A 60,948-nucleotide genomic window follows, 5' to 3' on the forward strand; every position below is an offset into this window, starting at 1 on the left:
ATAAAAGCTGTTCAGGAAGGGGCTCTTGGTCCTTCTCCTCTGAGAGATTGACCACCTCTCCTCCCCAAGCAGATCGTGTCTTGGTAGTTTCATTTTCATCTGTGCCGGACGGAGGGACTTGCGTGCAAAGTTTCCCCCACAGGTAGGGGTCCAATTACATCCACCTGCCACCAGGTCAGCAGTACCCGTCCCCGCACCACCTGCCCAGTAGTTCCCGCAGGCCTCCAGGGATGCTCTCAAGAGGAGACAACACAGGTCTCACAAGCTTCTTGTACCTCTGCTAAGGCGACAGGTAACCCCCAAGTTTTTATAGTGGACCACATGGTCTTCTGTCCGGCAGGTAAGAAGCAACGGTGTAGCCGCTGGACTACTTCTCTTCTGACGGGCCGGTAGGCACTGTTTCCTGTTTCATGTTTCCACTGGCTAGAGTGTCAGTCTCATCATTCCCAGGGGAGGCAAGGGGTGCATGCCCAGTCACATGATATACAGTAATTTGTTTCTGGTGGCCTAATTCCCAGAGGTCTTGTCACAAGGCCTGCCTGCATAATGGCCTCTGCATAACCATCCATGTATTTGCATGCCACGTAGAGATTCATAATAGCATTCCCGGTGCACCGCCCAACTATCTGTGCTAATAGCCAGGGATGGGGCCTCATTGGCCCCAGTTCTGTCCACTGGCCTCTCTGATCTTCTCCATTAATAGGCCAGATTGTGTCTGTTCAACCACTGTCGCCCTTCCTGGGGACCATAACTGAATAGGAGGATGCTCAGCATATCCCCACAAGAGCCTCAACGGGCCCCACAAGGGGCCCAGGATACATTCAGGAGTGGGGGAACCCCCAAAGAGCATATTCATGGGGGGACAGTCGCCCAATATCCAGAAAAAGCCACACAGCCTTTGCCTTTTCTGGTCCCCACCCGTCCCCTGTAGACAGGTTTCTTGACCCTTCCCCCATTCAAATGTTCAAAGGATATTTCCTTCCTCTTTTTGGAAGGTTGGCAGCAGTAAGGTCCTCTAGATGCACAGGATCCACCCCCCCCCCCCCCAACTACGTGCACCCTAGGCTTTTTCTGGCCACCTTCTGAGGCCACAGGAAATGTAGTTCAGCTCACAACCACACGGGGGCGCTCTTCAACTGTGAGAGAGGGAGCTCAAGACACTGCCCCTCCCAACTTCTGCTGCTTTTCCGAAGGCCCCTTTGCCACCTCCACCGCTCCCTACCAGCGCACCCNAGAAAAAGCCACACAGCCTTTGCCTTTTCTGGTCCCCACCCGTCCCCTGTAGACAGGTTTCTTGACCTTTCCCCCATTCAAATGTCCAAAGGATATTTCCTTCCTCTTTTTGGAAGGTTGGCAGCAGTAAGGTCCTCTAGATGCACAGGACCCCCCCCCTCCCCCACTACATGCACCCTAGGCTTTTTCTGGCCACCTTCTGGGGCCACAGGAAATGTAGTTCAGCTCACAACCACACGGGGTCGCTCTTCAACTGTGAGAGAGGAAGCTCAAGACACTGCCCCTCCCAACTTCTGCTGCTTTTCCGAAGGCCCCTTTGCCACCTCCACCGCTCCCTACCAGCGCACCCAGAGCAGAGGTTTCCAGGTGCTGACCCACCGCTGCCAGGGCGCCTGACTCAGCCCAGTCCTCTAGTCCCATCGCTCTCAGCAACATTGTTCCACGTCTGTATGGGACAAGGGAGTGGAAGGGGTGATGGAAGCGGCAATGCCTCTCCTCTTCCTCACAGTGGTTTACTGCGGTTGGCGAAGGGATCACTTCGGCTCTGCTCTTTGGAGGTCTTCCTCCAGGGTGCCGATTCTGGCTTCCAAGGCTTCTCTTCCTTGGAGTTCATGTAACTTTGCTGCATCGCGAAGTGCAGTCTCCGTTTCAGCTCGCAAAGCTGAAAGAAACACCCAGACCGTGGCCCCCACGCCCCCCACGCCCCCCATGCCCCCAGAGCGCTTGGCTTTTCTAGGGTCTCCCCTACCATCCGCAGGGCCTTCTCTGCCGTGTTGGGTGTGCCACTAACATCAGGCCAATTCTGGGGGAAGCCCACGCTGCCCGGAGACTCACCACCGGACACCACACACTGGTCACTGTCCACCCTTCCTGACTCCCCTCCAAGGGGGCCACGGCTCTGCACACTGTGCTGTGGTGAGTCCTACTGACCACACCAATTGTGTTGCAGCCTTTCAAGGCCCCGCAGGTTCACTCGGGATTCGGGCAGACAGAAGAAAATTCTCAGAGCCGTGGGAAAGCCTGACATGCTTTTATTCAAGGGTGGGGTGATCCATGCTGCTACAAGCTGCGTGTCGTGCACACAGGGAGCCCCAACTCCCCTACATACTAAATGTACACAAAGCTGGCGGGGTGCCAAGGGACTGTGTAACACAGCGTGATTCTGCATGTGCAAGCCCTTTCTCCAGGTTATGGAAAAACTGTTTCTCTTGATTGCCCAGACATCTGGGTGAGGGAGCCTAGCTGACTCCATTCACCCTATAGTATCTCATTTGCTACATTACCACAAATTCCACTCTGCCCTCTGTGCCCCTTGTGATCTCTGGATATGCAGCCGATCAGGGATTAAGTCCCCCCCTCCCTGAGGAGGTCTGGACAGATGGTGCTGGGTTTTGTGCCCCCTTGGTGCCTGACAGCTCCCTGCCCCTTCACTCGGGATCCTTCGTGTCCACCCAGCAGCCGTGTGCCCCATTCTTCCTGTTTTCCTCGGTGGTCAAAGAAGAAAGCGTCCACGGGAGGTAGGATTTTCCAGCTTTTCATAGGTTGTCTTATTCAGCAGAGTACTGGTACTTTGAGAGGTAGTTTGCCTCTAGAATATGGGCGCAGTCTGCCGATTTTCGGATCCTTTGCCTGTGATGGTTGCCTCTCCCATCCTCAGCCTCCAAGCTTGTGAGCTCTGCTCTTTGCTCCTGGTTTTGGTCTTGAGTTGTTTTACCTATTGTGCTGTCACTGGACCCGCTCTTTAAAATCCCTGTCTTTCAGTTTTGGAGAATTTCCTGAAATCATTTTCCTCTCCCTCTTCACTCTTTTGGCCCTTCTGTTATTCAGATGTTCAGACAAGATCAGTTGCATTAAGGGGGTGTGGCCATAGACTGGATGTTCAATTACTTGAACTTGGCCTCTCATTTTCTTATCTTTTTTTCTCTTGATTTTCATTCATTTGTCTTCTTGCTCTACTTTCTTTATCTTTATCTTTCAACCCTGATACTGAATTTTTAATTTCTTCTTCTTTGTTTTTACGACCCAAGAATGCTGCTCTCTGAATGTCCCCTGTTCACGGTGACTGTCCTTGTTTTATGGGTGCCCTATATTTCCCCTCCAAGGATGTTTGTGATTTTTGTTAAAGGGTTCTTTTTCCTGCATCACTTGTTTCATCTAAGTTGCTTTTTTGTGTTAGGTCCTTCTCCTGCTTGATAGAGGCTTTCCTGGTTGCCTAAAAGCTATTGGCTGTTGGTTCACGTTAAGAAACTCACAAACTTGGGGACCCAGAGCAGGGACATGTTGGCGGCGGGCTGTGAACGTCACTCACTGCAGGGTGGGCTGGCAGTGTAATCCACAGACCTTCTCTGGTTCTGATTCTAGTGCTTCTCTCCACTCCACCTGGTGTCCCGCTTACCCCGAGCCTTTGGGGATTTCTGCCGTGTGAATGGATTGGCTCTCGCCCCCAATACTGGCTAGGAATTCGGTTCTTTTTTCCTTCTACGCCGTTTGCCATTTTGTGTACTGCTTTCCAGTTTCCAAAACGTTTTCCTGTTCTTCCTGTCCTTGATCCTGTGGGGTTTGCCCTGAATTCTGCTTCCTCTGCTGTTGTTGGAGTTGCAAAAAGGAGCAAAATAAACCTGTGTTTTCAACCTGACATCTTCACCTGGGTCTTTGTTCTCTTCGTGTAGTTTATTCCCCCAATTCTACTGATGTGTAATCAAAGTACAGATAGCTGCGTGTATCTAAAATGGACAATCTTTTATTCAGTTTTTTTAAAAGATTTTATTTTTTTTTTTTTAGAGGAGGGAAAAGAGAGAAAAAGAGGGAGAGAAACATTGATGTAAGAGAGAGACATCAGTCAGTTGCCTCTCATACACACCCCAGCTGAGGACCAAACCCGCAACCCAGGCACATGCCCTGACCGAGAATCGAACCTTTCGCTTGGTGTGACGACACCCAGGCAACTACCCACACTGGTCAGGGCAACGTTCTCTTCAGTTTTGATATGTGTAAACACACCTGTGACATCAGCAGCATCACAATTATGATCATGAATATTCACCACCCAGGGAAGTTTCCTTGAGCCCCCGGCCAGTCTCCCCCAGCCCTGCCTCCAGGCAACCGCTGATCTATTTTCTGTTGCCATGAAATAGTCTGCACTTTCTAGGATCTTATATTAATGAAGTCATACAGCATATGCTAATTTTTAAATTTTTAAAAATTTTTATTTATTTTTAGAGGGGAAGGGAAGAAGAGAAATATCAATGTATGGTTGTTTCTAGTGAGTCCCCTACTGGGAGCTGGCCTGCAACCCAGGCATGTGCCCTGACTGGGAATCGAACTGTGATCGTGTGGTTCCCCAGCCCGTGCTCAATCCACTGAGCCACACCAGCCAGGTAATTTTTTCTTTTATAAATTATCATTTATTGATTTACTTTAGAGAGACAGGAAGTGGGAGATGGAGAGAGGAGGGGGGAGAGAGAGAGAAACTTTGATTTGTCATTCCACTTATTTATGCATTCATTGGTCGAAGGCGCCCTGACCAGAGATCAAAACCACAACCCTGGTCTACCAGGATGCCACCTAACCAACTGCACTACCCAGCCAGGTCTACACTAATTTTTTCCTGTGGCCTTTTTTCATCCAGCCCAGTGATTCTGGCCTTTGTTCGTGTTTCGTTATTGGCAGTTCGCTCCTTTGTGTTGCTAAGTAGTATCCCACTGAGTGGGTGCACCGTCCTTTGTTCGTTCACTGTTGGGGGGCGTGTGCATGGTTTTCAGATTTGTCTGTTATAAATGGAACTGCTGTACACATCGATATATAAGTCTCTGTGTGAATATGATTTTTTAGGTAAATACCTTCAAATGGAATGAGTGAGTCATGTGGTAGATGTATGTTTAAACGGTTTTCAGTAACCACCAAAACTGTCTTTCAAAGTGGCTGTTTGATATTTTCACTAAGCAGTGTATGAGAGTTCCAGTTGCTCCATCTTGTGGCCCAGGCTCGTTATGACCAGTCTTCTCATTACACTTCGGTACATTTTCCTAATGAGTAACGATGTTTAGCATTTTTATGTGCTTCTTGGCATTCACAAATCTTCTGTGAGGTGTCATGTTAAATGTTTTGCTCATTTTTACTGGGCTGTTTATCTTATTACAGTGCAAGAGTTTTTACAGTGTAAGAACTTTATTGTTTCTTCCTTAAAAAATGAGTTGCAATTCACACAGCATAAAATTTACCCTTTTAAAAGCTACGGCTCAGTGGTTTTTAGTATATTCACAAAGTGGTACAACCATCACCACTATCAAGTTCCAAACCTTTTTATCTCCCCTTCTGCCCTGCAAATAATTCCCAGAACAACAGTAATCACACCTCCAACCTTCTCCCCCTTCCTTGGCAACCACAAATCTCCTTTCTGTCTGTGCAACGTTTGCTCCGAATGGAACTAAAAGAGCATGTGCTTTGTGCCTGGCTTCTTTCACTGGGCACAGTGTTTTCAAGGCTCGTCCATGCTATAGGATGAGCCTGTTCTTCGTTCCTTTTTATGACTGAATAATATTGGACTGTATTGATATGCCGTATTTCGTTGAGGCATTCATCAATTGCTGGTCATTTGAGTTTTTCGTATTTTGGCTATTTTGAACAATACCATTTTGAAAATACATGCACACCTTTTTGTATGAACATATGTTTACAGTTCTCTTGAGTAAAGGTCTACAGTGGGGTTGTCGGGTCCAAGCCCACGTCTAACTTTGCAGGAGCTGCCAGCCCCTTTGCACAGCGGCTGCCACCGCACCTTCCGCCAGCTGCTTGTGCGGGCTCCACTTCTGCACGTCCGAGCCAGCACTTACTATTGGTCTTCTAGTCTCGCCACCAACTGGGTGTGAAGTGGCATCTCAGTGTGGTTCCCACTTGCATTTCCCTAATGACTAATGATGTCGTGCAACTTTGCATGTGCTTTTTGGTCATTTGTGCATCTTTGGTGTAATATCTGCTCAAGACCTTTGCTTATTATTTATTGGGTTGTTTGTCACTGTATTGTGGAGTTGTATTTTTATATATTTTCGACACAAGTCCTTTGTCTGATATGTGTTGGGGATATTCTCTCCCTGACTGTCACTGTCCTTTTTTTTATTGTATTTTTCAAATACACAAGTTTATTAATTTTGATAAAGTTAAATTTATCCATTTTTTTCTTTTATGTTTTTGTGTTCTATCTAAGAAACACTTGTCTAATTCAAAGACACAAAGACTGTTCCCCTATGTTTTCTTTTAGCCATTTTATAGTTTTGGGTTTTCCATTTAGGTTTATGATCTGTTCAGGTTATTTTTGTAAATAAAATGAGGTAAGAGTCATGTTTGGCGTTGAAGACATTTCCAATTATTCCTCATTCTACGTGGAATATATATATATATATTGGGGTGGAATATATATATATATTCCGATTGGAATTCTATTCCAATTCTCACAGAATATATATATATGGAATATGGAATATATATATATATATATATATATATATATTCCATGTTGGGATTCCCATTCTGTGAGAATTGGAATAGAATTCTCATTCTATGTTGTGTGTGTGTGTGTATATATATATTATATATATATATAATATATATATACACAATAATAATATATAATATATATATACACAATGATATATATATATAATTTTATATATATATAAAATAAAAATAAATAAGTACATAAAATCTTAAAAGAAGACAAGTATACTGGCTGTGAGGCGGGTGAGGAGGAGGCTGTCCGCAGAGAGTCACAGGAGGGTCAGAATCCTCTCTCCAAACCTCACAGAGACAGGGTGAGGGGGTCAGCCCGGGTCAGCTTCCGCTGCCCGCTGCTCCCCTAGTTAGTTGCAAGTCTCAGGAGGCAGGAGGACAGGGAGACAGAGAATGTCCCCATATGGGCCACCAAAATATTAGGGTGGTTGGTGACGGGGCTGAAAGAGCTGGTAAAAGAACTCATAGAGAAGAAAGTGTAGAGAGGAAGGGTTTTGCTTGCCCTGCAGGAGAGGAGAGGGCGTGGTGTGGAGAGGTGCACCAACTACGCTCTCTGCTTTGAAATCTTTACTCCCTCAGGTAAAATGGCCGTCCTCCTTTGTGCTCCTCTCTTAGTTTCACGGTTTTGCCTTGTGTTTAGATATTTATTCCACCGTGTATGTATGCGTATGTGGGACCGGACTTTATTTTTTCTCTCCCGGTTTGCCAGCTCTGCATCCTCTGAGTGAAGCAAGCAGCTGGGCAGCCAGGGAGCGGAGAGGCCCCGGGATCGGGGCCCCGAGTGGGAGGCAGGGCCCAACCCTCTGGGTGCTTTTCTCCAGCTGCTGGAGCCAAGAGCTGGGTTGCGATGACATCAGGGCCTTTGTTTTCTGTTTTTTTCCAGCTGTCAGAGTCAGAACAACAGGAGGGAAGGGAGTTCAGGACTGGGCAGGGGCAGAGTGGACATGACAGGCTGTGAACTGTGGTGGACAGTTCCACCCCTTAAGCAAGGGGTTCGGTTCCCATAGGTAGGTGTTTGAGACATGGGGACATGCTTCAGTTACGATAAATGAAAAGGTGACCCGGCAGGCCGGCGTGTGGGCAGCGACACTGGGCCCGAATGTGACAGGAGGGCTTTCCTTCATACCCCCTGCCCTTCTTGGAGTTGGGGTGGAGCGGGGTGGACCAGAGTAGACTGAAGGCAGAGGCTCTGAAAACAGTGGCAATCAGAACTAGGCCCAGAGGCGGCCACCCTTCCACCTGGGAATGGTTGGATTAACCCAAGGGCCCTCAGGCCAGAAGGGTGAGCCCCTCACTGCTCAGGAGTGGGGGTGGGGATGAACAAGATGCATGCCTGAAGGCTGAGGAGACCCTCGGGGCCAGGATGGTGGTGGGTTGCAGGAAGCAGCAGGATTTAACAGACCCAGATGTGAGAGGGAAGTTGGGGGGCAGGGGAGCAGGGCCACCGAGACTGGCCTGTCCCAGTGGAACAGAGAGGTGCAGCTCTCCAGCTGGGCCAGGTGACACAGCGAAGCAGTCCCAGGTGCCAGCCAGTTAGCCCATCCCAGAGGTTCAGGGCTGGCTCACGGGCCTCCAGCCTGGTAGCCGCACAGCCTTGAGTTATTCTCCACTGATGAGGCAGAGGGAGAGAGGACAATCTGGCGGAACTTTTTAGGTCTGAGCTTGCAAGTGCCATTTCATTGGCTGGAATGAGTCATTCGGCTGTGCCAGCCTACAGGAGAGCAGGAAGGGCTGGCCCCTGGGCACCAGACAGGCGGGGTCCGGCCACCAGCAGTCATGTCTACCGCAGTGTGTGCGATGCAGTGTCCCAGTCAAGACTGGCCTCCTTTGGAGCCTACTGTGGCTTCCAGAGCCCCTTGGACTTGCCCTGGAGGGAAGATGTTACTGATGAGGGGACTGCAAGGCCCAGGGAGACCTGAGCTCAGAGGAGCTGTGAGACCAGCTGGCAGGAAGAAAGAAGAGGACGTGGGTGGGCTTATTACGAGGGACCCCTGCCAGTCACAGCGCCCCCTCCCTGCCCTTCCTCACTAAGTGCACGCTGAAGGGCTCACACCTGGAGGTGGTGCCGAAAGTGAGCCAGGGGTGTTGTGGGTGATGCTGTCCTGCCTCCCCTCTCCTCGCTTTGTTCCAGTTCCCACAGTGTGGGCGGACTTCGGGACAGCTAGGGAAATAACAGTGTATGATAAATGTGTGCAGGCAGGTATGGTGGACGGAACTTCTGTCTCCAGGGAGACGGGACTGGTGGTCCCAAGGCGCTCCTGGCTGATCTGTGGTGCCCTTGTCACTGGCTTTCACCAGGGAGGCCACCCCCTTGGATCCCCACTTGGTAGCCAAGAAAAGTGGGGTTTGGATCACTTAAGGGCCTTGACCAGGGTCACATGGCATTTTGGAGAGGGCCAGGCTGATATCTTGAGGTGGGCCCTGATCCGACCTTCATCCTCACTTCTTTCCCTCCACCTTGGCATTTGCCTAAGCTGAGCCTGCCCCTCAGACCATATTTGACAAATTAAGACCAGTCCTTCCGGAGAGCAGAATTGAGTATAAATTCTTTCCAGCCCCCAGGAGTTGAAAACAAGAGACCTATACTCTCTAGAACGACCCCGGAAAGGCCGTGTGAAAACCCACGAAGTGGGGGTGGGAGCCCGGGCGGGGCCCCAGGGTGTCAGAGGAGTGGAAACAGGATGTGAGCAGAGAGGGGGCTGTGAGAAGCAATGTGGCTCCCAGCGAGGGCAGCCGCCCGGCGCAGCGTACTCTGAGCCACGGAAAAAGACCCTGGGCTGCGTGGGAGGTGTCACATCCTGCTCCCCACAAGGCCTCCCCCAGCCTGCCTGGCTCCTGGCACAATCTGATTCCTGGGCGCGTGGTGGGTGACAGGTGGTGGGTGAGAGGACAGAAATACGGCCTTTGGAGAGATGGGGATTAAATCTTAACAAGGGCTCCCAGCTCCCCAGTGAGGCCTGCTACCCAGGGGTGAAACGGAAAATGAAGGGAGGAGCAGGGCGAAGAGCTCACTCCTCCGTCCAGCCAACAGGGTTAGAGGGCCGGCAGGGCCAGGCTGGGCAGAGCAGGGAAAGTGCAACTGCCGAGGCCCACTCCCTGTCAGAGGCCCCAGCAAGGAGGCCTGCGATGGGCGGGGGTGAGTCTGCCCCCTGGGAGGCCCTGAGGGAGGCCCTGGATTCAGCCTGAGGATCTGGGAAGCCTTGAAGGACGGGCAGGTGAGGGTGGGCAAGGGCATCCCAGGTAGCGCCAGGAAGCACAAGGTGCCAGTGGGACACCGGGCTGGGGTATGTGGGTCAGTGTGACTAAGGGCCTCTTTTTGCCCACCTGGCCAGAGCCCATCCCCTTGGCCTGCTTGGGGCTACAATCTCCCGTTTGGCGTGGCCTTTCACCAACATTAACACCTGGCATTTTCCTTCCTTGTCAAAGCAGTCGCCCTGCCCCATATACCACCAATCAACCTGCAGTGTAGCCCTGCTCCCTGCCCCAGCTCTGACTAAGTCACCTTCAACCTCCTGGGGATTCAGTGCTTTTCCTTCGCTTGTAACTAGATGTTTTCTCCTAGAGCACTTCCATACATATTTATGTTTATGTACAATCTAGACCTTTCTCTTTTTTATAGAAATGGGACTGTATTCTATGACCTTATTTTGCAACTCACTTTTCACACAGTCTTGGAGCTGGTTCTACATCGGTGTGCATAGATACGCTTCATTATTGCTTCATTATTCTTTCTCGGATGCTTAGTGAGACTATGAAAATTGTGTATGCCATTTCTCCCGATACAGACAATGCTGCACTGAACATCTTTGTGAAGTTCTCTCTTTGCAGAGAAATACCCAGATGCAGGGCTATAGGTCAAAGGACACACGCTTTGGACATTTGGGTAGGTCCTCTTAATTGCCCTTTAAAACAAAACACAACGCCAACACCCTCTGCCACCGAAAGGGCATGAGGTTATCCATTTACCCGTCCTCCCCGTACTGACTGCTTGCCGACCCGGGGGGGCAAACAGGGTCCCCACCTCGTTCCAGTGGGTATAACGTGGGGCTCGCGTGTCTGCTGGACACTGCATCTCTTGGCCTGTTCTGTTCTTCGCCCCATTTCCTCCGTGTTCTCGACTGTTTCTTACTCATTCTTGGAGTCCCCACATCTTTCCTTGCCTTCCCCACACCCCCTCCCCTCCTTCCCTGCTGTGGTTTTGCCCACGACGGCTATCTGACACACGGTAAGTTTGTGTCCTTATTGCCTGTTTGTCCTGTCCCTCGAGAACGTAAGAACCAGGAAGGCAGAGATTTTTGTCATTTGTTTATTTTATCATTTCCAGCACCTAGGACAGTGCCTGAAGTAGGCACCCCCCCTCAAATGACTGTTATATGAGTGGATGAATGAATGAAATAATGGAGTAAATAATAACCCTTTATCATTGTTTGTTTTTCCCCATGTCCCTTGCTTGCCTTTACCACTGGTTATGGTGAGTTTGATCATACAGAAAATTTTAATTTATATGAGGTCAAACCTGTTCTTTTTAAAAAAGATTTTACTTATTTATTTATGTATTTATTTTTAGAGTGAGGGAGAATGAGAGAGAGAAACACCAATGTGTGGTTGCCTCTCATGCACCCCCAACTGGGCACCTGGCTTACAACCCAGGCATGTGCCCTGACTGGGAATCGAACCTTTGGTTTGCAGGCTGGCACTCAGTCCACTGAGCCACACCAGCCAGGGCCTGCTAGTTCTTCTCACACATGCTTTTGTGTTCTGCATATTGCTTAAGGCCTTTTTCACCTTAAAGTTATAAATATATTCTGGTATGTATTTTCCCTGATACTTGCATATTTTGTGAATGTGTGAGATACGGATTTACACGGTCACCAGCTGCACACTGGAGCTCGGCCTTCGCCCCGCCGCTTGTGGTGCCGCCCGTGTCACTATCGTGCTTTCGGGCTTTCTGGGCTGTCCCACAGACTATTCGTCCATGACTCTGCCAGGACCACACTTAGAAAACCACTAGACTTTCGGAGTTTCTTTTGTTTTTTTTATTTCTTGTTTCTTTTTGTTTTTTCTTCATTTTTTGTTGTTTACTTTTATATCAAGTGGGACAACTCCCCACCTCTTTGTTCTTAATTTTCAAAAATATCTCTGCTGGGGAGTGGGCTGGGATGGGAGTAAAAGGCAGAAAACTGTACTTGAACAATAATTAAATACATTTTAAAAAATCTCTGCTTGTTGGGGGTACATTTTCTCTCTTAGATGGACATGATAACCAGCATATCACACTGTGAGGACATCTGGTAACTTCGATGGGGCAGCGGTCAGGTCGGGCGGGGCCCGATATGCTTCTGTCACCTACTCCTGTTCCCGGAGGGACACGGGTCTCTGTAGAGTTTGCTCTGTCCTGTCCTTCAGCCAAACTTTGTTTTATTTTTTATATTTTATTTATTTTAGAGAGAGGAGAGGTAGGAGGGAAGAGGGAGAGAAACGGTGATCCGTTGCCTCTCACACGTACCCCAACTGAGGACCAAGCCCGTAGCCCAGACATGTGCCCTGACCAGGAATTGAACCCATAACCTTTTGCTTTGGGGAATAATGCCCAATCCACTGAGCCGTACCGGTCAGGGCTTCAGCCAAATTTGCAGCCATTTTCATGTGGGTCTTACACATTCCCATTAGGTTTATTTCTTGGTATTTTACACTTCCCATTAATACTTTGAATGGCATAATTCTGTTACAATTTCTCGTTGGTTTTCCTGGTGTGAGATCTGGTATCGGGTACCCTGGCTGACCCCTCTAGTTCTAATACTTGTCAGATGCTTTTCTTAGATTTTCAGACAGGCAGGCAAAGAACGATGGTTTGGTCTCTTCTCCCGCATCTCTTCCTTGTCTCACTGAGAGGCCAGGCCCCCAGAACACAGCCCACCTGCCATTCCAGTGGACACGCTCTTCTCGTTCCTCCTTCAAGAAGGCTCCTGGTGCCATGGCAGTGGGGGAGTTACGGCTGAAGCACCCAGACTCTCCTCCTGCTCTGCCTTTGCCAGCTGGCACCTCCTGTCTGACCCTTAGGAGGCAGAGGGCCAGGGAGCCCAGGCGAAGTGTGCACACAGTTTGGAGCAGGGAGGGACAGGGGTCTGGAGGAGGGAGGACGAGAGAACAGCCAGCCGGGGGTGGCCCTGGCGTGAAAAGGCTGCTCCACAGATGTGTGTCGAATGGATATCACAGGGCCTCTGGCCCAGGCTGGGCCCCGCTAATGTGTGTACTTGGGGTCTGGCAGCCCTGGTTCCTCCAGGGAAATTCCAGGGTGGGCGGAAGGTGCAAGAGGGGGTGGGGCCAAAAACAGTGGGCGGTGCCCACAGCATCCAGAGTGGCTTAAAGAACCAAGACATTGAGGAGTAATACCGAGGATGGTCCTGGGGGAAGGTTTATCCTCAGCTGTGGGAGGATGGCCACGTGGGCAAAGACAGCAGCCCTGCGCCTGTGAGGGGGTGGGTGGGGGAGAAAGGCCTTTTCTGGGATCTCCGCATAGGTGGGGGCTGCCCCGCATCCTGGGAGCCCAGCTCACTTTCCCATACTCATGCCTCTGTTGTTCCCTAGTTATTTACATTATCTCCAGTTCCCAAAGCCCCCTTCCTGAATGGTGGCTCATTCAATCCTCACAACAGCTAGGTGGGCCGTGCTGCTCCGCCCCTTCCCCAGGGGCAGTGGGGCCTGTGGTGACTCACTGGGCTGCCCAGCAGGGCTCCCTGGGAATGGGAAGGCGCCACTGTCCGTACGTAAACAGTTTCTGTTTCCCTTAGTTGCCAGGGCTGTGTGGGTCCTCTTCCCCACTAGGGCCTGTCCCCCAACCTGGGCTCAGTTGGGGAGAGCTGCCCTGGTTCCCCGAAGGGTGGGCGCATGGGTTTGCCCCTCCTAGCCTCTTCTCAGTGCTTCCAGGCTGCTGGACACCGCCTTGCCCGTGACCCCAGACCTATGTGGCCACTCCTCTGCTCTGGATGAATACCTCTCCTGGGCCTGTGGGCCTCTGGATGGGAAGGTCGAGATCATAGGAAAAGCCCCACAGCTCCTCTGTGACCTGCTTCACAGCCCCACTGCCCCACCTGGCTCTGGCAGAGGCTACCCTGTGGCTGGGCGTGGGGGCCACAGCAGAGCTCTGCAAAGGGGTGGACAGCCTGAACAAGACCCGCCTTCCAGTTGCCAGGCTGCTGCCCTGGACATGGCTTTGCAGGACCCACTTTCCCTCTCTGGGCTCTGTTTCTTCTTTGGAAAAGTAGGGCTGATGAAAGTCCCCAAGGTAAGGCCTGGATGAGGCAAAGCCGAGAAGGAAGGCAGCATGAGGAGAGCCCTGTGCACCCTCCTTCCTGGCCCAGGGATGGAGCCAACCCTAGAGGGACAGGGGGCCTGTGGCTGCCTAAGTGCAGAGACTCCAGTGGGCCCGCATCCTCCCAACTTCCTGCCTTTCTGGCTGCTGCACAGGCCCCTCCTCAGGACTCTGTCCCTTTCACTTCTGAGGGTCCTCTTGTGTGCTCTGGACGTGGACGGCATGCCCACCCTGGCCCTCCTGTGTCCCGGGTGTCCCTTCCTCACTCTCAGCACCTGGACCAGCAGCGAGGAGGCTCTGGACACCTCGGTTTGGGACTAATGATCACTGTCCTTGGGGCCGCGCCCTGGGGCCATGGCCTCATCCGGCCTCCTGCCCTCCGTCATGAAGCCCACTGCAGCCCCAGCCGCCCCACACCATGATGGCAGGAACACCAGGCCTCTGGGCATGTCTGGCCCCAGCAGGCTCCAGGAAGCTGGCCTTGGTCTCTACTGCCCGACCTGACCTTGCCTCCAGGGCCTTTCCTTCCTTAGACTAAATTCGAGGCGCTGCCGCTGCCCGTGGAACCACTGAGGCAGACATTCCTTACCCCGGTCTTTTGTGTGTGAGTCAAGCTCAGGACAGGGTCAGCAGCTACACCCTGGGAAGGAGCAGTGCCAGCAGCGATAAGCTTTCTTGGTTGGGGTGTTTGAGAAGGGCCCACTGAGAATGTGTCCCCACCCCAATATCTCTGACTGGGCACCCTCTCCCTGGAGCAGGGTTCTGACTCAGGGCAGTGAGTGGGCTCCCAGGGATTGGTCAGTCCTGCACAACCACAGCAAAGCCCCGCTCAGAGTGAGGTGCCCTGGAGGCACCCAGCACAGGGTCTGACACCCAGGGGACCCTTACCACCACATCTGCAAAACCAGACTAATAGGGGCCATCTTGTTTTAGCCTCAAATCTCCTGCGTGACACCCCTCTGCAGAGCAGCACTGATGGTGGGTGTTCGTGTGTGTGTGTGTGTGTGTGTGTCCAGGAGGCCAGGCTCAGGGAAGGGGCCCTGCTTGGACTCCTTCTGGGGCAGCGAGGGTGCAGTGGAGCAGCCGGAAGGGCACAGGATGCCACACCAGCTGTCTGAGCAGGAAACGCCCTTGGGGAGGGGTAGCCAGGCTGGCCCGTGCTCCGTGTTAAACATGGCGGGTGCTGGTGGGCAGGGCCAGTCTCAGGCTAGTGTGTGAGCTATATAGCGGTGGGTGGGGCGCACATGGCAGTGCAGTGGGCGGGGCCAGGGCGGGGCCTGTGGACCCGTGGACTAGCCCCACGAACACTGTGGGGTGGGGGTTTGCTCACAAAGAGGCTCCTGTGGGCTCTCCTGGAGTCTGGCAGGACATCCAGTGTCCATGAGTGAGGGGAGTGTGCTCGGGTTTGGTTGTGTGTGATGGCGTGCCACACCCTGAGTGCAAGGACAGGTGTGTGTGCACATGTGTCCACACGCACAGCCTTCTCTGGCTGTCCAGGGCAGCTCCAGCAGCAGTGATGTCTCCAGCATTTCCTGGAGCCCATCCTCTTCAAGGGCAGTGCCACCCAACTTGGGGCCTCATCTCCCCCAACCCTCTCCGAGCACTTTCTCTCTGGCACCCACTCTTCCGGGCACCTGTGCTGCTAGCCCAGCCTGGGCGCCAACCAGGACTGCTTCTTGGTGCCACTCCCTGCCCCCCCCCCAGCAACCTCCCCTCTCTGCCCTTTTCCCTCACAAGTGCTACAGGTGTACCCCTCTTCCAGACTGTAAAACTGAGTCCTGGGGTGGGGCGAGCACACACAGAAGCTGGCGTTTCTCAGCTGGTTCCTGAGTCCCCTGTCTCAGGAGCAGGCACCCAGGCAGGGCCCTAGGTTAGGAGGAAGGGGCGAGAACCTGGGCCTCACCCTGCCCTCAGTCAGTGGCCCCTCAGCTCAGCCTAGACTGGAGCCCTCCTCCACTGCCCTGTCCGGTTCCTGTTGGTTTTGCCCCCACTGGATCCTGGATGCCTCCTCATGCTCATTGCCACTCCCTGTCCATCACCACCCCCTAAACTGGGGGTGTAACCCAGGCCCCCCTCCCCTGCAACACAGCAGGAGGTGAGCCGTGGGCCTGCCTCAGAGCTTGACTGGAAATACCACCTGAGCTCTGCCTGCTGTCCCCACCCCCTACCCTCCCCCACCCCATGGAAAGATTGTCTTCCATGAAATCTGTCCCCCGTGCCAAAAAGGTTAGGGACCACTGCCCAAAATACGGCCGCAGCCTGGCCTCTCCCTGCAGCTGCTCCTGTGCCCACAACCCACGGTCCACCCACAGACAGTGGGGCTGCGCTGGTGTTCCTCTGACGGCTTGTTCCCTTCACCGAGAACTTCCAAGGAGTCCAACTGTCCTCTCAATCAAATCAGACCCTCACTGGCAGCCAGGCCCAACCTGGGCCGCTTCTGGGACTCCACCTCCCAGTTGCTGGCTCCTCCCTGGCTCAGTGCTTTTGTCCTTGCTGCCCCAGCCTCTTGGACAGCCCTCCCCTACCCATCTCTGGCTGCCCTCTCATCCCACAGGTTACAGCTCCAAGGCCATTGCCTCCTGGAGGCTCCCCTGCTGGACCTCACTGCCTTCTCCGGGCATCCTCCACCATGTCTACCCTTGTCTGACACCACCTTGGTTTTTGTTTACTTGCCTGTCTCCCAAATGGAAGGTCATCCCACCAGGCAGGAACCTTCTCCATCTTGCTGGTGCGTCCCAGCATCCAGCGTGGAGCCCGACGCTCAGTACTCACCTGGTACGTGAACCAGTGTGGCCTGCTCAGGGCCTCTGAGCTGCTAGTGGCAGAGCTTGCCCTTGAACCCAGGACATCTAGCTCTCCGAGCAGATTACATGGGGCAATTCTACTGGCATGGGTGTGTTCACTCTCTGGAACCACCTGCTCTGGGGACCCAGGGGCACCGCTTCCAGAGCCAGGGCAAGTCAAGGTGAGGGACCCAGAAGGGCCCTGTCCTGACACTGACCTCTGTCCAGCACTGTGGATTTTCAACTTCCCGTGTAGCTGCCTTCCCACGAGGGCTAGCAGGGCACAGAAACGAGTGGGCGCAGCTCCAGAGACGCATCGGCAGCCCGGGGGGCAGGCGCTGTGCTGGCCAGTGCCCTGCGCAGCCTGCCTTATCCCAAAGCTCAGAGCTGAACTGGGGTATGAATCAGCGCCCCCAAATCAGCAAGGTACTTCTGCATGGTGGATGGAGCGACAGAGCCCAGCAGAGAGACGAGAGGGCTTTGGGTGACGAGGGAGACAAGTAGCAAGAGCCTGGTGGGTTGGGTGGGAACCTGGTTTGGGGGGCAGGTGGGGGAACCTCAGAACTGTAAGCTCAAACACCGGCTCCATCACGTACCAGCTGTGACAGTGCGGGTCAGTCAGTTGGCCTCTTTGTGCCTTGGTCCCCATTTGTATCTGGGGTGCCAATCCTCCCACCTCTTAGGACCCTTTGGGGTTTTAGAAGAAGGTGGGACACATGACAAGCATGTCAGTGTGAGTTGCAGTGTCTGTATAAAGAGACGGAACCTGGCGGGGGGTGGTGGGAAAGGGGTGGATGCGGGACGCAGCAGGGCCCAGCAGACCCTGCCCAGGGGCCGGGCAACCTCACACTTAACACCCAGGTTCCAACCTCAGTTCTCCCACTTAACTGGTGTGTGGCCTTGCTTCCCTATCTGCAGAGGGAGGGAGCTGAGGCTGCCGCCGAGGCCTGATGCTTGGATGCAATAGTGCCTAGAAGGCACCGAGCACTAGTCATCGCTGTTATTTAATGAGGGCACAGAGGGTTAAGTCGCTTGGCCAAGGCCACACAGCGAGGAAGCAGTCCCACTGTGTGTGAGCCAAGGCCATGCAGCTCCTGAACCCCCACTCGCCCTGACAGGCAGCACTGCTGCCGTGGCCCTGTGGCTGCGGGTGTTACTGGTCCTTATGGTGGTGGCTCAGCTGGTCTCGGGTGGTAGTAACCATGTCAGGGGGGAAGGTGGGGGGGAAGAGCGGTCTCGGCTCCTCTGGGCCTCGAAGCCCCTGCCACCTGCACGCTGTGCCTGGCTTCAGCTTCAGGGGTGCCCTGGGAGTCCTTTGGACACAAGCCACACACCCTCTGACCACAGTGGCCAGAGGATCCTGAGGATCCTGCCCCTCTTTCCCAACTACTGCACTGGCGACAGAGCTCTTCCTTAGCAATGACTTCTTCCTCTTCGGCCACTTGGACCTACACCAGGGGCACCTGGCCGACAGGGTGGGAGTGGGCTGGTTCACTGCTGCTGTGGGCTGGGCCACGGTGTACTGAGGGCGGGTGCGCACCAAGGGAAGAGACCAGAAACGGGGTCTCCTCCAGCCCCAAGCCCAGGCAAATCCAGAGGCGCAGCCAAGCCCAGGTCCCTTCAATAGACACACCACAGAGCAGGAAGGGACACAGACCAGAGGAGTCAGTTCTGGACTTGGCAGCAAGACCGCTTTCCCAGGGCCCCTTCCTCAGGGGCCTTATGGTGGTGGCTCAGCTGGTCTCGGGTGGTAGTAACCATGTCAGGGGGGAAGGTGGCCTCCTCCCCCTCCACTCCTGACGGGGGACCATGGCAGGAAGGGGAGCCAGGCCCTGTGGAATGGCTCTGCGCCCAAGTTGGACGAGGCTGCGGGGCCTCTCCTTGGCAGCACGTCCTGACTCGTGTCTCCCACCCTATCACACTGAGTAACACCTTTGGGTGCCATCTGTACCATCCCCTCAGTTGTTACAAGCCTACTTTAAAAGGGAACTGTGTGAGCGCTCTAGGTGAATAACTAGTCTCATTTGTCATGAGTGCAACGTAATTGCAAAATGAGTGAGGTCAGCACCCCAAGGGTAGTGGTTCGTGCTTTACTGCTGTGTCCCCGCACCCCCAACAGTCCGGGGCACATCATACCTTTTGAGTGAGGGGCTGAGGAAATGAATAAATGAATAAACAGAAAGGGTGAATGGTCTGGAATGGATGCTTGGGGAAGGCACCAAGCCTGCCTGTGTAAATGAGAAGAAGCAAATATTTGAGAGGCATCAAAGCCACTCCACAAGGAGACTTACTTCTTGGCACATTCACCGGGTCCAGTGGGGCTGTCCAAGTGTGTTCCTGCCTGCACACACACACTGTGCCCCACGTGCAGACAGACTCCAGCTGCCCTAGCCGCATGCAGGCCCTCCACGGAGCCCCCTGGCTGAGGGCTGGGTGCTGCGGTCACAGCCCTCCTCCCCGCCCGGCCTCCCCGCCGTGGGTGGGCTGTCTCCCCAGAGCGTGCAGTCACTATGCCTGTCTGACAGAGGCCTGTGGGGGTGGCCGCTGCACTGTTTTGGTGGAAGCCTGGCACAGGAAACCTGACGTCATCCTGACTCACTCCCAGAGCTGGGCTGGGGGTGGCCTTCCTCATCGTTCTTCCCTCCACACCTGCCCTGGCCCATGGATCGTGGCCACACCATTCATTTCTGCCTCCCTCCCTGGGGCATCTGCTTGAAGTGTGGGCTTGGAAGAAGGAAGGGAAATGCAACAGAGGCAACCTTGCACAGCGCTGTGTGATTGTGGATGGGAAAACCAGCCTGCACGGGGCTGGGATGTGCGGTGGGGCAGGGAAAGACCAGGGGTCCCAAAGGTGGGAAGGTGGGCAGTGACTCGGAGCCAGCCAGTCACAAAGAACAGCACTGAATGATACTGTCTTCCAGTTGGGTATTTTCATTTAAGATTTTATTTGTTTTTAGAGAGAGGGAGGGAGGGAGGGAGAAAGAAAGGGAGAGAAACATCCATGTGAGAGAGAAACATTGTTTTCTTCTCTTACATACGCAGACCGGGGACTGAACCCTCCTACCAGGCATGTGCCCTGACTAGGGGTAGAACTGCCAACCTTTCAGGACAACACCCAACCAATTGAGCAACACAGACCCAGGGCCAGTTGGGTATTTTAATTTTAATTTTAAAAAAGGAAAAAGAGCTGAGCCTGAGCCCAGCATACCTGGTGCCATCCCTCGCCACCTAATGGTGTGCACAGGGTCCTCCCTCTGGGGCCCGCAGCCTGTGGACCTCAGGTCTAATGAGACCGCTCCTCACACCTGTGCCCAGAGCCCTGCACCGCCTCCGCCAGGGCAAGTGGCGGTCTATGAGGGGGTGGCCAAAGGGACAAGACAACCATGTCATGACTCACCAAGGGTTGGGGGACTCTTAGTCAGAGCAGAAGTAGATGGGATGTCGGCTACATTCTCTTCCCCAGGCCTCAGGCTTTCACCCCGTTATGGGGGCGGGGGCTCCCCCAGTTTGGGAATGGGGGAAGACAGCACCTCCTTCATGGCAAAGTCAGGCCTCCTTGAGCTCGGGTTCCAGGGCTGAAAAGGGCGAGCCCCAAAGCAAGTGGCACTGTGGGGTGACATCCACGCAGTCACCACAGGCAGAAATCACTGCTTTTGGCCTGAGTGGTGGGCAGCACACTAGGGCCCACGACACCAGAGCTGTCTCAGCAATGCTCCCCGACTCCCACGGGTAACTTTCTGCAAGGTCGCCTGCTCTCCCCAGGAGCGGGAGAGGCCCAGCCGGGTGTGGGTTACAGGGCTGGAGCTCCCACGCTGCCGAGCTGCTTTCCTCAGCCGGGAACCCAGCTGGCCAGGCCTCACGCCCCCACCCCGAGGAGCTGAAAGGCCAGGGCTCCCGGCACAGCAGGTGACACCAGCCCCATGGTCAGCAAGCCTAGGCCTGACTGTCCTTTCATGTGCTCTGTAATTTGCCTCTGGAATCAGCCATTAAGTCACCTGCCGGCTGATGCCAAGGATAAGGCCCATATCGAACTCTGGGATCTGTGGCCCAGACTCCCCGGCTCTGCTGTGGCTTTGTCAAATCAGCCTCCAGACTGGCCTGGTAGGAAGGGATGCCACTGCAGGAGCTCACGCGGTGGCGTGGCCTCATAGCCTTTGAACCACCGTGGACAAGTAGCTGATCTATTATGAGCTCCCATGTTACTGATGGGGACAAGAGGGTGAAATGACCCCAAGTTTCTTGGACGTCCTTGGGGCTTCTCTCATCTGTGTCCCTTCTCCCCTTCAGCAAGCTGTCTCGCGCACCGTGGAATTTCATGCAGATCTGCTCCAACACACAGACACAACAAGCCCAGTGGAGGGCTGGGGAGTGTACCTGGGTTCTACCTGTAGTCCTCCAAGAAGGTCTGGACAGCAGAGGCCTTCAGGGTAGCTGGAGAGGCTTACAAAGGGCACAGAGTAGTGACCCAGGGACAAGGGGCCTGAGGGGGTTGGGATGGGGTTGGGCACGGGGTCAGCTCCAGTTCCGGGACACTGTCCCTACCCACCCAAACTTCTCTGCGTTGGAGTTCAGTTCCCCCACACACACCTGGGCCTCACCACATCCGCCCGGGGCATTTGGCTGGGGTGGGGGTGGGCAGAAGGGGTGTGGTCTCTGAGAGCTGCCACTGCTTCCTGATCATGGCCTTGTGAAGCAGCAGCACTAGGTCCCCACCTGTCCTGGGGTCTGCGGCGGCCTAGGGAGTCTGGGGGTGGGGAGTGGGGGGATGAAGGAGGCTGGCTCTGGTAGTTCTTGCCTTTCTTCCCCTTGGGGCCACTCCTGAATTTCCCCGTGAGGTCCCTGGAAGAGCCCCTCCTCGTCAGCAGAGTTCCCCTTCAGAGCTGGCCTGCGACTTGGGGAAGTGCTTTGCCTTGGGCCGCTGGGGTTTCCCTGAGCTCCTGGGGAGGAAGACTTTGCCGGCTCATAACTGGAAATTTAGGATGGGCCCCATGCCTTTCCCCACTCCCCCAGGCTGGGATCCTCCTGATGCTCAGGGTGTCGGACTCTGGGGACCATGGTCTAACCCAGCTTGGCCACTAACCCTCAGTGCTGGTCTCAGCCATGAAATGGGGCAAAGGGAGGGGAAATCAAGCCCCTCCTGCCCAAGGTCTAGTAGAAGAGGCCGTGAACCCTCAAGTGTAGAAATCATCATGGCACATGCCAGCTTTTGTCTTAACAAATTCCTCGGGGGTTGGGGGGAACATCGTAGGAGGAAAGAGAAAAGGCAGGGGAAGCAGAGCGGGCCACTGCGGCCCAAAGTCCCTGGGAGGGGGTGGGGTGGGATGTGCACCTGGCCGCAGCACAAACGGGGGTAGTTTGGAACCCAGTGCCCCAGGCACAAGATCTTTCTCTCCGAGCTGGTCCCCTGTCCTCCCCCAGCGCACCCCTCCCCCAGTCCCGGCCGAGCCCGCGTGAGGCCGCGGGGGCGGAACCGGCGCCTTCCTGCTTTGCCCTTATATGGTGACCCGAGGGCCGGGCCAGGCTACTTAAGGCTGGGCTGCCAACCGCACCAGAGCAGACGGCAGCGGGAGGAGAGGGGACGAGGAGGTTAAACGCAGGAAGAGCCCGGCACCATGGGGCTGGAAGAGGCACAAGAGCTGGAATGTGCGGCGCTGAGTGCGTTGCTGCGGGAGCCGCGAGAAGCCGAGCGCACACTGCTGCTCGACTGCCGCCCCTTCCTGGCCTTCTGCCGGCGCCACGTGCGCACCGCGCGGCCGGTTCCCTGGAACGCGTTGCTCCGCCGCCGCGCGCGCGGTCCGCCCGCCGCAGCCCTCGCTTGTCTGCTGCCAGACCGCGCGCTGCGAGCACGCCTGGCCCGCGGGGATCTGGCGCGCGCCGTGGTGCTGGACCAGGCCGGCGCCTCGCTGGCCACGTTGCCACCCGACTGCCTGGCCCGTGTACTGCTGGCCGCGCTGCTGCACGAGACTCATGCTGGGCCCACAGCTGTGTGCTTCCTGCGAGGTGAGCAGCCAACCCGATTCTCCCAAGACTCTCCCAACCGGGCCCTCCTTTAGCCCAGCCTCGCCTGGCCTGGTCCTCCCTTCTCTCTGCTTGGGTTGCCCGCTGACCCTCCCTCTGTCCTCCCCACAGGAGGCTTCGATGCCTTCCAGGCTTGCTGTCCTGACCTGTGCTCTGAGTCCCCTGCCCCAGCCACGCCGCCCCCTGGGGCAGAAAACAGCCGCTCAGACCCCAGGGCTCCCTTCTATGACCAGGTGAGTTGAGATCAGGGCGCCTTGTTACCCTCTCCCAGTGTGTGCCTGCATGGTTGGCTCCTGCACCTCTGTGGGTCTGTGGATGTCTCCAGCCAACTCTGGAGTTTGAGGGGGTCATGTATATCTGTGAGTGTTATATCTCTGTGTGTCCCTTGGTATCCTCGTGTGCCAGAGCCTGGTCCTGGTTGGGCCTGGCTGGAGCAGACCTCACCCCGCCCCTCCCACCCCCCTCTCCAGGGCGGTCCGGTGGAGATCTTGCCCCACCTGTTCCTGGGCAGCTGCGGCCACTCGTCGGATCTGCGGGGGCTGCAGGCCTGCGGTATCACCGCCGTCCTCAACGTCTCCTCCAGCTGCCCCAACCACTTTGAGGGCCTTCTGCGCTACAAAAGCATCCCGGTGGAGGACAGCCAGATGGTGGAGATCAGTGCTTGGTTCCAGGAGGCCATAGGCTTCATTGGTATGAGGGGCCTCAGCAGGCACCAAGGGGAGGGACTGGGGCCGTGTCTCCTTCCTGCTCAGCTTCCCGTCTGACCCCCACCCGTTTCCCTTGCAGACTCAGTGAAGAACAGCGGGGGCCGGGTGCTGGTGCACTGCCAGGCTGGCATCTCCCGCTCTGCCACCATCTGCCTGGCATATCTCATACAGAGCCACCGTGTGCGGCTGGATGAGGCCTTCGACTTTGTCAAGCAACGCCGGGGGGTCATCTCCCCCAACTTCAGTTTCATGGGGCAGCTGTTACAGTTTGAGACTCAAGTGCTGTGTCACTGAGGCAGGACGGCAGCACACAGCCACAGGTTCCTGGGGAGCCAACCTGGGACGGCTCGGCTCCTTTCTGGGCCTCGCAGTGCCCCTTACCTCAGGCAGAGCTGCCCCTTCCTTGGAGTTTGGAAAGCCCCCAGGTGGGGGCGGTGGAAGTACAGGAATACTGGATTCTCTTACCTGGTGCTCTTCTGCTAGGAGTCTGAGGCTGGCCCTCATTTGGGACAGAGTGAAGAATTTGTCTGTTGCCCTCCAGCCCCATTCTCTGGCAGAAACTAACTGGACTCTACACCCGTGGATCCAACTGGTCCCACCGCTGTGTTGAAGCCCAAGGAACAAGCTGTGACAACCAGGAGCCCTGTCTGGGGAGGGCATACTGCAGGGCCTGGAGCCTGAGCCCTGTGCTCCTGGGGAGCTGGGCTCGGGGAAGTGGTGTGTCTCTGTGTGTGAGCCTCTCGCCTGCGTGTGTGTATTTGAGCATTTCACGCCCGTGTTGGCGCTGGAAAGTTATTTGTGTTCAACTGACATTTAACACTCCCTCCCCTACTTCCTCCCAGCCCTGTGGGCGGGGGCTGGAAACTTAGCACTTTATATTTATACCGAACTTGGAGGATGTGTCAATAAAATATTGTTTTGTCTAAAAAAAAACAACAACTCTAAAGCATCTGGTATCAAGTCAGTGTCTGGGAAAATGCTCAAAAGCTCTTTCTTAATGAGAGCTCACCTTTCCTTGCGACTTGGTGCCTGGGAGACCGAAGGAGGAAGGTGCACGTGCGCCCTCCCTGGCAGAAGGTGCCCTCCGGGCCCCAGCTCTCCCAGCTCTCCCGTGCTGCTGGCGGCCTTCCCCAGGTGGTTTCTGGACACTGGCTCCAACCTACTGCTGTTGCAGGCATTGGTCCGGTGGGAAAAGGCTGCGTCCAGCACTCAGAACAGCCCAGCGCTGCCCTGCTCAGACTCACTTTCTGGAGAATGTGGATAAGTGTGTGTGTGTGTGTGTGTGTGTGTGTGTGTGTGTGTGCGCGCGTGCGCACAAGGGCGTGCCCATGCATGTGGCTGTCCTATGGGTGTGGGTGTCTTGTTCTTGGCCTGCCTACACCTACATGTTATTTGCATGGGTGGCCCTATGTTCCTGCATGTGTCTGCGTGTGGCTGTGTGTGTGGCTTTCCCCGTGGCTGTGTGCATGTGCCAGGCTACTCCACCTGCCCCCCGTTGGGCAGCATGGCCTCTTCCTTCCACATTTCCAGGTTGGGCCCTGGGCCTCAGAATTCCTGTCCATGCTGGGACTCATGACAGCCCCTGTTCCACAGCTCCTCGTCCCCAGAAGACATGAGGCTTGGTGTCTGGTACTGAGTACATGTCACCAGGGATGGGCTTCATTGCTCTCCACACCAACCCAGTGAGTGTGTCTTCACTGAGCATTGGTTACAAGCCCAGGGTGTCCAAGGAGAACAAGGTGTCTGGGGAGATGTGAGATGGGGCCCAGCCAAGCCTGAGTGGAGAGCGCCTGCCCAGCCTGCGGAGGGGTGTGGCGGCTTGTGACTTCAGCTCTGAGAGAGCTGAGCCTGCTTCAGCCTCTGCTCTCACTCTTCTGGCCCTCAGACATGCGTGTGGCATCTCACATGCATCTCAGATGCGTGTGACATTTGTTTTGTCCTCCCAAATGCCGCTCAAGGGTCACCTTGTAGAATGCTGTCTGATTTGGGGCTTTTGGAGTGCCTATCAAGGCACTCCCCAGTGGGGCAGGGGAGTTTTTTTCTCAAAGATTTGGCCCTGGCTGGTGTAGCTCAGTGGATTGAGCTCAGGCTGCGAACCAAAGGGTTGCTGGTTGATTCCTGGCCAGGGCACATGCCTGGGTTGCGGGCCAGGTCCTTAGTAGGGGCTGCACATGGGGCAACTGCACAATCATGGTTTTTTCCCCTCTTTTTCTCCTTTCCTTCTCCTCTAAAAATAAGTAAAATCTTCAAAAAAAGATTTTGGCTATTTGGTTATTTATTTACATATTACATTGGGAGTGTGGTATCGAGAATTACACACATGAATTCCATGAAGCTCCTGCACCTGCACGTAGTAGGTGCTCAGGAAATGTTAGCTCCTGATGGCCCAAGAGGCAAAGGTTTTCAGGTGTGCGGTTGTGCCTCTCAACCAAGCAGGATGGTTCCGAGGGCGGGGCCTACGGTTTGCTCACCCTGTGCCTGAGCCTGGCACAGATGCGCACCCGCTCCACGGGGCACACTCAGGAGTGACCAGCCTGCCCCCTGGTGCCTTGTTCCCTCTGCTCTCTGGCGAGAACAGCAGAGCTGGGGTTGCCATCAGGGCTTCCTCGGGTCTCGGGTCCCAAGTGGGCTTTTATTTGGACCTGCCCTCGACACCACGCCCATCTGGGATGGCGGCAGCATCTGGGCCCCTGAGGAGTCACTGGGCCTTCCCATCACACGGGCTCACCTCACACGAGGCGGGGCTGGTGGCTGAGGCCCCGCCCACCCCGCCCTCTCACCCCTGCCCGCCTGTCCCATCTCTGTCACCCCATCCCACCCCTCGCGACCACTCCACCTTCCTCTCCCCAGGTTTGTGAGTTTGTCTTCCAAACAAACTGCACCTCTTCCCTCCCCTCCTTTCTCTCTCTCTCTCTCTCTCTCTCTCCCCTTCCTCCCTTTTTATTTATTTTTAAATCTTTAAGAAAGGAAGAAGGAGCTCCTACCCTTTGGGTGGAACTGGAAAGCTTTATGCTGAGCAAAATAAGCCAGGCGGTGAAAGACAAATACCATATGATTTCACCATTAACAGGAATCTGAACAACAAAACAAACACGCAAGCAAAATGTGATCAAAGACACTCAAATACGGGACAGGCTGACAGGGTCCAGAGGGGAGAGAATCACAGGGGAAAAGGGGAGGGACTCACATGAACAAGTTTAAAGGACACATGGACAATAACTAAGGTGGGGGGGTGGAAATGGGAGGGAGGTGGGGAGCAGTGGGGGGGCAGGGCTGGGAATACAATACAGAAAACTGTACTTGAACAAGAATTAAAATAAAAAAAATAAATCTTTAACAGTGGTAACAAATATACAACAAAATTTATTATCTTGACTATTTTAAGCGTATGGTTTAGTAATTTTAAACGTGTTTGCATTGCCGTGCAGTGGATTTCCGGAATGTTTCCATCTTGCAAAGTGGAACTCTGCCCGGGTCCAACAGCAGCTCCCCATGCCCTCCCCAGGCCCCCGCCACTGTGCGTCTGTCTAGGAATCTGAGTGCTCTGTACACTCCATGCCTGTGGGATCACACAGTGTTTGTCCCGTCGTGACGAGCTTATTTAACTCAACATAATGTTCTCGAGACACACTGCATTTCTTCACTGAGAATCTGTTTTTCTACCCGAGTAGGGTGATTATCAATTATTAGAATGATTTTACTGAACTCCCTCATCTGAAGGGTCAGCTCCATGTGTTACGACTCTGCCTGGCAGCCAGGGCATCTATCTTCATCATTTCTTTTTATGATATAATTCTTATCTTTAAAAAAGAGATTTTCTTTATTTATTTTTAGAGACCAGGGAAGGGAGGGAGGAAGAGAGGGACAGAAACATCAATGTGTGGTTGCCTCTTGAGCACCCCCTACTGGGGACCTGGCCCACAACCCAGGCATGTGCCCTGACTAGGGATCGACCTGGCGACATTTTGGGTTGCACACCAGCACTCAATGCACTGAGCCACACCAGCCAAGGCCAATTCCTACCTTTTGAGATACCCTGGACTGCAGGCAGACCAGGATGCTGAGAGGTGCTTGAGGACAATAGCTAGCATCTCTGGTGCCGTGGCTTCCCTTCACGGAAGTCCCCAAATCCTTGGCCTCCAGGACATTAATCCAGGCAGACCCCTGATGACCACACTCTGTGGACAGGCCTCTTGAAAGCTGAGGGGGTTCAGGGGAGCAGGAAGAGGGACAAAGAGCTTTAGTTTCTGAACCTGTGAAGTGGGTCTAAATGCTGATTTGCACAGCTATTTCTGCAAGGCTGTTTTGAGGGTAACGGGAGCACCCATGCAATGGTCTAAGTACCCAAGAATTCCCCCTTCCCCATGGCAGGCTTCTCTGGGGCGTAGTTTACACCAGGCATTCAGCTTGTGAACTTTCCCTGATTCCTGAACTTGTGATTGTATCCTTTTCTATATGTATGTGAAAATAAAAGCTTATAAAAATGTAGTGAACGTTCCCTCCTTCACAGACAGATTGGGGGAGCCTCTAGGTCTCACGTTGCTTTTGCCACATCTCAGCACAGGCAGAGGCAGAAAAAGGATTTCCCTGTGTTGGAAGATGAGGTCCCTCCCAGCACTGAGCCTCAGCACCTTTCTTCCCCTCTGCCCCCTGGTGGTGGGAGGGGGCCTCGGCAGAGGCACAGCCCCAGTGGGATACCTCTCCCCAGGGAGCCTTGTACCCAGCTTCTCCCCGCTCCCATCCACTTCAGCCAAGCCAGGAAGGACCTGACCAGGATGTAAAATGGGATTTGCCGTTAACCCCATTGTGTAAAGTTCCTGCACCTTCCGTAGGGACTGCAGAATCCCAGAGTCCAGAGGTGGGGAGCACAGGCAGGAGTGGGAGGGGCCGCAGGAGGAGTTGGTTGCAGAGGGTCTGCAGATGGAGTTGATTGGGGAGGGGCTGCAGGTGGGGGCTGCAGTAGCTGCTATTTAAGGGTGGGGGTTGGCAGACTTACAACCTAAGTCTGTAATCAGGTTGCCTCTTCCTGCCTGGGTCACAGCTCCTGCTTGCTTCGGGGCTACCGGGCCCACAGCAGAGAGAGCAAGCATGGCGGGTCTCTGGCCTTGGGTGCTGGGTCTGCTCTCTTTGCCAGGTAAGCAGCTGCCTCACCCTCCTATTTTGGCTCCAGCCTGCAGAGGTGCTGGGAGAGGCCCAAGGGTGTGGCTGAAGCCTGCAGGACTCTGAATTGGTCTGAATGGCTCAAGAATGGGCTCTTCAGGGATATTCCTAGAGTCAGCTCCTGGGGGCCCCAAGGGGAGGCCTCCTGAAGACCCAGGGAGCAGAGGGCCTGCCTGGAAGCTGTGGCATTTCAGACTCCTGGTTCTGCTGGCTCTTCTGGCTCTGCTGGCTCTGCTGGCTGGGCTAGGCTTGCCCAGGTTGAGGCCTAGGCTGATAAAGGAGCTGTAGGCCAGGGTCAGAGGCTAGCTCTCACTGTGTCCTCATGTCGCAGCCTCAGGTTTGCCCCTGCCCCTCCTTCCTGCTGCCTCCTCTACCTTGGACACACCCACTCACTCAGTTGGGGCTCAGTCGTCCAGCTAAGGGAGCTTCTTCCTCAGAGCTGTCTAGGCCAGGGCTTGGCACCAGCAGTGGCTGAGAGAGGAGGCCAGGCAGGCTGCCAGGACTCCTTGCCTGAGGCCTCCCTTAGGGAAGGCTCACACATCCCCACCCCGTGTTCCAACAACCTCTCCCACAATGGGGGCACCATGGGCCCCGCGTGTCTGGGCCAGGTTTGATCCTAGGAGCGCCCGCAGCCTCCACCTGCACAGAAGTCTGTGGGAGCAGCTTCTCAGAAAACCTGATCCCTGAGGAGACCCAGACATCTTGGGACAAGGACATCCCTGCGATTAACCAAGGTGAGTGCGCTGTGTCTTGTTGCAGGGTGCCAGGCCATGACATTGACCACATGGTGTGGTGAGAACTGTGCTAATCCTCTGACGGGCAGAAAAAGCTAGCAGGAGGCGTGAGGCTTACTCGCCGGCTCTGGAGGGGTGTCTCTACCTTCCACTTCTTCCAAGTCTGTTTTTCTATCTTCTCCACTGCTTGTTATTTTTATAGGAAGGGGGAAAAGTAGGTTTTTACAAATGGCCTGAGAATAGCACGAGACTCTCTGCACCTGGTGCCTAGCTCAGTTGTTAGTGGCCGTGTGAAACGTGCCCCCCCCCAGCTTCCTCATGGCCTGCAGGTGTGTGGGGATGAGCCGGGGTGCAGAGGCAGTGAGGCGGGAGCCCCACGGCCTCCCCAACTGGGGTCTCCAGTGGAGAATGAGGACACATTGGTGTGCTGGGTCCACGCTGATGGAAGCACAGACTGGGGGTCAGATGTTAGAAGCTTTCCTCAGGGGAGTGGAGTGGCCTTGCCCTGGGGGACGGGACCCAGGTGCGGTAGTCACCTAGTGTTCTGCTCACTTGTTTCTCTCTGAGCCAGCCCAGAGCCCCGCCACTGCTGAGCTGGAGCGTGGCAGGACACCACCTTTTGGTGACTTTGATCTGTCTGTGGGTAGCCAGACTCAAACTGAGGCTTTCCTGGCATTGTTTTTAGATGCGATAAAGCTTTTAGCTACTGTTGCTGGCAGCCCAGACAATTACAGATCCATGAGCTTCCTGTAGCAGCTGGGAAGCACTCAGTCCCAGCTGCTGGAAATGCTGGCTGCTGAGGCCGTGCAGCTGAAGGCTTTCAGCCCAGGATGTTGGGCAGCTGCTCCCTTCCCTGCCTTTGGGGGTCCACAATAACTCCGGGGTACATGGGTCTGGCTCCTGCCTCAAGGTGGGACAAGACCATGGTGCCAGTGGAGCCGAGGCCTCCACTAGGATCGGGCTGAGGCTGCCCTCCAGCTGAGCCCTGTTCTTCCCTCAAGCTCTCAGGCATTCTTCTGTCACTCGGGAAACTTTCCAGGTGGTGCCCAGCTCTGGCTCTGCTTCTAGGGAGCCCAACCTCAGGCACCTCCAGGGTGTCAGGCCTTTTCCCAGGATTCCTCGTGGGGCTCAGATGTTTGGATAGAACTTATGGGGAAGGGCTACAGCTGTGGCAGAAAATGGAGTCAGGAAAGGAGAGGGGAGACAAGCTGAGAAGGAGAGGGAGGTGAGGAGAGGGAGAGAGCCGGGCTCCCTGGAGCCAGTGCTCACTCTGCTTCTGTCCTTTCGGCTGATATTGCTGTCACTTGCCACCAAAAGGGTCCTGAATACCAATCCCAGAGGGGCAGGAACTAAATGGGACAGGAGGTGAGACAGCAGAGTCCAGGACATGCTCTGGGGAATGTGCCTTGGGCCGGGGCAGGTGCTGAAGTAAGGCTGCCTCCCAGCAGCAGAGGGCCTCCAACACAGAGGCAGGAGTTAGTAGGGGCTGTGGAGATCATGGGAGACGAGGACTGCCTTTGAGTGAGAGAAGGGTGTGATCAGGCTGAGAAGCATCACACTTTCGTAGACTGAGGCTCAGAGGGGGCTGTGTGACTTGTCTGAGGGGGGGAGGGGCGGGGCTCTGGCTCCAGAGTTGGAGGAAGGATAGAGTCAGCCAGCGGTTGCTTGATCTGTCAGTCAAGCCCTCTGCAAGGCTTTCCTTAGAGCATGTGCTCTGGGGGGCCTGGGCTCATGCAACCCTCCCGTCCTTCCCAGGGCTCATTCCTGAGGAAACACCAGAGAACAGCTTCCTCCTTGAGGGGGACATCCTCCGGCCGGTGAGTGAGTAGGTATAAGTGGACTTGAGCTTCCCCCTATCCTCAGGTGTCTTGGGCTGTGATGTGGGAGGGATCTCTTTGTTGCTCATAGCTCAGTAGACACCCCGTCTGGCCAAAACAAGAGTGAATGTTCCATTAGGAATAGCTGGCCTGAATGCATTCCTGATGCTACCTTCCTGGGCGGGCTTCCTGGAGGAAGGGGCTTTGCCCCCAAGACCCAGCTTGGTATTCTGACCAGGGGAGTTGCTCAGGAAGTATGAGAATGAGAGGAGAGCAGAGTATGGGTTGGCAGAGAGGCTGGTGGGGCTGTAGGGATGTGTTGGTGGTCTGGGAAAGACAGAACAAGGAGTAAGGCAGACACCATCCTGGCAGGGGTTGGCAGGCAGTCAGAACGGGCGCTGGATGGATGGGAATTGGGGCAAACAGCCAGTGGAGAAGGGAACACTCTTTTCAGGAGAGCAATACCAATGCCACTTTTCAGGAGACTGGGGATGGCAGAAAGCTCTAGAATAGGACAGTGACCTGGTGAGAGCAAGACTGTTCTGTGGTTTGGAGGCTGCCCGCAGATGGCATAGCATACCATGAGGCAGGGCTGGCTGGGTAGGAACCCGGAGGCGCAGCAGGCGAGGCCCGAGAGGCCTCTGTTCCCCACTACCCAGAGAGTGTGGGGTATAAGAGTGCAGAATCCAGTAAAACTTTTGGCCAGTGGGGCAGGACACACTGGGTGCTGTGAAGCCTGTGCTTCAGAAAGTTTGGGGTGGGGGAAGAACAGAGTAGAGCTGCCAAGGCCAAGGGTATCTCACCTTAGCATCAGCCTGGGAGGATCCTGCGCTATGTCTCTACCACAGGCTCAGGGTGCTCGGGAGCTGCTGTGCTCCACGGAGGGGCTGCCGGTGGAGCTGTGAGCACTTCTGAACTAGGCCGTCCTGGGGTGCTGGGACCCCTAGCCAATCCCTCCAGAGTGTTTTGTTTTTATCAGCTTGCTAGAATCAGCTGCAAGTTCTGTGTTATACAGAACAAACATTTGGGTTAGGCACCACCATTCACGTGTCTGACTTCCCAGCTTTTACCTAAATTTTTAATGGCCTCCCCACTGTCACGTGCCTGTCAGGCCACTTACATCTTCAGAGCTCTGTGGTCTGAGGTGTGGCACACTGTGGCATAAAGCTTGTCTGGTATGTGTCCCTGGGGGTCCCTGAAATCTGCCCTTTCTCCCCAGAGTCCCTTCCACCTACTGTCAGCTACGAGCAACAAGTGGCCCCACAACGGGGGTGTGGTGGAGGTGCCCTTCCTGCTCTCCAGCAAATACGGTGAGTGTGCACTAGGAGCCCAGCGCCGTCCCTGTTCCCTGCAGTTGTGCTCCTCTCTGGGTTTTCTCCTCTTCTGTACATTCCTCAGCCCCCCTCTCAGCACCGCCCAAAGAGCCCTTTCCCCAGAAGCACCCCCTTAAAAATAAAGGTGTGGTACATATACACAGTGGAATGCTACCCAGCCGTGAAGAAGATATCTGCATTTGTGAGCAATGTGGATGGATCTTGAGAGTACCATGCTAACTGAAACAAGCCAGACCAAAACCCATATGATTTCACTCATATGTGGAATATAAACCAAAAAGTAACAAACTTGCAAAACAAACAGAAGCCTCATAGATACAGAAGCTCTTTTATTCCTGGGGCCCCCTGAGCTGGGGGAGGGGGGTTAAGATCCTGGAGGACCTGATAAGGTACATCAAGGGACTGTCTGATCTATTCCAAGACCAAGTGGCCAGGGGACAGTGACCTCTGTCTGGAGCCCAGCTTTTCCCCCTTGCATGATCATGCTGCCTTTCCTTAACACTTCAGGGGGGTGATTTGAGTGAGCTTTGAAGCTTTGTTCCCTGCCCTGGATACAGACTTCAGGGGCCATGAGGGCTCTGGGGGTTTGGAGGGGTTTCAGCCAGATGTCTCCTCCCCAGATGAGCCCAGCCGTAAGGTCATCCTGCAGGCGTTTGCCGAGTTTAAACGCTCCACATGCATCAGGTTTGTTGCCTACCATGGCCAGAGAGACTTCATCTCCATCATGCCCATGTCTGGGTAAGTGCTTCTGGGTGTGTGTGTTTGTACAAACGTGCAAGGTAAGTTCCTCAGCGCTCTCCTGTGTGCAGCCTGGAATGAACTAAGCCATTGTCTAAAACTCGTTTCTGGGCCTGTCTGCCCAGATCCCAATACCCCCGCTCACCCTGAGTGTCTTGCCTGATGTGAGCTGGACCTATAGTACTCAGGGCAGAAGGTGGGGAGAGGGAGTTAGGTGCTTGGCCCTCCTTTATGAAGCCTTCATCCCTGGGAGACCCCACGGTCTGGGAGGCGAGTGCAGCCTTGGTGGGACAGTGCTGGCCTCGGATGCAGGTTCCACAATGCAGGAGCTGCCTGACCCCAGGCAAGCCCCTTGGCTTCAGAGCAGCTTCTGCCTTTTCTCCGAAATGAAGGTGATGCTGTTTCCTAGCTTGTCAGGGGCCTTAGCTAATGTGTGTGGTAGCGTTGATTCACATCTCCCTGTGTGGGTACGTTCACTTAGCTGTGTCCATTACCCACGTTACTATGAGTTCCTACCACCTTTTTGTAACCCAGCATGGTAATGGGGCTCAGTACATCCATGTCACAGAAGACCAGGCAGTGCAGGGACTTTGGAACAGCAAGCCTGGAACGAGGGTCCAGGTGGCAACTCCATGTTTGTCTCATTTATCCCAGGACTAGGGAGGAGGGGATGGGCTGGGTCTGCTCTAGCTCTCTCTGGGCTGGTGCCGACCCAGCTCGCTCTCATGGCCCTGCAGGTGCTTCTCCAGCGTGGGGCGCAGTGGAGGGATGCAGGTGGTGTCCCTGGCTCCCAGCTGTCTCCAGAGGGGCCCGGGCATTGTCCTGCATGAGCTCATGCATGTGCTGGGCTTCTGGCATGAGCATTCACGTGCTGACCGGGACCATTATATTCGTGTCAACTGGAATGAGATCCTGCCAGGTAAGCCAGGTGCTGCACAAGCCGGGCTAGGCCTAGGAGTCCAGAGAGAAGGCCACAGGTTTGACCCAGGGTCTGAGGAGTTACCTGGCCATTTGGAAGAGGTTGCCCAACTCTCCCACCATCTGCCTGTCTTCCACGGGGAGGGTGGGGTGCCCGTCTCTCTGAGACCTGGGAAGTGGTCCAGATGGTACTGCTCTGGGCTCTACGCCTTTATCTGTACCCCCCACAGTCTTGCCGAGGTGGGGGGATCAGCATTTCTCCTCGTGCACACTGGTGGTTACCTGAGGGTGGGTCACTGGGTATTCTAGGAGCCTTGCTCATGGTATCCCAACTAGCAGTCCCTCCCGCATTTGGCTTTTGGGGAGGGGGCAGAGCTGAGCAGAGCCTGCTGGTGTCAGACCAGTGGCTGAGGGCAGTGCTGCAGGGGCGTGGTGCCTATGCGGGGCTGCTGGTGGGCGTGGAGGACCAAAGAAGTGTGGGGAGGCTGTTCTGGGGCTGGGCCAGTACACCTGATGCCTGTGTGCTGGAAACAGTGCTGGGTACAGCAGGTTCGATCCTGGTCACTGGGGGACCCTGCCCTCTTTGGGGGGATAGCCTGATTCAGGAGGCGTGAGGAATAGAACTCTTCCACAGAGAAGGAGGGCAGAAGAGATGCATGGTCAGGAGTTTGGCTGGGGTGTGGATGCAGAGGGAGGAGGCAGAGGCTTCCAGCAGGCAGAGGGCACTCAGGCTGCCACCGCCGAGGGTCAGGCCTGCGAGTGCTTGAGACAGAGCAGCATCCTGGAGTCTCAGAGGAGGGTGCGCTCAGGGCGTGGACATCGGGGATCAGAATCAGTCCAGGGAAGTGGATGGTGATGGTGACTCTGTACCCTGAAAACAGATTATACTCCTTCCATGTGTTTATGGAATACTTGTGAAAATCTATCCTATGACAGCAATAAGACTTCCAGTTTGAAAAAGTAAAGTTAGTATGAACATTTTGATCATGACGTAAAGTAAAAAATAAACTAATAAACCCAAAACTTTTTCCACTTGAAAATTAAAGTTAAAAAAAAGAGCAAACCTTTTCTCTTGTCTCTTGGGTTAAAGAAATAGAGGAATTCTAAGGAAAAAAAGTCACAAATGCATTAGAACCAACAGTTCACAGCTAAAGCAGGGATCAGGGAGACCGCGCGGCCTTGACCACTCTGTCAACAAGCAGAGAACAAAGTGAGCATTTCAGTCCAAGTTAAGAAAAAATTAATGATGGTAAAAGCAGAAATTAATGAGTTAGGAAACAAAGCACTAATAGACCCAGGAAATGTTTAACAATAAAACAGGGTAGCACCTGCTACCCTAATGGGGAAAGTTGCTTAAGAACTTTAAAAAGGAGAATATTTGTATTTGGTTAATAGGTACCAAACAAACCCTGCTAGGACATGCAAACTATTAGCAGTAACTAACTGGGGTTGGGGATGTGGGCACTCAGAAGGGGTGGAGTGGGAGACACTACGTCTAAAGTTTTTTTAGTTTTGAACCAGATGAATATATTACCTGTTTCAAATTGTTTAATAACTGAAGGGTTTTTTGTTTTTGGTTTTGAGGAAGAAATGAGCACTCTTTAGGAGCAGACATTTTAGGCAGCAGATGGGCTGCCATTTGATTCGTGGTGACCACGGGGAGGGTGTGCAAGTGGCTGGGCCTGGAGCGTGGCTTCCGGGCCGGGGGACAGAGATGGAGGGCCCGGCTCTCCTTTCAGAGGCTCACTGTGAAGGACAGGAGAGAGGGGAGGGAGCCTTGCCCTTCCCAGGCCTGGAGCACCCAGGTGACGTAACAGAAGTGGGCGCTCTGGCCAACGGGGGAGTGCTGGACTGCGAACGTGGGTGCTGGGTGCTGCTGGCTTGAGGCTAGAACAGCTGGGCTTGCCGTGGGGAATGCGGGTTCACCGCAGCAGATGATGAGCTAGCCGGTCTGTAAAGCCAGGTGCGGAGGAGGCCCTTCACTTGGGCAGGAGCATCTACGGTACTCCGAGAGGGGGCAGCTTCAAGGAAGACGAAGACTAGTCTTATACAGGGTGAGCGTGAGATGATGAGAAGACAGGTGGAAAATGCTTAGGAGGCCTGGTGCAGGCGTGGACCCTCCCAGGTCAGGGGTGGACCCTCCTAGGTCAGGGGTAGTAAGAGTGAAGGCACACAGGAGAGACAGGACCAGGGGCCAGTTGGGGGGAGAGGGGTAGGAAGAAGCATGTTCGGCTGTCATTTTGAACCCCTCAGCTCACTTCCTGGAAGTCCCTTGTCCCCCCACCACTCCCCCGCCCATTCTCTTTCCCCATTGACAAATAACTTTTTTCAGGCTTTGAAATCAACTTCATCAAATCTCGGAGCAGCAACATGCTGGTGCCCTATGACTACACATCCGTGATGCACTACGGGAGGTGAGGCCCCTTCCTTTCCTTCCTCCCTCGGCCCTGCCTGTCCAGCCCTCGCTGTCATCCACACTCAGACCCCTGCCTGCTGGGTCCCAGGCTCGCCTTCAGCCGGCGTGGGCTGCCCACCATCACACCGCTCTGGGGCCCCAGTGTCCACATTGGCCAGCGATGGAATCTGAGCACCTCAGACATCACACGGGTCCTCCGGCTTTACGACTGCAGCCCCCGTGGGGGAGGTGAGTGACAGGGCAGGGTGATCTGAGAAACCTGGAGAAGGTCCCTGTACTGAGGTGGTGTCAGTGAGGGTGGCGTGGTGGGCGATGGGGTTGCAGAGGTGAGCAGGGAGGGACAACTATGGGCTAAGGCAACTAGTTATCTGTTTTAAAAAATGAATTCCTAATTCACATCACGTGGCAATAAATTCCAGAGGTATGTAAGACTTACACATAAGTGGAAAAAACGTAAAACTTCTAGAAGGTGTTTGACTCAGCAGGGGCACAGTGGGCCTTCACATCCCTGAGAGGAGCTGCCTTCCCGTGAATCACACTGGAGACACCTCCCGCTCTCCTCAGCTGGGACACACTTTCCCACTGCAATTCTGGGGCGTGACCTGTCTTTTCTGCCCCAGGGTTCCAGGCGCATGGCGATGGTGGGAGCCCCACTCCAGCCTCTGGACCACACCTGCAGCAGCTTCTGGAGGCGTTGTTGGCAGAGTCCAGGAGCCCCAACCCCGGTGACTCCAGGGCTGGCGAGAGCCTGCTGGAGTGGGAGGCCCCCGCCCCACGGAAGTTTGAGGTGGAGGCCTCTGCACGCAGGCCTCGGGCCTCAGTTTCCTCCACAGGCTCGAAGGCTGGGGCAGCTGCTCCCGGCGTCCCCCTGGAGTCCTCCCGGCAGGCCCAAGTGCCCACTGTGCCCCTAGTGCTGTCTCTAGGAGAAGAGCAGCCTGCACCTATCCAGGCTGTTGTGGGGAGTCCAGCTCTGGGTCACTCCAAGGATAGACCCAGAGGTCAAGACTGCGGCTTCTGTGCCTAAGTGGGGAGGGCATCTTCAACCCAGAGCAGCTGGGTTAAGCAACCCTTGGCCCCTCTAGGTGACACCCCTGTCTCCCAGCCTCAGTCTCGCCTCCCTGTCTGAGGCCCATGCCTCTCCCTTTACCCCCTCCTTTCCCACCATGTTTCCCCAAGGGCACCTGGGGACAAAGGGACCATCTAGGTCAGGGGACACAGGCCTGTTGGAAACACCTGGCTCTGCCTGCTCTCATGTCTCCCTCAGCCCTGGAGGATGCTGGGACTAGGGGGTGACATGCCCCAGGGACAGGGATTTGGAGGGATGAGGAAAAAGATTCTAGCCTTCAAGGCTGTGAAGTCCTCCTGTAGCTGAAGCCCAGTCCCCCAGTGTGAACTAATGGTACTGTCCCCACCTCTCCTTTGGGCCAGGCCTTGAGGGGAGCCCCACGCTGGGACCGTGGGAGCAGCCTCCTGTCCCTGATGTCTGGGTGCTGGGAATGGTGCCCTGCATCTGCAGCTTCTAGCTCTGCTCTCCGGAAGGTTCTCAGCGCCCGCCTCCCTCCACTGCAGTTCAGGAAGGCTCCAGAGTCATGGGGGTGTCACCACAGGGAGATAAGGAAGAGGTTGGGGTCCTCTATGCATGCACAGTGGGAAAGGCAGCAAAGATGTGAGGACCCTGAACACAGAACTCAAAGCTCCTTACCACTCCTCATTGCTATTTCCAGGAGTCTTTTCTCCCCTGTGGCTACAGGAGGCCCTAAAAGGTGGCAACGGGCTGGGCAGGTTACCCTGCTTGCCCCCCTTCAGTCCCCGGTTGTCCTCGGCTCCTGGCCTTCCCAGTGAGGGCTGTTCTGGGAGCAAAGAACACTGCCAAGGGTGCCTGTGAGCCCAACAGGAGCCCTCTGGTGGCGCTGTTCTGTGACCCAGGGCGGGAGAGAACAGGAGCCCATGCCTATCCCACTGGTGCCAGGTACCTCAGATGTTGGAGGCAGAAATAAAGTTGGGTGTTTGCTCCAGGCTTTGGGTGCTGTGGTGACTAAAATGTGCGCGCACATGAGTGCCTCTGCAGCTCCTCACTGCCCTGGGCTGGGCCTCAGGTGGTCATGCCCATTTTCCAGAGGGGGAGTGCAGGCTGACCCTCGGCCTTTGCACACCTCAGGGGACATGTGGGCACACTCAGGATGCTGAGCCTCTGCCCTCAGGCTCTCTTGGGTCAAGGATTTTGTGAGACTAAACAGGACCCTGATCTCAAGCATTAGCTTCCATGGATGGAGGAAAAGCTGTCCTATTCTTGCTCCCAGGCATGGGGGAGGGTATCTGAATTTGGAGTAAGTTGGGGCTCTGGCCGTGCTCCCAACAAGTGACAGCTCCCCTGGGAGATTGCTAAGCAAAGTCTTTGGACTGACCCTAAGATACACACATCACCTTCAGTGCCCCTTCATTTGTGTGGAAATGGGTGTGACTGCCTCACAGTCTTCAGATCTGAGGGGCTGAGCCAGGCCTTGGGCTCTGGCCTGGGGTTTCCCGGTGGCCACATCAGTCGGAGGAGGTGACATGTTTTCTGCCCAGTGAGGTCCTCCCAGCTCTCAGAGGCTTCCCATCACATGCCTCCATTAAAATATGGCTCTGGTCTTGGAATCTGCACTCTCCGGGAACTGAGGTAAAGCTGGCAGAACCTGGTGGTACAAGGGGAGGAGCACCCCTCCTCTTCTTCAGGGGTGGATAGGGACGATGCTGTCTGTCATGTCCCCATGAAGCCCCCTCTCTCTATAGAGCCCATTCCCTAAGCCAGCTCTGAGCCTAGACCTGTCCCACAAGCCCCACCCTGCCCCTGGTTTTCCAGCCCCGGTTCAGCCCCTGAGAGGGTATTGACCAGGCAGAGCCCAGGTGGCTAGCCACTCTGTCCCGGGGTCTGTGGCCTGTTCTCCGATTCCCAACCACATGGCTGTGGGGACTCACTGATCAATTTATTCAGTCAACAGACATCTGTCATGAACTGGGTGCCAGGCAGGTTCTGTTGTAGGCGCTGGGAATAGCATGGTAAGCAAGACAGAATTTCTGTTCTTATGTTTATTTGGATGGGGAGAGGGATGGAAGGTACACAGGCAGGTAAAAAAAAAAAAGCACCTGCAATCAGGGAAGGGAGCATTCCTTTCTGGTGTTGGCATTTCAACTGAGACCTGAATGACAGGATGAGACTCCCCTGGTGAAAACCTGGAGAAGGAATAGCCAATGCAAAGGCGGGAGGAGGGTGTCAGGCCTGTGGGAACTGGGACATGTAGAGTGGGGAGCAGGCAGAGCCAGGCCCATCAGAGAGGGAAGGTTTTATTCTCTGAGGCCAGCAGGGAGCAGCTGCTGAAGGGTTCTAGGGAGGGGAGTGATAAGGTCTGATTTAATACTTTAAAAGCCACTCTGGTTGCTCTGTGGAAAATGGATGGGAACAGGGAGAACAGCCGGAAGCCACTGCAGTTGTGCAAGCAAGAGCAATGGGGGTAGTGGAAATGGGCAGAAGTGGGTGCGATTGGGGTGTATTTTCAAGGTTGAGGAACTCACACCAGTGACTGGATGCAGGGGTTGAGGGCCACCCTTACAGCACGAAGACCAAAGGCAGAGGTGGGGCTCCAGGACTGTGCATGTCATCTGAGGCTGCTGGAACTGGAATGAGTGCACCAGGGAGCATGCGGGCTGACAGCCTGGAGATCCCAGCTGATGGCTTCTGCTTTCTCCTGAGTGTGAGGCAAAGTCACAGCTTAGGGGCAGAGGCCAAGGGGAAGGAGGGGCAGGGAGTGAGAGGTAGGGAGAGGATAATGAAAGCAAAGCTGATTCTGAACAGAGGGAACCAAGCTCCAGGAAAGTCTGCAGACTTGTGGTCGTGAATTGAAAGCAAGGCCAGTCAGTGCAGTGAGTGTTCTGCTCTGGAAAAGGCAGCCTCTTGGTCGGAGGCAGAAAGTGAGAATCTACTCCTGACCAGGGTTGGGGTGTTGTTAGGTGAGGGTGGTGGAGGGAGGGAGATGGCCGACTGACATCAGAGAGCACTGTTGGAGGGGCTGGGGAGGGGCGAGGTCGGGTCGTACAGGGTGGTCTGAGGATCATCCTGGCGGGTACTGTGCTGCTAGAGCCCTGGCCTGGGAGGACCTGGGACCAGTCTCACCCCTCAGGCCTGCAGGGCTGGGTCCAGGGCTTCCAGCTAAGATGGCACAACTCCCGCTGCATTCTTACAGCCAGGAATGGAACAACTTCCTTCTTTGAGAAAGATGGTACCAGGTCACCTTGCCCCTGGGGCCCCCCTTTCCAAGGACATCTTTTGAGGGCACCTTCATTTGGGCACCCTACTTGCCTGGTACCTGCCTGTCACCATTCAACAGGATGTCTACTCTGACAGAGGGAGCAATGCAGGAAACCCACTGGATACCATCTCAGAACAGTGGTCTCAGCGGGAGACTGGTGCTGTGCGCATGGAATCAAGGAGAGCGGAGAACAGGGTACCTTTTTCTGTCTGTGAGGGTGGTGACAGATGAGTGTACCTTGAAGAGAGAGCAGGGCCCACCAAGCACAGAAAGAGAGTAAGGAGGGTGTTTCTGTCAGAGTAAACAGCCCCTGAAAGGGACTGGAGATAGGGGAGCTTAGGGTACATCCAGGGACCAACATGTAGCCTGGTGGTGCCAGGAAGGCAGACCATTGCCTGCTCTAGGCAGTTCCCACTGCTGGCTGCTCATAGGTCTGGATCTGAACTCTGCCTGGTGGAACAGGATGGCAATGAAAAGTCCGATGTACTTGAAGGAAGCCCTGCTGTGGCCTGAGGCTCTGATTCCTGCAGGGCTGGGTGGAACAGGCAGCTGCGAGGTGTGTGGAGGAGATGGAGAGCTGCAGAGAGGAACAGAAATCCAGTTATATAATGGCCCTCACTGCCCCCAAAGCCAGAGGCACATCTGGAGGGCGGGGCTGAAAGGTGGCAGCAGGTGACACAGCCCGGGGCGGTGGCTGAGCCTCCTGGGTGCTTGTAGACCAGCTCTGGCTGTCTCCACCTGGGCTGGTACCCAGCAGGGCCTGGTGCTGGGAAGACCCAGAGCTGTCCCTTCAGGTAAGAACCCCTCAGTGGGGACCTGAATGGGGCAGTGAGGGGAGTAAAGTTGTTCTGACCTCAGTTCCTCCAGTAGCCCTGAGGCCTGGCCTTTTAAGGAAGATGGGCCAGAGACAAAGGCTGATGCCGATTGTGCTGTCTGGACCTCATCCCCACCCCTGCCCCCACCTGAGTGTGGTTGGAGAGGGCACAAGTCGTCCTTTCCAAGCTTGTCTGGGCCACCAGGGCTCTCCGACTGCACAGCTGGGAACAGGGAGCCACAGAGACAGGCAGGAACTTAAGTGGTTGCTCCAATGTCCACCCTCTGTCCTTCCCCATAGAAAGGGTTCCTGAGACCTCCCCATTCCTGGCAACTGTGGGTGCAGACCCAGCCCAGTGAGTGGGGAGGAGGCATCCATAAATGTGCTTCTTGACAGGGCAAGAGAGGCTGGCTGCCCGATTAGAACCCAGCCCAGCCCAGCCAACACTGGACCCATTTGGCTGTGGGCACTCAAACCTAACAGAGGTTCTGGCTAGGCTGGCAGCCCAGGGTCAAGGAGGAACACACCTCCCCACCCATTCCACGTGTCTGGGGGATCTGAGATACCACCCATCTGAGACTGGGTAGGGATGAGCCATTGTCTGTGTGCCCGAGGTGTTACCATGAGGGTGGAGCTGACAGGAAGGTCCAGTGACCCAAGGCCAGTCCTGCGCCCCAGGTTGGATAGGTACCTATTTATGCAGAGGATGTCATGTAGCACTGTGCCAGAAATACAAGGCCAGGCTCTAGTTTGGGCTGATAGCATGAAGTACTCTGGAAGCACAGAAAAAAGTGCCCCTGAGGCTGCCCAGGCTGGCCCTGGTGGCAGTGGCCAACAGGAGGGTGGGTAGGAACAGGGTTCCTGAGGGAGAGCCATGCTCCACAGCTGTTTGAGGCCAGGATGGGAGTGGGCGGGGTGTGTGTTTAGTTGGAAATTTCTTCTTACGTCAACTCCTCTTCCCACAGCCACCAGAGAGGGGCGCGCAGCGCACATGTGGGCAATCAGCGGGACTGGACAGGGAGCAAGGGAAGCTCCTCCTTTCACACATGATCTTGAGACCCCCAAGATCTGGGGACATACTCTTGCTATGAGTCAACAGGTTGCTTGCCCAGGGCCCCTTTTCCCAAACCAAACAAACCTTTGGCTTCATCTTGGTTGCTGCCTAAATTTGAGTCAAGCCAATTTTCCTCTTATCTCTTTCTCCTTAACGGAGGAAACCAAGGCAGCTGCAGGAGAAACAGGGCAAGCGAAGCCATAAATCTCGGAGCACTCCCCTGTCCCTCGGTCTTGGAGCATTTCAGGGCCCCGGGCACTACGGGCTGCAGAGGGCGGCAGGGGGCGCTCGCCATCCAGCCATCCAATGTCTCCCAGAACGCCTCCAGCCCGACGGGAACCTAGTCTGGGCAGAAACGCTTTAGGAGTTGGGGTTTGCAGCCATCTCCCTGCTTCCCCCACTCCCTCAACTTGGCTTCCTCGGGCGCCGGCGTGGCTGCAGTTTATTGTGCCACAGCGCCCAACACCCACCCACTCTCTCCTTGGGGCTCTTGGGCGATGGGAGCAGAGATCAGCTCGTGCCCACGGTCCTAACTTCCTGGGCTCGGTCCCAGCCCAGTATTCCGTTGGAGAGGGGGTCCCCTTCTGTGCCGCCTGCGCAGCATCCTTGCTCCCTGCACACACCGACCCTTCCACTCCCGCGAGCATCCCTCCCAGTGTCTGGAAGATCCCAGTTGCCTGGCCTCTTGGACCTCTGGTACCCAAAGGCCGAGGGGAAGGGGTGGGGGCGAGACCGGAAAGTCTGCGGCCCCCAGCCCTCCTCCAAGTGCCCCTCCACCCAGAAAGGCACGCCCGCCCGCTCCTGCCCCGCCTCCTGCACCCGCCTCCAGTCTCCTCCCTCCTGCAGAAGCAGCTCGGCTCCCCACTCCCCTGCTGCCGCCGGCTGCTTGCAGGCGCGGCTCCGAGCCTGAGCAAGCTAGCGCTTCGACCTCCGCGCCTCCTCCGAGAACGGGCACGCGTGCCCCTGCAGCCCGTGGGACCCCGCGCCGCAGAGCACGTCCGGCAGCCTGGGGGTGGGAGGGAGCCACTTTCCCCGCTCCCTCACGGGGCGGGGCAGGCAGCCGGACAACTTGAAAAACTTCTCAGGGCGGATCGCAGGGACACCGGGCTCCAGTGGAAGAGGATGTAGGAGAGTGGTGCCTAGCCACAGTCTTCCCCCAACCTCCTGGGCCCCACTCATCCCAGCCATGGGGCTCCAGCACCCTCAGCGCCGCCCGCGGGGCGAGCCCCTCATCTAGCCTAGCTGGGTGGACCAGCACTGTCTCCCTCTGTACTTGCGCTGGGCAAGCAACGCCCCCTCTGGCCGGCTCGACCCTGCCATGGACCACCAGGAGCCCTACTCGGTGCAGGCCACCGCGGCAATTGCAGCAGTTATCACCTTCCTAATTCTCTTCACCATCTTTGGTAACTCGCTGGTCATCCTGGCGGTGTTGACGAGCCGCTCGCTGCGAGCCCCACAGAACCTGTTCCTGGTGTCTTTGGCCGCAGCTGACATCCTGGTGGCCGCGCTCATCATTCCTTTCTCGCTAGCCAATGAGCTGCTGGGCTACTGGTACTTCCGGCGAACATGGTGCGAGGTGTACCTGGCGCTCGACGTGCTCTTCTGTACTTCATCCATCGTGCATCTGTGTGCCATCAGCCTGGACCGCTACTGGGCTGTGAGCCGCGCTCTGGAGTACAACTCCAAACGTACCCCGCGCCGCATCAAGTGCATCATCCTAACTGTGTGGCTCATTGCAGCTGTCATCTCGCTGCCGCCTCTCATCTACAAGGGCGACCCAGGCCCCCAACCCCGGGGACGCCCGCAATGCAAGCTCAACCAAGAGGCCTGGTACATCCTGGCCTCGAGCATTGGGTCCTTCTTCGCTCCCTGCCTGATCATGATCCTCGTCTACCTGCGCATTTACCTGATAGCTAAACGTAGCCACCGCAGAGGTCCTAGGGCCAAGGGACGCCCTGGGGAGTGTAAATCCAAGCAGCCCCACCCAGTCCCTGGGGGAGCCTCAGGCAAACAGCCAACCCTGGCCCCTCATTTGGCTGCTCCCGGAGAAGCCAATGGAAACTCTAAGTCCACTGGGGAGAAGGAGCAGGCGAGGACCCCTGAAGATCCTGTGAGCCCCACCTTGCCACCCAGCTGGCCTTCTCTTCCACATGCATGCCAGGATCCAAAGGAAGGTGTCTGTGGACCGTCTCTAGAAGATGAAGTTGGAGAGGAGGAGGTGGAGGAGGAGGTGGAGGAGGAGGAGGAGGAGTGTGAGCCTCAGGCCTTGCCAGCATCCCCTGCCTCAGCTTGCAACCCATCCCTGCAGCAGCCACAGGGCTCCCGGGTGCTGGCCACCCTACGTGGCCAGGTGCTCCTGGGCAGGGGCATGGGTGCTGCGGGTGGGCAGTGGTGGCGTCGGCGGGCTCAGCTGACCCGGGAGAAGAGGTTCACCTTTGTGCTGGCCGTGGTCATTGGCGTCTTCGTGCTCTGCTGGTTCCCCTTCTTCTTCAGCTACAGTTTGGGTGCCATCTGCCCACAGCACTGCAAGGTGCCCCATGGCCTCTTCCAGTTCTTCTTCTGGATCGGCTACTGCAACAGCTCGCTGAATCCTGTCATCTACACTGTCTTCAACCAGGACTTCCGCCGTGCCTTCCGAAGGATCCTTTGCCGCCAGTGGACCCAGACGGCCTGGTGAGCCGCCTGCCTGCTGCCCTTGTGGGGTTGGTGCCAGGTGGCACCAGGGCCCCCCTGCTTCCTACCCTGTTTTATGTGGCCATGTCCCTGGGGCTGTCTGGTCTCTGCTCAGGTACTGCAGGCCTCATCCTGGGAGCACGCTGGGAGGGACACGAGCAGGGCGCTATTCACAGGGGGCTGTAATAAGCCTTCCCTTGCTGGCTCAGCTATGGGGGAACATCTTCTCCACACCTGCCAGACCACAGAAAAATGGAGGAGGTCTGGAGCTTCCTGAGTGTGGCTGAGGCCAGGCAGGGATAGGGCACCTCCCTCCTGGCACCCTGGGACCCAGTAAGCTTTCCTGAGAACCTTGTGGTCCCTGGCAGGCCACTTGCTTGTGGTGTTTGGTTTCTTTTTCATCTTCCCCACCAAAGAGCAGGAAGCCAGACTTCCACTTTCCCCAAGAGGGCCTGCTGCTGAGGAAGAAGCAGAGACGACGCCGAGTGCCTGTGGACCCCCAACAGGCGCTGGGCGGGGGTTTATGGGTTGGCACTGTCCCTGGGCCCTTCTTCCCCTTCTCCCTGCTCTTGGATTTGTGGTTTCTTTGAAAGCGAGAACTGTGATCTGTGTCGCACCCGGCACCCCTCTGGAGACCTGGCCTCTGCCTCAACAGGACACCCCTGATCACTAGCACTCACCCCTGCAAAATCCAGGGCGACAATAGCTTGCTGCCTACTTGCTGCAGGGAGATGAAAGGCATTGCAGAAAGCTTTGAGCTCTGTGGGGGAACCTAGAGAACCAGAAAATGTGATTATTTGGTGATATAAAAATCTCCTTTCTCTGTGTTTACCACCACCTGTGTTCCTATAGACTTTTGTTCTGTGCCTGGGGTATGTGAATTCCTACCCCAAACTGGAAGTGGGGAGTGGCAGGCAGAATGACTATTTCAGTTAAAGGGTTTCTTTGAGAACGTGTTCTTGTGCCTGCAACGGTTTGAGTTATTATACTGCATGACAACTTCTTGATGTTTTACCTGCAACACCAAGAGGTTTTTTTGTGACTTGGGCCCCCTCAGGGGGAATCAGCCTTTTGTCATCATGCAGGCAAATTGTTTCTCCAAGATAGCTAAAAATACCCACACCCTGGGAACAGTCTGACGAGGGAGACTGTGGCGGGTGACAGAGCCCCTGGGCAGGGTTCACAGCTTGGGCAGGTGAGCCATGGCCTTCTGGACCCCTGGGGGAGCCTCGCACTGGATCACCAGGTAGAGCTCTAAGCCCCAAATGGGTCCCTGGGATGCACAACTGATCCCACCTGGGTGGGTGTTGGCTGGCTACCACCAACCCAGCCGTGTGGCTCTATCCCACTAATGGGGTTCCAGGGGCCTTTTCCTCCTAGTTCTCAACCCCCACCTCAGACCTTGAACCCAGAACAATTTGGAGCACTTGAAGGATGTTTCCAGTGGTCCCCTCTGGCAGTGCCTGCCTCCAGCCGTGAGCCAGTGGGATCTTGGCCGGGCGGGGCCCGAGTGGCAGGGCACTGGTGGCTCTCTAACCCGGGCAGATTGGGAGGGGTACTGAAGGCATTTTCCAGGGTGGAAGGAATGGAGGGGAGCAAAGAGAGTCCTCAGTTCATTCCTCAGTCTCAGTGTGAGGCCAGGGCATTGCCCTGGGGCAGGGCTGGGTAGGTAGGTGGGCCCAGGGGAGGGACTGGCTTCTAACGTCTTCTGATGGTCTCACCTGTGCTCCAGGGCACCCATGCTGTGGTTGCCTGTGCCCCCCCTGTTGTGAAATGCAGGTGTTTTCTTTGAAAGGTTTGAGCTATTTTATCAATAAAAGATATTTTGTAATAAGCACACTGTGTCCTGGTTTCCCAGGGGCTGTGACTAGTTATTCCTCAGCTACTTGTAGCAAACTTGGCACAGGCCATTGCCCTCCCCGCCTCCAGGTGCGGCCAGCTGGGGCCCATCCAGCTGCCTGTCTGTCTGCTTTATCCACGTAGCATCCCCTATTCCTCATGGCGAGCCAGTGCGGGTGGAGTGGCCAGAGGAGCCTGAGGCTGGCTGCTTGGGGAGGGAGGAAAGGGAGCCTGACCTGGAAGGAGGTGGTGGTGTTCTCTGGGCTGGGACCTGGGGGAAAACACCCCGAGGCAAGACTTTTGGGCAGGGAAACAGAACCTGCAAAAAGGGTGCCCTGTGTGATCTGGCAGTTTGAGAGTCAGCTGAAAGCTGGCCTTGCTGGGCAGTCAGGTGCAGGGGTGGGGGCCATCAGAGGGGGTCCCGCACTACCCGCACGGTAGTGGGTAGTGGGAGGGAAGACAGGCTCTCTGCAGACTGTGAACTGCTGCCTTTGGGAAGGGCAGGAGGGGGAGTGGAGCTGATCTGCTTCAGGCTGCCTCACACTGAGATGTGGTCAAGTGTCTGAGCTGGCGTCTCCTCATTTCCGGATAAAGCACCTGAGGCCGCCACCCCCCCACCCCCCCGCCGTAGCTTCCCTGTGCAAAGGAGTTCCGTCCATCAGTCCTCCTGTCCCCCCTCCCTCCGAGAGGGCAGCCTCAGGCCAGACACAGCAGGCTGGTAGCAGGGCCAGTGGGAGACTGAGGGTCGTTAGGGTGGTGCCAGGGTGGTGAAGCCTGGAAGGGGAGTGGGGGAGGAGCAGTGAGGCCCCAGCATCTGAAAGTATAAGGACACCCTTCACCTCCGTGTGACCGCCAAAACCGGTGTCCTTGGCAATGTGGAGCTCTGCTGAGGACTTACCAAGAACACCAGGCCCTGCCCTGAGGAGTTCCCAGCCCTTCCCACCAGCCTGCACCCACGGCCAAAGCCCTGAGGCCTGATGAGGGCAGATCAGGGTAGTTTGTCTGTGCCCTGAGCTGATCAACCTTCAGGAACTCTGTCTGATTACCTTATTAGTTATCCCGACCCAAGCTCTTTCCACCTGACCACATTGTTTCCTGTCGCCCGAGGGCTTGCCAGGGGGAGGGGCTCCCTCCTCGTCTCAGGAGATGGCGGCAGGAAAGTTCCCTGCTGGCGCTGGACTGTCGCCATCTCTTTGTGAATACATTCTCATGTGAGCCTCGCAACCTTGCCAGGTGTGCCACCTTTACAGACGAGGAAGCTGCAGCTGGGTCCCTGAATCACGACAGGGTAGAAGTCAGGTGCAGAAAAGGTGTGGTCCTGTCTCTGGCATCAGCGTTTTTCAGCAGCCTGGCTGGATGCAGCAGGTGCAGGGCTGTGACTGACTGCTCCTGTCTGTTACTGGTACCAGACATGTGAGTTACTGAGGGAGTCTCACAGGGTTTCCACTCCTGCCAGCTCAGTCTGATCCCTGCATTTTATGAAAGGAGAGTCTAAGGCCTAGGGATGGAGGACTTGCCTCGGACCCTCAGCCCTGGGGTGCGGGAGCTGGGCCTGAAACGCGGGTTGCCTAGTCTGTCCTCCACACCATACCTCCATCCTGACCGCAACCAGACTCAGGGATGACAGGTGCACATCTAGGAATCGTCTGCTGACAACCCACCGTGGGCGAGGCCTGTGCTTGGTTCGTCCCTGCTGTCCAATCCGGTTTTCAGGCCCCGGGGAGCAGCACCCTGGGAGCTTGTCCAGAGCCGAGTGCACAGCTGGGCAGATCCCAGGACTGCTGGCTCCTGAACAGGCCTCTTCTCACACCCCTTCCTGCTGTTCTGTGTGAGCAGCACCCAGTTTTGATTGCGACCTGAGCCCATCTTAAGGTCAGAGGTTGATGAAGTGGGTTCAGAGCAGCAGATGTGGGTGCGGAGGCCCTGCTCTCCTGCTCCCTGCTCAGGAATAGTCCTGGAGAACACCTTCGGGTGAAGGCGGGGACAGCAGGCAAGCAGGGGGGCGTGGTGGTCTATCAGGGGGCTGGGAGCTGTCTCGGCCCAGCACTTCCACCTCCAGAGACCGTCCTTGAGTTAGGGGGGCCACCAATGGGGAAGACAGAGAAGAGGTTGGGAAGGAGGGCTTAGGAATACGTCACCCTCTACTGCCCTCACCCTGTAAAACTCTGGGGACACCTTTGAAAAGGAGTTGAGACTCTGCCCCTGCCTCAGGCCAGGTGCTCAGGAATTTGGGGTGCAAGAAATTCCTCTTTGGAGCGTTCTTGCAGGAGGCACCCTGACCCACTTGCTCAGAAGGTGCTGTGGCAGGAGGGCCAGCTGACCTGCCGCCAGGACACAAAGTGGAGGGGGCCTGCGGGTTCATCAGGCCTGTGTCCCCCTCAGTCCTTTGCATGGCTTCTACCTTGTGTGTGTGGAGGAGTGCTGGGAAGGGGCTTTGTGGCCGTGCCCACCTACCACCTGCAGGGGGGGCCGCTGCCAGCTGAGAGGACACGTCTGACCTTCTGGAGTTGGGACTGGGCAACCTTCTGTGGCCCTGGCACTGGCTGGGACTTCTGCTCCAGCACCTGTGGTCTGTGTGCAGCAGTACAGGGCTTCTGTGGTGGTTAAAAACCACGGTGGGGAGGTGGTGGGGAGCCCAGGGTTATGCCTGCTTCTGCCACCACCCGTCTGGCTGTGCCTGGGCACGGCTGGGTCTTTCTCAGGCTCCGTGTCCCAGCCTGCCCATAAGGGGTTGTCTCTACGGTCCCCGGGAGTCCCCAGCATGAGGCTCCTTCTCTGCTCCACCCAAACCCAGCTCCTGGAAGGTCCAGACACTGAAGTCCCTGGAGTTAAATTGTTGTCTTGAGTTGGCCTCCTGGACAGAATCAGGCTGTTTTCCTCAGGTTTGTAGCTCAGTGCAGAGGCAGACTGCGTCTGGAGAGGCCAGTTGGTCTGGGGCCCCCTGTGACGGAATAGCAGCAGCTCAGAGTTGTTGGGGCCAGTGCCTGCCACGCATCACTTGAGATGGGAACCATTACTAGCCCTGTGTCACAGGTGAGGAAACTGAGGCTAGGGAAGTTAAGGATCTTGTCTGAGGTCCTCCAGACCCAGGATAGCAAATCTGTCCAGTCTAATCTTACCTGTGTCACTAACTGGTCTCAGTGTCCGCCCCAGGCCAACAGCCCTCCCTGCCCAGCAAAGCCTCTGGCCTGCAGAGACCCTGGCTTGGGGCTGATCTCCCTGACTGTTGGCACCTCCATTAGAGCAGGGCCCAGGCCGGGGTGGGCGCTCCCACCCGCCCAGACTCTGCTCACTGTTAGCAGAGGAGGCAGGGAGCACTTGGCTAAAATTAGACACTGGGATCCTTCATGCTCCCGCATCCGTCCGGCAGTGTGGGGAAGGCTGTCGTCACAAGGCCAGGGCTGGAAGGAGGCTGAATGTCAGCGTTCGCCCTCCCCAGGGCTCACTGGCTCTGGTCTTCTCACACCCTTGCTGGCCCTTGGCCAAAGGCTCTCGCCCTTGGCTTGGCCTTGTGGCCATCTATTGATTAGCAGTGATTTCAAAGGGAGAGGCCCCCTGACCCCTTAATACCCACCCTTCACTCCTGGGACTCCGCAGTCCCTCTGCCCCTCTCTTCCCTTCCTCCCTTCCCCTCCCCGGGCCCTGGCCACTTCCGGGTCCTCGGTGACTCGCTCCCCCTTCTTTGAGCCTCCCCTCCCTCCGCCTCCTGCTGACTCTGCCTCTCCCTGGGGTGGTCCTGGCTCTTCATGAGGCCTGCAGGCTTCAGGGACCATTGTGGCTGCAAGGGGATTGGAACAGATTCGAGACTGAAATCAGCCTGTGTCCCTGACAAGGGGGTGATAACTGTGGCCTGGTGCCACCCCTTTGGGCCCCTGGCCCCTTTGGCAGGCCAGGCGAGGGAGGTGCAGAGCCTGGCTGAGGGTGCTGGGGCTCTGCCCCCATTTTCCCTGGGGAGGGGCAGGCAGGGCTGGGAGTTGTGCTACTCCAACCTCAGAGCGCCTGGAGCTCAGAATGCCACTACCTCTAACCCCAGGGGACCTGGGCTGCTTCAGGAGAGAGAGAGGGCTGGGCTGGGGCAGTGTGGAGCCTGTGTCCTTATATCGTCCAGTTCCCACCCCAGCCGAGCCACAGCTGGGAGGCAGGGAGCGTGAGAGCTGCCTGTGCCTGCTGCTGGGAGTCCCTGGACACTGGGGGTCAGCAAGGGTTAAACCCAGCCCTCCCCTCCTAGTTCAGGAGAGGGTTAGGTGGGGTGGCCATAGGCTGCCGGCTCCACCAGGCCTCTGGGTGCTCCTTGGCAGGTGCCACTTTGACACAGCTACTCCAGCTACAAATTTTCACTCCCTGCTTGCCTAGCAGCTGGGATTAGGAGGGGCACAAGGCTGGCAACTGTTTAAAGAGTTTCCTCAGCTGTTTCAGAAGCACTGGCTGGGGGGGTCCGGAGACTGGGGTCCAGAGGCCGGGGTCATGGTCCCAGAGGGCCACCAAATTTCTGGGTGACCTTGGGAAAATCCCTTCATGTCCCTGGGCTTCAAATTCCTCACTGTCAGATGAAGGAGTTGGATTGGAGCATGACTAAAATGACGTCCTGGGCACTTCCCCCGGGAGCCACTGGGCAGGGGCAGAGGGGAGACAAACCCAGTCAGTGCGCTCCTGCCCCGCCTGACCCCTGCCTCTCCCTGCCTATCTTTTGCTCTGAAAGCAGCTCCCTGCACCACCCATCAGGGTTCCTCCCCTGCCCACCCCAGGCTCAAGCAACACCCTCAGCCAGCCCCTCGTTCTACCCAGGACACCTGTGTCCCAGGAAAATCTAGGAGGCAGAAACCTTAGAAGGGTCATCTTGAAAGACATTCATAGTCCTAAGGCAGGCTGGGAGCCAGCAGATCAGGGTGGGGCTATGTGCCTGGGAGGCGGGAGGGTCCAGGAGAAGCCAGCCTGTGCCTAACATTGTGTCTAGAGTAAGGCTGGATGGGCAACTGAAGCTGGGGGGCAACAGTGGAGGAAGTGGGTGAGGTCCTTTGGGAGGGGCAAGCAATGGGGGGCATGATCCCGAGGAAACCCTGCTGCCATTGGGTCAGGGCCTAGACATGGCTCCTGAAAATAAACCAGCGCTAGGCCTGGCCAGATAGCTCAGCCGGTTAGAGCATTCTGACACGCCAAGGATGTGGGTTGGATCCCAGGTCGGGGCACACTCGAGAGTCAACAAATGAATGCATTCAATATGTGGAACAACAAATTGAGGTCTCTCTCTAAAAACACAAACAAAACAAACAAAAACAGCTTTAACCCCAGCCGTGGTGGGTCTCCCTGGTGGGGGCAGGAGCTCTGCCTTGTCGGCGCCTGTGCCCCCTCCCGAGGCACAGCCCGGGCCGGGCACCTGAGAAGCGTTTGTGAAACGAGTAAGGCTTCCTAGCAGTCTGTGGCAGCCTTGGCCTTGGTCACTTAAGGCTGGGAACTCTTGTGCTCTGGGAATGTGTCTCTGGTTCAGTGTTTAAATTTTCTGTTTTGTTTTGTTTTTCCCATAGTTCCTAGATAAATTCTGTTGGAAGATTCCATCCTGGCCTTGGCCTTGGCTGGCTAGAGTTGGGAGAACTATCCCGCAGAGCTGGGGGGGGGACACCAGGGCATTCCAAGGGAAGGTGTCAAGGACCCATCCTGGAGCGTGGAGAGTATGTGGGGTGGAGAGGGGACAGGCAGAGAGGTCATGGTTGGGTCATCCCGGTGGCAACATGAACAAAGTTTTGGCTTTGCTGTCGAACTTGGCTTCATAGCTTACTGGCTGTGTGGCCTCAGGCACACCATGAAACCTCTCTGAGCCTCAATTTTCCCATATGTAAAATCGAATGGCATTGGCTCCTTTAAGGTTGCAGCAGTGTATTGAGAGAGAGAAATGATATAGATGTCCTAATATTGTGGGAGGGCAGAGTTGGCATCCACAGATGGACATAGAATTCTGATGGACTCTCTAGACATCTGGGTCCTCATCAAGGTGAGCTAGCAAGGTCTCTTGTCCCCAGGTGTTCCCTGACTCACTGCTCAGGGGTCTGATGGGAAGTGGGTGGACCCTGGGTCCTGGAAGATGGCCCCATCCCACATATGGATCTGCGCTAACCCCCTGCCCTCAGCCCGTGTTTCCATGGAATCCAAAGCCTCTCCTACTCAGAGATTCTGCCAGGCTTTCTAAGTGTGCCGCTGAGAGGGGAAAGCGCTCAGACAAATAAGTCAAATGCTTGCAACCTCACCACTGTGAACCTGGCAGATCTCAGCAACGGATCTCAAAACCCTCTCCCACAGGCCTCAGGGAGCGCTGGGCAGGCAGGGGCAAACACCTGCCGCTCATGGGGGAGATGAAGCCGATGTGCCCCTGACTCCATGGAGAATCCTGGCCTCGAATCCCAGTGGGCGTGGAAGAAAGGGCTACCAGCCTGAATCGACGGGGCTGTTGGACTATAAAGAGGTTGTCTCTGGAGACCCCTAGGATTCCTGTAGTCTTGCTGTGTAGGGCACACCCAGGTGTCAAATGTCAGTGCCCATGGGGACCCCAAAGATTCTGAGAAAACTGTGTGTGGATGCACAGTTGTCAGCAGCGGGGTGTCTGGGGGGCCAGATGTGGACGAGACCAGGAAGTACGGCGGGACCTGGGTGAGTGTGGGGCTTCCTGGGACAGCGCCACTAGACGGGGCCAGAGGAGGGCAGGAAGAGTAGGAAGGGCTGCAGGGCACTGGAGGTCTTATGGCCCCAGGAGTAAGTACCGCCAGGTAAGGGTGCTTCAAATTCGCCTGCCCGCACTGCCTGTTCTGCCACTTGGGAGTCTGATGGCTTGGCCTGAGTAGGCTCTAGGGGCAGAATTGGAGCCCTGGCCCCATCCACCTGCACAGTAGCCCACAGCAGTGGGCGTCCCCTGCCGCCCCATCCATCAGTGGGCTCACAACACCCATCCTGTATGTGGCCCCGCCCCAGCCAAACACCTGCCTCCCCTCTTTGCTGTATTTTCTCCTTGGCACTTATCACCAGTGAGCAGACTGGATATCTTACTTACCTGTCTGCTCTGTCTTTGTCCCCTAATAGACTGTGGGCACCATGACGGCTGGCCTGGTCACCTGTCTCATTCACTGTATAGCCCTGACAGTGCCTGGCAGATAGCGAACACATAATGGCCCCCTGGCCTGCTGTCCTGACACGGCTCTCCACAGGTGCCCTGGAAACACAATGAGGGAGGAAGGCCATGCTTACCTGAACTCCTTGGAAGGGAGGAAGAATGGATGGGGATGGGGGTGGGGTGGGCAGTCAGAGTTTCTAGAAGCAGCTTGAACAACGACTGGGTTGGTTGTCGGCTGAGCCGATTTGGGGGAGCTCGGTGGCTGCTGTGAGTGCCCCACAGCCCAGTTTTGGTTGTGTGAGTGGAGTGTGCAAGTTTGGGGCCTGAATGGAATATCTGGGGACGGAGGAGGTAGGCAGAGGCTGCCCACATCCTTCGTGCCCCATGGCCCCCCACTCCCCGGCCGCAGCACCTGGCAATGCCCTCCACCCTCCATGCCTAACTTGGCTGCAGTCACTGGGTTGACAGCTGGTCCAAGACCAGCAGTTCAGAAGTGTCCCTGCAGAGCCTGCCTGGGTACCTGGACCCCTTCCGCCCCGACTCCCCAGTGCATGGAGCTCTGCGCCAGCTCGAAGGGCTGCAGAGAGCCAACCACACCCTGAGCTCTGGGAGTGAGGACGGGGCCAGGGGAGAGGCCCCCAGCACCAAGGCTGCAGAGCAGTGAGGGACAAACACAGGGACATGACACTTGACACTCGGGGAAGGCAGAACTGTGGGCCTTGGCGGTGCAGGAGGGGGTGGGGCTGAGGGTTTGAAGGGGTCAGTGCTGCTCAGGCTCTGGCCCAGGCTCTGGTGTGTGCTCCCTCACGTTCTGAGGTGCCTTCCGGCCCCAGGCTATCCCCCAGGGGCAGCAGGCGGGCGGGGTAAGGCCTAGGGCCAGCACTCTGCTCCAGAGGCAGCTGACTAAAAATAAGTTGGGATGTCAGGGTCTCCTGGCTCCAGGAAGAGAAGAGGGGTGAGTGTCAGGAGGAGGAGACACAGCCACAGCTGAGGGCAGCCAGCAAACTTGTTTATTTTCTTCTCTCAGGCCGCTGCTCCCTGGGTCTGGGTGAGCGGCTCTGGTCTCCACGGGCCTGCGGGTGTCGCAGACCCCTCACTGCATGCCTGGCACTCCCTTCCCTGTGCACGCCTTTGAGCAGAAGACAGGAACTCTGTGGGTGAAGGCAAGAGGGACCAGCTCCCGAGACCAGTTACTGAGACCAGTTCAGATCCAGGCAGAGAGCCAACCTGGCATTTCAAATTTTGTTACTACCCCAATATTTTACAAATGCATGGGTGGTTTAGGGATTCGTCCCAGGTCACATACTGGCAATGGCTCAAGCCACGCTGAGCCCAGATCTCCAGATTCTCAGGGTGCTGTGGGGGCCGCAGCTCAGACACAGCACAACCATTGCCCCCTACCCTCGAGGAGGGAGCCGGGTGCAACAGGGAAAGGCCGCCTGCGGTTGTGCTCTCAGGCCTGTGGGTTCGGGTGGAGGTGTGAGGAGGTGGGGACAAGTGGCCCACAAGTTGTCAGGGTCCATACATTCACCTTAGCCCACCTACCGGGCTTCCAGGTGCCTCGGGGGCTTGGCTTCTTGATGGTGTGCTTCCCCCTCTGCTCTGCATCCCCGGGGCTGGGAGTGGCTTTGCAGAGGCTGAGAGGTAAACAGGCAGACTCTGTGCCCTCTGCCCCTTGGCTCTGGGGCAAGGCCAGGGAGAAGCCCACCTCTCATCCTGCCCACAGAGCTCATCAGGCAATTTGAGCACAGCCCTTCCTGTCTTGACCCAGGGAATCCTGGCCGCTAGCCTGGGTGGGGCCTCAGAAGACGCAGGCCTCCCCTCTCTGCCCATGCTGCCTTACCCCCAGCTCGGCACAGCAGGTCACCTAGACTTCACTGAATCCTGCCTGTGACCCGTGCACCCCTCTTCTCCTACACACTCCTTCCCATCTCCTCTCCTCACTCAGAAGGGCTTCTGCTAGAGTGAGCCCTGAGTACCCAGAGGTCATGTCTACTTGGCTGCCCTTGAGGCTCAGTGCAGGGCCACTCTCACTCCCCGAATGCCTGTCACAATGCCTGTTTAGGTGTACCCCTCTGGTCACATTTGGCTTAGGCAGTGGGACTGACACCATAGTGAGCTCTTCAGAATGGGGCCAGCCCAGGACAGGCCTGCATCCAGGGGCACAGGAGGAGTCCTGACTGGCCAGCAGCTTGCATGATAGTCAGCCCCCTTCATTCTTTCTTGATTCCTCCCCCTCCTTCTTCTTTTTGTTGTTTTTTCAAGACTATTGATAAATTCTCTAGAAGTGGTCAAAATCCTCGGCCTTCCCTCACCAATGGCCCCTCCATCCCATTAGTTCTCTGTCTCTCTCACACACACACACGCACACACACACAGCCCCGTTCTCCCTCAATAGCCCACGCCTCAGTGGCAGGCAGCTCAGAGAAGGGAAGCCCCCAGCCCCTAGTGCTCCCTCCCAGCAAAATCATGCCCTCCCACACCAGCCCTTCCAGTTCTGGGGGGGGGGGTATTTCAGGGAGGTGCTACGATCAGGGTCTCCTCCTGGAGGAAGCTCCCTGAAGATGGAAGGGTGCTTGTTAACAGAGCCCTGCTCTCACCCCGACACCAGCCTGGCCATGCTCTAGGCCCAGAGTACAGGCCCGAAGGCATGTGAAAGGCCAGTGCCTCATCCTCCCAGAGATAGGGTCACCGAGGCCAAGCATGTATTTGTTGGCTGCCCTTTCGTTGCCTGACCAGGCCACCCCTGCCCCTGCCCTGGGCACTCTGGAGCCAGGATGTCCCACCACCCCAAGCCTGGAGGTCTTGATGTGGACATCAGTCCAGAGGATCTGTGGATGTGAGGCCAATGGCCCAGAGGACAGAGGCTGAGGGACAGCTATGGACTGTGGGTTTCATGGGGGGCTGCCCTCGCCTGCAGGGAGCTGGACGGGAGCCTTGGCCTCTCCTCTGAGATCCCCAAGCCCCACACTCAGGACCCTGACAAACAGAGCCCAGGCCCTGCTACAACGGCAGAAGCTCCTCGATCCCCCACGTACTGGGTGTCCCGTAAATTGCTCTGCCCCCTGCTCCAACTCGGCCGCTTCTGGAGCAGCTCCAGGGCCTCATCAACAGGGTGCTAGGGGAGGCATCTGCCCTCAGCCAACTAGGGTCCCGGGGAAACTCACTTCTCTCAAAGCTATTTTCTCATTTCTAAAAATGAAAGAACTATCTCAAGACAAAGTGACATGATGTCTTTTGAGAGCCAGGTGCATCGAACCTTTTCCCCTCCTTTCTTCTCACCCCCAAATGCTGTCTCTGGCCCTTCTCCGCGGGTGCTGCAGGGAGAGGGGTCAAGAAGAGCACTCTGTAGGCCCAGATCGGCCCTGGGTCCAGGGAATCATGCGGGAAGGAGCTATGTGGAGCCCCAGGCTTGCCTTCAGATTCTGGCATATTTGCTGTGTGACCTCAGAGAAGTTACTCACCTTCCCTGACTCTAGTATTGTCATCTGTAAAAGGAGGTCCCTGCTGTACCTTGTTCAGAGGGCAGTGGGCAGAGATATGTTGAGATGCTGGTTACAGAGACACAGGGCCTATGTTTGCTAGCAGGCTTAGGAAGATGGAAAGGAGGGCAGGGTCTGGGGACTGGTTAAGGGGCTTGGAGGGTCGGCCCCAGGCACTCTTGGACTGGGGAGGCCTCAGCCGAGGCCCGGGGACAGGGCTGGGGAGGGACAGGGCGGATGGAGGACAGGGGCTGCCTCAAGACCTCCCTTCCTGGGCTGCAGCACCAGCCAGAGCTGCCACCTCTTCTCTCCATTCTTCACCGTAATTACCCTAAATGCTGCATCTGTTGTCATGACAAAATTTTACTCATCCTTAGGTAAAGGCATGTGTGCAGGGGAGGGGGGCTTCCTGCAGCTCCGTCACAGGTCCTCACGTTGGGGCTCCCGGCTGGTGCCTCACCCTCCCTCCCTGCCTCCCATTTGGCCTTTCAGAGAGGTGCCTCCTATTTTCTAAATTTACAGGTTTCTGTGACTTTTGTTTTCTCTGTCTCACTTTGTATATGTGGGCCTCCCTCTCCCTTCTCCTCCCCTTCCCTCATCTTCTCCCCTCCTTTTCTCCTTCTCCCCTTTTCCTTCACCTTCCCTGGATCCCCAGCCTCTTTCTTGGCTTCCCTCTGACTCGGTCTGTGTGCCTATCTCTATCTCTCTCTCCCTCCTTCTCCCCCCACCCTTGGGTGCAGCGGGATAGTGTGAAGGTGGGCGGGAACAGGCAGAGCCGACTGGCCGGCACAGGTTTGCTGTGCAGGGGCCTCAAGAATCCTGCTGTGGGGCTCTGAGAGGCGCCCCAGGCTGGTGCGCCCCAAGAGCCTCAGGCCTGTGTGGTTCGTGGCCAGGAAGGCCTGCAACTGCTCCTAGAGAAGCGTGGGCCAAGGGAAATGCCTCTCTTCTGCACCCAGCCCTCTGCCTGCTGCCCGTCCTTCTCTGCGGCTCAGCCGCAGCGCTGTTCTGCCTGGGGTCTCGCGCTTACTGAGTGATCCTGACACACTCAGCACCAGCCTCAGGGCACCTACATGGGTGAACTGTGACAGCTCCAGGAGATGGCTGGGATCATCCCATGCTACAGACCGTGGAAGGGAGGATCAGAGGGGTCAAGAGGCTTGCTCAAGGCCACACAGCTGGTCATTAGATGAGGCAGGATTTGAAATTCCATTCCACAGCCAGTGCTCTCAACCGTGGTGCTAAAGAATCACGCCATCTCTTGAGAGCTCCCTTGGTCAGGCACTGTGTGTTGAGCAACATCTGGAATCCACTTAGCCCTCACAGAAACCCTGCAAGTGGGGACCATAAGCATCTATTTTACCAGTGAAGGAATCATGGCACAGAGAGGTTGAGTACTTTTCTGAAGGTCACACAGTACTCAGGGGTGTGGCAAGATTCAAACCAGGTCGTTTGGTCTCCAGAGCCTGGTCTCTTACATCTTAGTGCAGTTGCTACTTTCTTTCTCTCCTATAGGAAGGGGCAACAGCAGAGAGGGACAGAGAGACAGGGGCATGGGCTTCCCATGTATCGAGGCCCTTCTTCTCCTTCCTGATTCCCTATAAAGCCCCCTCTGGGCCCAACCAGCATGCTTTTGGGAATCAAAGGAGGAAGCAACATGGCGATGGGCGGGCACAGCACCCAGGTCACCAGGAGAGGCCGCACATCTTCTAGCGCCTTGCAGGCTTCTGAGGCAACCCCAGTGCCCTACAAGCACCCCGGCTCACGTCAGTGGACCTAACCCCTCAGGATCTTGGGGGCAAGGAGAGCTGACATTGGCTGGGGAGCCTGTAGGGCCTGGCTTCTGTGCCTGCTGTCCTGGTCTGTGGCAGCAGGAGCATCCACAGCCCTTCTTGCCTGTTGCTCTAGTCCCTAGAGAAAAGCTTGGGCCTTGGAACACACTGTCCCGGAGTGTGGCTGACGGGATGATGGAGAGGCGGGTTATTTTTAACAGCTGAGACTCATCGACAGAGCCTCTTCCAGGCCAGGAGAAGAGACATGGAGAAAGGGTGGAGACCAAAACTCCGGGTCCTCCCACCCTCTCCCAGGCCCGAGAGGCTCACAGGCTTTGTGGAGGCCCTGGGCTTGGCAGGGTGACTGCCTCTTGGCTCTCAGACCTGAGGGGGACCTGGCAGTACTATCCCCCATGTATGTTCCCCACCCCAAAACCACAGGTCTCAGTTGTCGAGGCTCATGCCCCACACGGGGACCGCAGGCAGCCCAGGCCTGGTGTGGCTTTTCTTTCTGTAGTGACAGCTGGTGCCAGCCCTGGATGCCTTTTCTTTCTGTGCCTCTAAAGGAAGTAGCTTCTTCTCCAAGTTCCCCAGGCCCTTCTCAGCTTGAGCCAGAACCACTGAACAACCGAGTGTGGGCCCCGTCGGGCCCCCAGCTCCTCCAGACTCTTTAGAGCTCACTCCTACTGGTCCTAACACCCAGCTTCCTGGGTTCCACAGGAAGTGTGCTGAGTACCCGCGCTGTCTCCCTTCCTCTGAGGACGGTGGAAATGCCCCACCCACCCCCATCTCTGTGCTGAATCTTTCAGTTCTTGCAATGACCCTCTCCTGCCCTTCTGTGTCCCTCTGTGGGTGGGTCCTTTTGTGACTTTCAAAAATCACACCACCACTTGTCCCAGAGCATCATATGGGAGCAGCCTGCTGCTGGGAGTGGGCTCTGTCTTCTTCCTAAGCTCCTTTCAGCCTTTACTGCTGGCCCTCTGCTGGTGGGCAGAGGGGCCACAGAGCCCCTTGCAGGTAAGCCTCTCACTGCCAGCCTTTCCCGCTTCCCTTTTGGGGGTCCCCTCTGGCTTCTTCTCCCAGTAGAAGGCACACATCTGGTTTTCAGGTGTTGTTGGGCCCTCAGGGAGACTGTGTGTGTGTGTGTGTGTGTGTGTGTGTGTGTGTGTCTGTAACATCCTTGGCAGCATGGGGACCAGCCCACAGTGTGTAGCCCCCTGAGCCCGGGGCTGATTTCCTGCTTGTTACTCCTCTTGTCAT

The 60,948-nt window shown here is 56.1% G+C and overlaps 3 protein-coding genes across 3 annotated transcripts; all 3 read left to right on the plus strand.

The window, feature by feature from the left end:
* Positions 1–22,389: 22,389 nt before the first annotated feature.
* DUSP2 (dual specificity phosphatase 2) lies at positions 22,390–24,480 on the plus strand. Its single transcript, XM_037056740.1, has 4 exons — positions 22,390–22,833; positions 22,963–23,084; positions 23,322–23,541; positions 23,638–24,480. The coding sequence occupies exons 1-4, from the start codon at positions 22,446–22,448 to the stop codon at positions 23,850–23,852; spliced, it is 945 nt and encodes a 314-aa protein (XP_036912635.1). The 5' UTR covers positions 22,390–22,445; the 3' UTR covers positions 23,853–24,480.
* Positions 24,481–28,625: 4,145 nt separating this feature from the next.
* ASTL (astacin like metalloendopeptidase) lies at positions 28,626–38,177 on the plus strand. The gene is made up of 9 exons (XM_037056741.1): positions 28,626–28,692; positions 29,327–29,452; positions 31,208–31,269; positions 32,489–32,579; positions 33,224–33,341; positions 34,079–34,260; positions 36,592–36,673; positions 36,764–36,903; positions 37,296–38,177. The coding sequence occupies exons 1-9, from the start codon at positions 28,647–28,649 to the stop codon at positions 37,697–37,699; spliced, it is 1,251 nt and encodes a 416-aa protein (XP_036912636.1). The 5' UTR covers positions 28,626–28,646; the 3' UTR covers positions 37,700–38,177.
* A 5,532-nt stretch (positions 38,178–43,709) lies between these two features.
* On the plus strand, positions 43,710–47,336 carry ADRA2B (adrenoceptor alpha 2B). Its single transcript, XM_037056742.1, has one exon. It carries the CDS (start codon positions 44,148–44,150, stop codon positions 45,504–45,506), a length of 1,359 nt encoding a protein of 452 aa, XP_036912637.1. The 5' UTR covers positions 43,710–44,147; the 3' UTR covers positions 45,507–47,336.
* The last annotated feature ends 13,612 nt before the right edge of the window (positions 47,337–60,948 follow it).

This window comes from Sturnira hondurensis, unplaced genomic scaffold (assembly GCF_014824575.4).
Source record: "Sturnira hondurensis isolate 20B ecotype Veracruz unplaced genomic scaffold, ASM1482457v3 Scaffold0009178, whole genome shotgun sequence".
Classification (NCBI taxonomy): Eukaryota; Metazoa; Chordata; class Mammalia; order Chiroptera; family Phyllostomidae; genus Sturnira; species Sturnira hondurensis.

Bases quoted from the DNA above. Each gene is read 5' to 3' on its own strand.
- DUSP2 (XM_037056740.1), top strand. From the start codon at position 22,446: ATGGGGCTGGAAGAGGCACAAGAGCTGGAATGTGCGGCGCTGAGTGCG. The intron at 23,085-23,321 runs GTGAGTTGAGAT...CCCCCTCTCCAG, and splicing joins GGGCTCCCTTCTATGACCAG to GGCGGTCCGGTGGAGATCTT. The intron at 23,542-23,637 runs GTATGAGGGGCC...TTTCCCTTGCAG, and splicing joins GGAGGCCATAGGCTTCATTG to ACTCAGTGAAGAACAGCGGG.
- ASTL (XM_037056741.1), top strand. From the start codon at position 28,647: ATGGCGGGTCTCTGGCCTTGGGTGCTGGGTCTGCTCTCTTTGCCAG. The intron at 36,674-36,763 runs GTGAGGCCCCTT...GCTGGGTCCCAG, and splicing joins TCCGTGATGCACTACGGGAG to GCTCGCCTTCAGCCGGCGTG. The intron at 36,904-37,295 runs GTGAGTGACAGG...TTTCTGCCCCAG, and splicing joins CTGCAGCCCCCGTGGGGGAG to GGTTCCAGGCGCATGGCGAT.
- ADRA2B (XM_037056742.1), top strand. From the start codon at position 44,148: ATGGACCACCAGGAGCCCTACTCGGTGCAGGCCACCGCGGCAATTGCA.